Here is a 72,089-nt window from a genome sequence, read left to right on the forward strand (position 1 = left end):
CAGTCTCAGGAAATACCCCTGTGCTCAGATTTTTTGGTTCTGTTGTTCTTCTTATGGAGTTCCTGTCCTCTCCAAATCTTACTGTTTCCCACTTCTTTCCTAAGATTCCCTGCGCTCTGCCCAAAGGTTGCCCATAAGTCTCATTGATAGTCTGTGGGGGGAGAGCTTCTCAGAGGTCCTCTGTGTCAGGCTCCTGACTTGTTCCCTCTTTTCTCCTTCTTCTGATGTCCAGCCTCTTTGCCATTACTTCTTAAACCATCCAGTATAACTTTAGTCATTCAGAATTTGTGCGTTATCAACCCTTTCAAATTAGCAGTATAGATAGGGCTGGCCAACAATTTCTGAACAGCCAGTGATGGCATATTTTCAGCTTTAATGGCTGTGTGGTCCCTGTCTTCATGGTTGAAGTCTCAGTGGAGAAGGGGAAATCTCTCAGTGGAAAGGGAAAACAGCCAGAGATGAATCACTGACTGTGTGTCTTCGGCTAACGTACACCCATTCCTGTGCTCAGGCAGCTCATTACACTAACGTTTCCTTTTAGTTAAAATATGCTACATATGTCTTGGGACAATTCTACTTAAAAGTCCTATAATTTGCCATGCATGCATTTGTCAACATGCTAAAACCCTGTGAACACATATCTCTTTTAGTGCGAAACAAAATTTCCATATTCTTCTAATTACTGTGTGTTTGTAACCTTTAATCTCATTTCTACCAATTATTCATAAGATAAAGCTGTTTAAGTGGTGGAACTGTAATTTTCCAACTAAATTTGGGGTGAACATAATGTAAGCGAGCACTGTGCTTAAGAGAAGACACACCTAAAACCACAATCGCAACAAAATTGTACTCATTTGAAAAAAACAAAACAAAACATGTTTTGCTTCCTTATTTTCAAATCTACTTCTTCTTTAGTCATAATTTTGGGCAGCAATTAATTTATCTTGGTCTTCAGATGGGGAGACATTGAAAAGGAGTTGGCAGTAACAAGTGATCTTGTCAAAACAAGTAGCATGTCTATTAAGGTGAGCTTGAAGCCAGTAACACAGAAGTCCACAGCCAAGGAAGGCAACCTGATAGACATGCTCTACACTAGGAGACCGAATAACTGGTGTGAAAATTAGAAAAACTGAACAAGCCATAGATCCAAATATAAACGGCAGCCACACCTGAAAGAAAAAAGAAAAATAAGACTTTTGGTGTCATTGTAAGTTCTCATGACAAAACAGGCATTATATATGCTACAGAACCAAGAAGAAGTGATTACATGCATATCTTCAGAAGTCTTAAGTGTTTTTGTTTAGCAGTATTAGTATTAGTTTATAAAAAATAAATTCATTACAAATTAAACATTATTTTAAAAATTCATTGGGAAGTTACCTACAGTACCCATAATTTTTTACTCTATCCATCATATCAGGTTTTCATTCACTAAAGCCAGTACTTTATTTTCAAACATTAGGAAAAATGGTTCCTTAGTAAACACCATTGCCATAAATGAAAACAGCGTGTTAGAACTATTAGTCATTACAACGGTGTTTTTCTGAAGTAGGAAAACTAAATGCTTTTACACATAGCCAACATGTTCCCATCTACCCTCCCCTCCTTTTTCTCCTAATTTGTTTCTTTTATTAATTTTAAGTTAGCACAGCATAGTGATATGTTTATAGGTATAGTAGTATGTTTAGTCCTGGAATTTTCATAGGCATATGTAATTCTACTTTGTTCTTATTCTATCTCCTACACTCCCTTTTTCTTATCTCATCCCTTCTAGACTTCCTGATATATGTTTGATTATCTTCTCTTCTTTTCATAAATCTCTGTCTTTAAGTATCATCATCCTTTCTGATCTCATTTTTTATGTTCATGTCTTATATATGTGTATGTACAAACACATATTTAAAAAAATAAATGTGATTTTAAACCTTAAGTCTAGTTGTGTGCAATCTTATTTTAACTCATCTAAATATTTTTAATTGTTCTTTCATTCCTGCAATTAAGCCAACATTTCTTGTTTTGTCTGACTATCTTGATGTGTTCTCAAATTCAGATTGAAAAAATTTATTGAGAATTGTTGTGCCAGCATTCAAGAAGGCAGATAGAGCTCTGTGAGTTTGAGGCTAGCCTGCTCTACAAGGGAACTCCAGGACAGCCCTGGCTACACAGAAAAACCCTGTTTCAACAAACAAACAAACAAGCAAAGAATAATTATACATACATTCACTGGAAAATTGTTTAATATTTTTTTCTCATTTCCGTTGTATCTTATGTAGTTGTGGTATTAGGGTAACAGTGGCTTTGTAGAATGGGTTATTAACATTCCTACCTTTCAGATTTTAAGAAATAGTTTGAGAGGCTTTGGTGTCAGCTCTTAAAGGTTGGTAGAATCCAGCAGCTCTGTAAACTGTTCCTTCCAGTACCGACAACACTACTCAGGAGTGAAAGCTCTAGGAAGGTGCTAGCTCAGCTTTTCTATGTTCAATGAATGATGTAGATGTTGTCTTCAATACGGCCATACTGTCAGTTTGTAGAGAGAACAAATGGCCTGAGTTATTTGAAGGTTTCCTTTTGCCAACAACTCATTTTGATATAACCCATCTCTGCTACTGAAGCTTCATTTGGTGAAAAGAAATGTCCAGTTGGGGCTTTCTTTCCCCCATTATTTGTAGGTTTCATTTATTTAACTTTCATATATGTATGTATTTTAGGAAGCATTCACGGTGTTAGTTTTCTCTCACATGTCCCTTACTTTTAGCAGACATTTCCTCCCCCAAGTCCCATATGTCTTTACTGTTCCTCTATCTACTGTTATCACATAGTGTTATTTCACTACGACCTAATCAGAGACCAGAAAAAGATATGTTTTACACTTTTGAGGTTTGCATTGTTACCTAAATTTATGAACTCGAGAGAAATACAGAATTCATGGATATTGGGTAGAATATTCTAAAGATACCTGTTAAGTCCATTTGCTATATAGTATAGTTTAACTCCTAAGTTTCTTCATTAACTTTTAGTTTGAAAGAACTACCTAAAGATAAGAGTGCTGGTGGAAGTCACAGCATTATTGCAGCAGACCTATTTTATGCCCATTAGTGTTAATGCTTTAAAAATAAAATTGGAAATGCAATCATATAGTGAATATTTGCTATTAATATGTATTTCTGACAAATTGTTTCTCAACAATATATGTGTTTTACTTGTCATTTTTTTATGAATTTTGAAGACCCATTGTAATACCTGAATAGTCACATCAGCTAGTTTTCAAATTCTCTTTGCTTGATATGGTGCCATGAACTCTTTTTTTTTCTTTTATCAATCTGTACATGATTTTACCAATACTATCTGTATTTTGAAGGCAACTAGATATTATTTCTCATCCATTTAAGAAAGTCTTTCTCTGTCTATTGAATATTTGAAGCAGCTTGCAATTGATTTCATATTGGGAATGGTTGAAAACTCTTAAAATTTTGGTTTATTTTTCTAGTTGTTTTGGATTATTGTGCTTTCTTCTTTGCCTTCCGTTACTGTATGAGGAGTTTACTTGTTAACCACGTAAGTAACCATGTAATTCTTTATACTTCTTTGTGTATCTATGCCTCTCAAGAAGTTCATTATTTCTGGTGGTTTCATGATAGAGATAGTCTTTCTTTATCTGTTGCATATAGTAATTCCTTTAAGTACATTCTGCAGAGATGGTTTAGTGACCAGGAGATCTGTTAATCCCTATTTGTCCTGAAATGTCCTTATTTCCCCACTAGTTTTAAAAGCTACTTTTGCTGGGTATAGCAATGCTTGTTAGGTGGTACTTTCTTTAGATATAAACTTATTTTGTTATATATTCCCCCTCCCCCATTTTTCTTTCTTCTCTTCCTTGTGTCTTTTCAGTTTTCTTCCTTATATTCTTTTCTACTTTCAACAAGTATTTCTATTCAGGGTTTGAAATATAACATGATATGCTTTAATGGCTTTTAGTGTTGCTTATTAGTGTTCTGATATTATTTGAATTTCAAACTTCAGTACTTTTTTTATATATATTACAGAGAAGTTGTGTGTTTTCTTTGGCAGAGCTCTATCATCACCGATATTCTTTCTATCTCCACTCTTTCTAATAAGTATATTTCTGGTGCTCTCCCCAAACTTACCTATTTATATATAATGCTTACAAGTATCTTAGTGGAAAATCTCAATTGTATACAAGATCTGGAATTTATAATTACAAAGTAGAACATGATAATGATTTTATGATTTTTGTTGTCTTGTTTTTAGAGATGGTTGTGACATTAGGTTAATATTCTGGATTGTTCTAATACCTTCTTAATTTTCCGATTTATAAATCACATACTTTACAATTTGTAAATTCTCTAGGGCTTTATAATCAAAGTGACACCCAAAGCTTTAACACATAGTGTCATATTTATTAGTGGTAACAAACGAGTTTCTAAGTGAGTAGTTAGATTCTCAGGCTGAGGTCCTTTCTGAGTAGTAGTTTTCAGTGGAAGAACTAGTGGCTCTCAGCTTATTGGAATATCTTTTCTTTCCAAAATATTCTGAAAGCTAGTGTTGCTTCAACCCAAGTGTTATAATGTACTATTTTCTAAAAAGCAACTTCTGAAGTAGAGTTCATCTAATTTAATTTATACCCCTAGCATTTGTCTGTTTAAAAGTTAACTCAAAGACCTTCCCACAAATGATTAATAAGTTTGTAATGTTCTTTTAACAATCCAGGGCATTACCAAGGATGGATTTGGTAGTTATTTTTCCTCCTACAGTTCTTGTTTTCTATTTATATTTTCTACGCCAATATGAAAGAATAGTATATTTAATAGACGAACATAAATGGTTTCTCCTTAGAGGTGATAGATCTAAATATTACTCTACCCACATACTGACTTTTCATAAGGTAGAAGGTCTTTTACTAGGGATTGACTCTAGAACATACTGGAGAGCTACGTTCATTTTTTATTTAATTTTATGTGTCAAGGACAAGTACTGATCTCTGTTTCTTAAGAAGGAAGCATCTCCTTCTTGATTAGCTTCTTTAGGTGTACAGATTGTAGTATGTTTATCCTATATTATATGTCTAATATCCATTTATGAGTGAGTATATACCCTGTGTGTCTTTCTGCTTCTGGGATATCTCCCTCAGGATGATCTTTTCCAGTTCCCACCGATTATTTGCAAATTTCATGATTTTCTTGTTTTTTATTGCTGAGTAATATTTCATTGTGTGGATGTACCACAATTTCTGTATCCATTCCTCAACATTTGGGGCTTTTGGGCTGTTTCCAGCTTCTGGCTATTACAAATAAAAATCTGTACACCTAAAGAAGCTAATCAAGAAGGAGGACTCTGGTTAAGATGCTCAATCCCGTCCTCTCCAGCTCTTACTATTTCACACTTCTTACATAAGATTCCACGCACTCTGCCCAACAGTTGGCTATATGTCTCAGCATATGCTTTGATAGTCTGCAGGGCAGAGGCTTTCAGAGGCCCTCTGTGGCAGGTTCCTAGGTTGCTTCCTGTTTTTTTTCTTCTTCTGATGTCCATCCTCTTTGCCTTTCAGGATGGGGATTGAGCGTTTTAGTCAGGGTGCTCTCTCTTGATTAGTTTCTTTTTTTTTTTCATCAATTACACTTTATTCATTCTGCATCCCCCCATAAGCCCCTCCCTCCTCTCCTCCCAATCCCACCCTCCCTCCTCCCTCTGCTTGCATGCCACTCCCCAAGTCCACTAATAGGGGAGGTTCTCCTCTCCTTTCTGATCTTAGTCTGTCAGTTCACATCAAAAGTGGCTGTATTGTCCTCTACTGTGGCCTGGTAAGGCTGCTTCCCCCTCCCCCCAGAGGGAGGTGATCAAAGAGCAGGCCAATCAGATTATGTCAGAGGCAGTCCCTCTTCACATTACTATGTAACCCAATTGGACTCTGAACTGCCCTGGGCTACATCTGTGCAGGGGTTCTAGGTTATCTCCATGAATAGTCCTTGGTTGGAGTATGAGTCTCTGGGAAATTCCCTATGTTCAAATTTTCTTGTTCTGTTGCTCTCCTTGTGGAGACCCTGTCCTCTCCAGCTCTTACTATTTCCCAGTTCTTACCTAAAATTCCGTTCACCTGCCCAACAGTTGCCCATCCGGCTCAGCCTCTGCTTTGATAGTCTGAAGGGCAGAGGCTTTCAGAGGCCCTCTGTGGTAGGTTCCTAGATTGTTTCCTGTTTTCTTCTTTTTCTGATGTCCATCCTCTTTGCCTTTCTGGATGGGGATTGGACGTTTTAGTTAGGGTCCTCTCTCTTGCTTAATTTCTTTAGATGCACAGGTTTTAGTGGGTTTGTCCTATGTTGTATGTCTATATGAGTGAGTATATACCATGTGTGTCTTTTTGCTTCTGGGACAACTCACTCAGGATGATCCTTTCCAGATCCCACCATTTACCTGCAAATTTCATGATTTCCTTATTTTTCATTGCTGAGTAATATTCCATTGTGTAGATGTACCACAATTTCTGCATCCATTCTTCAGTTGAGGGGCATCTGGGTTGTTTCCAGCTTCTGGCTATTACAAATAAAGCTGCTACAAACATGGTTGAGCAAATGTCCTTTTTGTGTACTTGAGCCTCTTTTGGATATATGCCTAGGAGTGGTATGGCTGGATCTTGAGGAAGCGCTATTCCTAGTTGTCTGAGAAAGCGCCAGATTGATTTCCAGAGTGGTTGTACAAGATTACATTCCCACCAGCAGTGGAGAAGGGTTCCCCTTTCTCCACAACCTCTCCAGCATGTGTTGTCACTTGAATTTTTGATCTTGGCCATTCTCATGGGTGTAAGGTGAAATCTCAGGGTTGTTTTGATTTGCATTTCCCTAATGGCTAGTGAGGTTGAGCATTTCTTTAAGTGCTTCTCTGCCATTCGGTATTCCTCTACAGAGAATTCTCTGTTTAGCTCTGTTCCCCATTTTTTAAGTGGATTACTTGGTTTGCTGCTTTTCAGCTTCTTTAGTTCTTTATATATACTGGATATGAGTCCTCTGTCAGATAAAGGGTTGGTGAAGATTCTTTCCCAATCTGTAGGTGGTCGCTTTGTTTTGATGATGGTGTCCTTTGCTTTACAGAAGCTTTTCAGTTTCATGAGGTCCCATTTATTGACTGTTGCTCTTAGAGCCTGTGGTGTTGGTGTTCTGTTCAGGAAGTTTTCCCCTGTACCAATGAGTTCTAGGGTATTTCCCACTTTTTTTTCAAGCTGATTTAATGTGTCTGGTTTTATGTTGAGGTCTTTGATCCACTTGGACTTCAGTTTTGTGCAGGGTGACAAGTATGGATCTATTTTCATTTTTCTACATGTAGACATCCAGTTAGACCAGCACCATTTGTTGAAGATGCTATCTTTTTTCCATTGTATGGTTTTGGCGTCTTTGTCAAAGATCAGGTGTCCATAAGTGTGTGGGTTTATTTCTGGGTCCTCTGTTCAGTTCCATTGATCCACCATTCTGTTTCTATGCCAGTACCATGCAGTTTTTAAAACTGTTGCTCTATAGTACAACTTAAGATCAGGGATGGAGATACCTCCAGAAGATCTGTTATTGTAGAGGATTGTTTTAGCAATTCTGGGTTTCTTGTTATTCCATATGAAGTTGAGAATTTTCCTTTCCAGGTCTGTAAAGAATTGTGTTGGTAATTTGATGGGCATTGCATTGAATCTGTAGATTGCTTTTGATAAGATGGCCATTTTTACTATGTTAATCCTACCAAGCCATGAGCATGGGAGATCTTTCCATCTTCTCATATCTTCTTCTAATTCTTTCTTCAGAGATTTGAAATTTTTTTCATACAAGTCTTTGACTTCCTTGGTTAGGGTTACTCCGAGGTACCTCATGTCATTTGTGGCTATTGTGAAGGGTGTTGTTTCCTTAATTTCTTTCTCAGCCCTTTTGTCTTTTGTATACAGGAGGGCTACTGATTTTTTTGAGTTAATTTTGTATCCTGCCACTTTGCTGAAGGTGTTTATCAGCTGTAGGAGTTCCCTGGTAGAGTTTTTGGGGTCACTCACATATACTATCATATCATCTGCAAATAGTGATAATTTGACTTCTTCCTTTCCAATTTGTATCCCCTTGATCTCCTTCAACTGTCTTATTGCTCTAGCAAGGACTTCCAGAACTATGTTGAAGAGATATGGAGAGAGTGGGCAGCCTTGTCTTGTCCCTGATTTCAGTGGGATTGCTTTAAGTTTCTCTCCATTCAGTTTGATGTTGGCTATAGGCTTGCTGTATATCGCCTTTACTATGTTTAGATATGTGCCTTGTATCCCTGATCTCTCCAATACTTTGAACATGAATGGATGTTGGATTTTGTCAAAGGCTTTTTCAGCATCTAGGGAGATTATCATGTGGTCTTTTTCTCTCAGTTTGTTAATATGGTGGATCACATTGATGGATTTCCGTATATTGAACCACCCCTGCATACCTGGGATGAAGCCTACTTGGTCATAGTGGATAATATCTTTGATGTGTTCTTGGATTCGGTTTGCAAGTATTTTATTAAGTATTTTTGCATCAATGTTCATAAGGGAGATTGGCCGGAAATTCTCTTTCTTTGTTGAGTCTTTGTGAGGTTTAGGTACCAAGGTGACTGTGGCTTCATAGAATGAATTTGGTAATATTCCTTCTGTTTCTATTTTGTGGAATAGTTTGAAGAGAATTGGTGTTAGCTCTTCTTTGAAGGTCTGGTAGAATTCTGCGCTGAAGCCATCTGGTCCTGGGCTTTTTTTGGATGGGAGACTTTTGATGACCGATTCTATTTCTTTGGGGGATATAGGTCTATTTAGTTGATTTACCTGGTCCTGGTTCAGCTTTGGTAAGTCAAATCGATCAAGAAAATTGTCCATTTCATTTAGATTTTCAAATTTTGTGGCATATAGACTTTTGAAGTAAGTCCTAATGATTGTTTGGATTTCCTCAGTGTCTGTAGTTATATCCCCCTTTTCATTTCTGATTTTGTTGATTTGGGTGGTGTCTCTCTGCCTTTTAGTTAGCCTGGCTAAGGGTTTGTCGATCTTGTTGATTTTCTCAAAGAACCAGCTCTTGGTTTCATTGATTCTTTGAATTGTTTTATTTGTTTCCAATTGATTGATTTCAGCCCTGAGTTTGATTATTTCCAGCCGTCTACTCCTTCTTGGTGTGTCTGCTTCTTCTTTTTCTAGGGTTTTTAAGTGAGCCATTAGGGTGCTTGAATGAGCTGTCTCGAATTTCTTCTTGAAGGTACTTAGTGCCATGAACTTTCCTCTTAGCACTGCTTTCATTGTGTCCCACAAGTTTGGGTATGTTTTGTCTTCATTTTCATTGATTTCTAGAAAGACTTTAATTTCTTTCTTTATTTCTTCCCTGACCCAGCTGTCATTTAGTAACAAGTTGTTCAGTTTCCATGTGTGTGTAGGCTTTTTGTTATTTCTGTTATTGTTGAGGTCCAGCTTTATTCCATGGTGATCAGACAAGATACATGGGATTATTTCAATCTTCTTGTATCTGTTGAGGCTTGCTTTGTGACCCACTATGTGGTCTATTTTGGAGAAGGTTCCATGAGGTGCTGAGAAGAAGGTAAATTCTTTTGTGTTTGGGTGTAAAGTTCTGTAAATGTCTGTTAGGTCCACTTGATTCATGACCTCTGTCAGAGACATTGTTTCTTTGTTTAACTTCTGTTTGGTTGACTTGTCCTTTGTTGAGAGTGGGGTGTTGAAGTCTCCCACTATTAATGTGTGGGGATCTATATGTGCTTTAAATTTTATCAATGTTTCTTTCACAAATGTGGGTGCCCTTGTATTTGGGGCATAGATGTTCAGGATTGTGATGTCTTCCTGGTGGAATTTTCCCTTGATGGGTATGAAGTGTCCTTCCCCATCTCTTTTGATTAATTTTGGTTGAAAGTCTATTTTATCAGATATTAGAATGGCTACTCCTGCTTGCTTTTTGGGTCCATTTGCTTGGAAAGTCGTCTTCCAACCCTTTACCCTCAGGTAATGTCTATCTTTGTGTCTTAGGTGTTTTCTTGTATGCAACAGATTGCTGGGTTTTGTTTACGTATCCATTCTGTTAATCTGTGTCTTTTTGTTGGAGAGTTGAGTCCATTGATGTTGAGAGAGATTAATGACCAGTGGCTGTTAGATCTCTTGATTTTGATGTTGGCTGTGGTCATCAGGTTGTGTGCTTGGTTGCTTTTTGTTTTACTGAAGTGAGGTTATTTATTTCCTGTGTTTTCTTGAATGTAGCTAGCTTTCTTGGGTTGTATTTTCCCTTCCAGTGTCTTCTGTAATGCTGGATTTGTTTGTAGGCATTGTTGAAATTTGTTTTTGTCATTGAATATCTTGTTTTCTCCATCTATGAGGACTGAGAGTTTTGCTGGGTATAGTAGCCTGGGCTGACATCTGTGTTCTCTTAGGGTCTGCATGATATCCGTCCAGGCCCTTCTGGCTTTCATAGTCTCTGTTGAAAAGTCAGGTGTGATTCTAATGGGTTTGCCATTATATGTTACTTGGCCTTTTTCCCTTGCAGCTTTTAGTATTTTTTCTTTGTTCTGTATACTTACTGTTTTGATTATTATGTGGCGGGAGGATTTTCTTTTCTGGTCAAATTTGTTGGGTGTTCTGTAGGCCTCATGTATTCTAATTGGCCTCTCCTTTAGCTTGGGGAAATTTTCTTCAATGATTTTGTTGAAAATATGTTCTGGGCCTTGGAGAAGGGAGTCTTCTTTTTCCTCTATACCTATTATTCTTAGGTTTTGTCTTTTCATATTGTCTTGCATTTCTTGGACGGTCTGTGTCAGGAATTTTTCGGATTTAACATTTTCTTTGACAGATACATCGATTTCTTCCATTGTATCTTCTACACCTGAGATTCTTTCTTCCATCTCTTGTAGTCTGTTGGTTATGCTTACCTCTGTAGTTCCTGTTTTCTTCCCTAGATTCTTCCTTTCCATTGTTTCTTCCATTTGTGTTTTCTTTAATTTTTCCAATTCTATCTTCAGGTCTTGAGTTGTTTTGTTTACTTCCTTCACCTGTCTGATTGTACTTTCCTGTTTTTCTTTTAGTTCCTTCAACTCTGTTTCTATCATTTCATTCAGTGTTTTAAGCATTTCCTTTCTAAAGGCCATAAACTGTTTGGCTGCAGCTTCCTCTATTTCTTTACGGATGGCAATATTCTGTTTGAGTTTATTTTCCTCTATGTCTTTACGAATCTTATTTGTTTCCTCTGTTATCATCTTCATGAGCATACTTGTTAGGTCATCTTCTTGGATTTCAGTTATGGTGGGGTATCCAGGGCTACTTGCCCCTGGGTAACTGGGTTCTGGAGATGCCATATTGCTCTGTCTTTTGTTGCTTGAGCTTTTACGCTGGCCTCTACCCATTGTGTTATCTTAGGAGTTTGGGGTTATTTTCTGGTGGTTCCTGGGGATCCTCTGGTGGAGAGAATCCCCTTTGCAGAAAGCTGGTTTTTCCTGAAGGATGTCTTCTCAGCTTTTTGGGTATAGTCCCTGGATGGCTGGTGTTTTTTTCAGGAGTTGCTCACCTCAGGGATATAGACCTGAGTGGTAACTGTGGTCTTTGTTAGTCGAGAGGGTTCTCCTCTCCCCCAGGGAAGTCCTGACGGCAGCTTCCCTGTTTCTGGGTTTCTTGTTGCAAATTTAATGATCAGCTGCTGTGACCCAGTTGGACATCAGGCGCGCCTCAACTGTTTGTGCTTGTGTCTGGAGCACAGCTGAGTGCTGGCGCCTCAGCCCCACTAGACTGTTAGACTTTTTCTAGGGAAGGATTGGGTGATTTAGATCAGTACAGTTTCCTTCCTTCCCCGTGGATTCTCTGGAGACAGGGACTCCTAGTGTCTTTTTTTGCCCTAGTGCACACTGCTCAGTGTCCGCCAGCTGGCTGGCCACAGAAATTTGCCTGTGCCTGGAGCACAGCTGTGTGATGGCGGCTCAGTCTCTGCCAGCTGTCTGGTGTGCAGAAACTGCCTGTGTCTGCCTTTGCGGCTTTTGGAAGCCTGAGTGGCTCCCTAAGCTGGGTAATTTTCCGGGGACCTTTTCAGGTTGGGGGTGAGCTGAGTGCTCTGAGATCAGACCCGCCGTTTCTATCTCTGGCGGCGAATCAGGCGCGCAGGCAGGCAGGGCTCTGTGGGGGAACCTGGGTCCCAGGCTCTGGCTCCGGGCTGGCTCCTGGGGTGCCCATGGAACCCGCCCGAGTCTTTTCCAGGGGATGTCTGGGTCACCTAAGGCCGGTTCCAATCGTTTCCTGTACCCTGGGGTTATCTCTCGACTGAAAATTCCAGTCTCTGATAGTGTGGTGCCCAAGGTTCAGTCTGGGACCGTGACCAGAGACACTGGCTTGTGGCTCTGGGCTGGGGCTGGGGCTGGCGGCATGCAGCCAAGCCTCTGGCGGAACCGGGATCTCTTCCGCGGTTTAGCTGGGTGAGTTAAAAGCTGATTGAATCCCCCACCGTGGGGTATCCTCTCACCTGGGAAACACAATGACTGTGTTTTATGGCCGAGAGTTCTGATTGCTGGTCACTGTGCTGATCCTGCTGTGCTGCTGCTCAGAATGAGAGTCCTCCCGGCGCCGCCATCTTGCCCCTCGGTCCTTGATTAGTTTCTTTAGATGTACAAATTTTAGTAGGTTTATCCTGTGTTATATGTCTATATGAGTGAGTATATACCATATGTGTCTTTCTGCTTCTGGGACAGCTCACTCAGGATGATCCTTTCTAGGTCCCACCATTTACCTGCAAATTTCATGATTTCCTTATTTTTCATTGCTGAGCAATACTCCATTGTGTTCAGAAAGGCAAAGAGGATGGCCATCGAAGGAGGGAGAAAACAGGAAACAGGACAGGAGCCTACCACAGAGGGCCTCTGAAAGGCTCTACCCTGCAGGGTATCAGAGCAGATGCTGAGACCTGATATTCATAGCCAAACTTTGGTCAGAGTGCAGGGAATCTTATGAAACAAGTGGGAGATAGTAAGACCTGGAGAGGACAGGAGCTCCACAAGGAGAGCAACAGATCCAAAAAGTCTGGACACAGGGGTCTTTTCTGAGACTGATACTCCAGACAAGGACCACTCATGGAGATTGCCTGGAACCCCTGCACAGAGGTAGGCCATGGCAGTTCAGTGTGCAAGTAGGTTCCATAGTAATGGAGACAGGGACTGTCTCTGACAGTAACTGACTGGCCTGCTCTTGGATCACCTCCCCCTGAGGAGGGAGCATCCTTATCAGGACACAGAGGAAGACAATGCAGCTGTTCCTGAAGAGACCTGATAGACTAGGATGAGAGGGAAGGGGAGGAGGACCTCCCTTATCAGTGGACTGGGGGAGGGGCACTTGTGGGGAAGAGGGAGGAGGTTGGAATTGGGAGAGGAGGAGGGAGGAAGCTACAGGTGGGACACAAAGTGAATAAACTGTAATTAATAAAAATAATTAAAAAATAAAAATAAAAATAAAAAAATTTAAAAAACAAGGAACCATCTCAATTCTTTAATCTATTTGGTGTCCAGTGCCTATGTTTTTAGGCTTTGCTCTTTCTATTTTTGGAAGTATTTGTTTTAAATGCAATCTAATAGCAAATGGACATGTCTTTATGAATTGTTTCTCAGTTTTATACAATAGGCCATTACATAGAAGACTCAGTGTTTTCTTTATGAGGATTGTTTTCTGAGTGTTCATTTTATAATGACTGATAACAAACAGGTCCTTAAAGATAGGCTTGAGGACTGTATTTATTTAACACCTGCTGCTGCTTAGTTATTTTCCTGTGATACAAAACAACCAGTATTTCAGTCACTTCACACTGTCAGTAAGCTAGTGTTTCCAATGTAAACATTCATGAAATTGAAGTATTTCTATTTGCCATGTGCAGTGCTTAGGAAAGATACAGAAAATTAATATACAGGAACTTGAGAGGCATTGTGCCGATGCCCAATTAATGACTTAATTATTTTGTTCCTCTGATTTTTTATTTTTAAAATGATAATCTAATTTTATTTTGATAGTCAAAGTCTATATGAGAGAAACACATTCACTAGAATGTGCTTAACAATCTACATTGACCTTGACTAATGTATATATATCTATATATTTCCTTTTTACAGTGAGATAAATATAGTAAGACTAAAAATTATATCTATCCACATTTTCTGAATTGCATACATGAATGTCTGAAATATAGCCAGGATATGAAACATATACAATGTATCTATCACCTTTGTTAACATAGGATACACCTGATTACAAGGAAAGAGAATGTGGAGTATGGTATAGACTGACATTCCTCAACATATGGTCAGTGATCCCTTATTTATAAGGATCCCAAGATGGCTGATGTCAGTACAAATTCCTGTGGCCCAATCGAGACTGAATGAATTGGAATTCCAGGGCAGAAAAATCTGTGAATATGGGTTTTTATTAACAATACTCATGTGGTTATTATGGTCACTGTCATAAAATATGAAGTTTTTATATTGTAATATTATCTCAGCAATCATGATATGGCCTAAATCTTGATTAAATTTGTAGGAATATTGAGAGGGAAAACAAAGATGATGGAACCTCCTTGGATGTTTAATCATGTGTGAATTATACAGTACAAAGACAATAAAGACAAAACTCATCCAAGATCAGGTTTTACTTCAAATCTTGAATTAAATAAACTACCAATTAAGGAAATAAGCAAGAAGAGGAAGCTACCTTTATCATGTGACTTATGAGGTGAACAGGCTCATTTCGGAATTGAAACTATTGTTTTCTCTTTAGTGTTATTGTTTGGCTCCAGGAAGATGATGATGACATCTGTCTTTTTTGCAGTGAATCAGTTTTTAATTTTCATACAGTAAAAGGAATCCTCAAATGACTCATATCACAAAAGCTGGGTAGGAAGAGTGAGAGTTGCTGCTTCATATGCTGTGTTTGCAACTGGATAGAAGAATCTTACAGAGCTTGAAACAGGTGACATTCGACATCAGTATTTACATATTGACTTACCTTATAAGGCCTTGGTAGATCAGGGTTATGATACCTTAGTTTAAGCAATCCAATCATATTTAGCAAATATATACAGCATGTTCCTAGACTCACATATTTCACTAAGTAGATTATATTCGAAGTCATTATTGCCACAGAAGAGAAAAACGACTGTCTGGATGACAGCTACAACTGGAGAGTTATGGCCATTGAGCATTGAGTAGATGAAAGGAAGTTGCTCCTCTTGACTTGCACAGTAGAATATTCTTGATGCTGACAGTATTCCACAAGGAATGGATAACACTAGAGAAGCCGAGATGGACAAAGAAACTACCCATTGCATGGAAGGAAAGGCTCTGTTCATCCATGTGACAACAACAGAATCTACAAAAATTAAATCAAAATTCAGAAGGTCAAATTCATTTTTGCATGACAGAAAATGGAGCAGCAGTCTTTAATTTTCCTTACAGCCACATGATTTATATTGTGACTTGGCAATTAGTTTTTCAGAAATAAGCCAGAAGGAAAGACCAAAGTATATGTGGAGCTCTGGCACTGCCTTATACGGATATTCCTGTACAAATGGCCTTGAACTCAGTTGCTTTGCAGAAGAAGGAGTTTTGAAATTTGTATAATACCTACCTCTCTCAGATAGCTCCCTTTGTTGCAAATATGCTTGTAAATGCCCCAATCCAATGTCTTCTTTGACTAAGGGTTCCCTGACAAGCCTATCTAATACATCTATGCCATTTTATAACCATCCATAAAAGAATAAGAATATCCTAAAAAAATACTATGGTGCCTCTCCCTTTGATTATTATTATACTATTTAAAATCAATGGCGCTTCTAAAGAATTAACATTTCTCCAATCATGTTATGCTGGAGGAAAGGAGATTTGATGCTCTGGTTCCAACTAGCAGAGTCACCTACTTTCCAGAAAAGGGTTTTATATATTCTTGATAACTTGCCCAGCAACAGAGCCCAGTGAGTGAGTGATGATGGGTTCACATTCCTTATGGGGTTGTGAGGACTATTTTGTGAAGAGTGAATCATGAAAATTGCTGCTCACATTTACTACATTAGTGTTCACATTACCTAGATACTAGACTACAGCAGTGAGCTATAATGTGCAGTGTGGTTGAGAACTGGTTGTGACTCACTTTTCTGTCCTGTTGCAGATAAATGTAAATGACAACCTTCCTTAACTTCTTGGCACTAATTTTTGCAACTAAGAAACTAAGAAGCTGCTGCCTATTTCAACAGCATATTTTATTGTAAAGATGCAGGTGTGTCCTGAAAGATGAAGCATCTATGCATAGTATCTATTCCTTGTGTTTCTTGCTTTGCTCGTTCATGTGTCTTGTCATATTTTTCTTTACTCATTCCCTCCAATTCTTTATGTTTTCTTTATTTTAGTTTTGGTTGTACACGTCATACTTGATCTATAACTTAGTTGCTAAAATGTAATTGTTTACTTTTTTAATAGATGGTTTAGGTCATACTTTTCTTAGATTCATTGAAAAGCCAAAAGTATAAATATTTTTATACCATGGTAGATATACCAAACATATGTATATACAGTATATATCATTCATCCCTGTTAGAACACAGTTCAAAAATGGTGTCACATGAGGATTCTGAATGCTTGTGACAACAAGGCAAAAATATTGTGACTTTAGTTTCTTCAAACATAGACTTGCTCTTGGAATGTATCTTTTTATTTGTGTGATTCTTAACTCTCAGAGTATGAATTGCCTGTTGTTCTGAATAAAGGTGGTTATTATATGAAATCTTTGTCCTCCTCATTTGAGTTTCTACACTTCCAGGCTCATGCTGCCAATTAGTGTATTAAGCTCATCATCAGCCACATTTATCCTGAACACAGAGAGGCATTTATTTACATTTACTTCTTCATACCTGAGGAGGTGATTTCCTGGGGTGTCAAAACTGCCAGGTATGATATATTAATCAGTAAGTACAACAGAGCCACAATGAACAGGCAAGATACTAAAGATTTTGGAATATTTTCAGCAGGTCTTTTTACTTCTCCTAAGGGGAAGAAAAAAACATGATAAAAGGATATACAAAACACATAATCATCTTACCCAGGGTCCTCCTTCTTGCTTAGGTTCTTTAGGTGTACAGATTTTAGTAGGTTTATCCTAAATTATATGTCTAGTATCCACTTATAAGTGACTATATTCCGTGTGTGTCTTTCTGCTTCTGAGATACCTCACTTAGAATGACCTTTTCCAGTTCTCACCACTTGCCTGCAAATTTCATGATTTCCTTTTTTTTATTGTTGAGTAATATTCCATTGTGTAGATGTACCACAATTTCTGTATCCTTTCCTCAACTGAGGGGCATCTGGGTTGTTTCCAGCTTCTAGCTATTACAAATAATGCTGCTACAAACATGGTTGAGCAAATGTTCTTGTTGTATACTTGAGCATCTTTTGGATATATGCCTAGGAGTGGTATAGCTGGATCTTGAGGTAGCACTATTCCTAATTGTCTGAGAAAGCGCCAAATTGATTTCCAAAGTGGTTGTACAAGTTTACATTCCCACCAGCAGTGGAGGAGGGTTCTCCTTTCTCTACATCCTCTCCAGAATGTGTTGTCACTTGAGTTATTAATCTTAGCCATTCTGATGTGTGTAAGGTGAAATTTCAAGGCTGTTTTTAATTTGTATTTCCCTGATGACTAAGGAAGTTGAAGTGTTTAAGTGCAAGTTGATATTCCATGTTTTGTTGATATCCCTGGAGGCCTGCACTTTTTTGAAGGAAATGGGAAGGAATGGATCAGGGATAAGGGGGTAGAGGTGACTGGAAGGAAAGACGGGAGGGGAGACTGTGGACAGGATATAATATATAAGAGAAAAATAAAAAAATAATTTATGTATAATTCTATCAGCTATGTAACAGAGATTTACTTCTATATGTAGACAGCATAAGCACAGAGCTGTCACATTAGGATATAAATTTTCTTTCCCTGTTCAATGAGAAAATTTTTTTGACATTGCTAAATACTGTAAAAGATTTTTTTATGATTTACTACTTTTAAAATTTTTATTTGTATTCTTATTTTATTTATATATGTGCTCAGGGTCAACTAAAATTTAATAGATTGGAAGTGTCCATGAAATAAAAAGATTAAGAAGCTCTATGCTAGATGGAGCATTACCATGCACTTCTGTTCATCCTCCTCTATGCACTGATCTGTCATCAAGTGGAACAAACTTTGAACTGAAATGATTGGTCTATACAAGGCAGTGATGACAAAAGACGAGAGCTATTTGATTCAATATGAAGAACCTGTTGGTTTCAGAAGGGAATAATCACATTTATGACATAGCAGATATTCCAGTAGAGCAGTTGGTCAGTTTTCATGCACAAGCTGATTAAGAACTGGTTTGATATATTTGCTGGCACTTAGTGCTTAACTCTGTGAAGTAAGACTTATCTCTGGGGATAGTTGTCCACACTAAAAAAGCATTCCTATAAATTAACAGACACTCATTTTAAATGATGTTTATAAACTTTTCTGATCAAAGAGTTAAACTTTAGAGAATTGTAAGAAAGTATCAGGGAGTAAAATGTCAGATTACTATATAAATGGAACCCTAAAAATACTAGGGAAATTGGAACAAAATTGTCTTATTGATTTGGGAGTTCATTTCCTGGAAAATGAGAATAAAAATGAATGCCATATATTAATATATTTTAGTAGTGAATTTACTTCCTTTTATTAAAAACCTTGCAAAAAAGATAGCATCTTCAAAAAATGATGCTGGTCTAACTGGATGTCTACATGTGGAAAAACACAAATAGATGTCTACATGCAGAAAAATGAAAATAGATCCACAGATGGAAGTGGAGGAGGACCTCCCCAATCAGTGGACTTGGAAAGGGGCAGAAAGGAGATGACAGAGGAAGGGTGGGATTGGGAGGGAATGAGGGAGGGGGCTACAGCAGGGATACAAAGTAAATAACCAGTGATTAATATAAAAAATAAATAAAAAATATAAAAATGAAAAATGCAAATAGATCCATACTTATCACCCTGCACAAAACTAAAGTCCAAGGGGATCAAGGACCTCCATATAAAACCAGACACACTAAACCTGTTAGAAGAAAAAGTCGGGAAAAGCCTTGAACTCATTGGGACAGGAGACAACTTCCTGAACAGAACACCAACAGCACAGCCTCAAAGAGCAACAATCAATAAATGGGACCTCATGAAACTGAAAATCATCTGTAAAGCAAAAGACACTGTTGTCAGAACAAAATGACAGCCTACAGATTGGGAAAGAATCTTCACCAACCTTATATCTGACAGAAAGATAATATCAAGAATATATAAAGAACTCAAGAAGTTAAAGAGAAACAAATTAGTTAACCCAATAAAAAATATCAAGTACAGAGCTAAACAGAGAATTCTCAATAGAGGAATATTGAATGGCAGAGAAACACTTAAAGAAATGTTCAACATCCTTAGTCATCAGGGACATGCAAATCAAAACGTCCTTGACATTTCACCTTATACCCATCAGAATGGCTAAGATAAAAAACTCAAGTGACAACACATGCTGGAGAGGATGTGAAGAAAGGAGAACCCTCCTCCACTGCTAGGGAGGATGTAAAGTTGTACAACCACTTTGGAAATCAATCTGGTGCTTTCTCAGACAATTAGGAATAGTGCTACCTCAAGATCCAGCTATACCACTCCTAGGCATATATCAAAAAGACGCTCAAGTATACAAGGACATTTGCTCAACCATGTTTGTAGCAGCATTATTTGTAATAGCTAGAAGCTGGAAACAACCCAGATGCCCCTCAGTTGAGGAATGGAAACAGAAATTGTGGTACATTTACATAATGGAATTTTACTCAGCAATAAAAACAAGGAAATCATGAAATTTGCAGGCAAGTGGTGGAAACTGGAAAAGGTCATTCTAAGTGAGGTATCTCAGAAGCAGAAAGACACACATGGTATATCCTCACTCATAAGTGATATTAGACATATAATTTAGGATAAACCTACTAAAATCTGTACGCCTAAAGAAACTAATCACGAAGGAGGACTCTGGCTAAGTTGCTCAATCCCCATTCAGAAAGGCAAAAAGGATGGACACCAGAAGAGGGAGAAAACAGGAAACAGGACAGGAGCCTACCACAGAGGGCCTCTGAAAAACTCTACCCTGTAGGGTATCAGAGCAGATGCTGAGACTTATAGCCAAACTTTGGGCAGAGTGCAGGGAATCTTATGAAACAAGTGGGAGATAGTAAGACCTGGAGAGGACAGGAGCTCCACAGAGAGAAACTTAACAAAAAAATCTGGGCAGAGTGGTCTTTTCTGTGACTGATACTCTAACCAAGGAGCATTATGGAGATAACCTAGAACACCTGCACAGAGGTTCAGTGTCCAAGTGGTTCCACAGTAATGAGGACAGGGACTGTCTCTGACAGGAACTGATTGGCCTGCTCTTGGATCACCTCCCCCTGAGGGTGGGGCAGCCTTACCAGGCCACAGAGAAAGACAATGTAGCCACTCCTGATGAGTCCTGATAGACTAGGATCAGAAGAAAGGAGAAAAAATAAAATAAAATAAATATAAATAAAAAATAAATATAAAATATAAAAAATAAAAATATAAAAATGAAAAATGCAAGTAGATCCATACTTATCACCCTGCACAATTATCACAAGCCCAGAGGCCAAAACAGCAGCATGAAAACACTGGCATTAACAACAAAGACAATATGATGTCACCAGAACTCAGAAATCCTACTAAAGTAGTCCCCAGAAATGCAGTATAGCTGAAGCACAAGACAGGGATTTTAAATTAGCCATTATGAATATAATCAAGGGTTTCAAAAAGGATATGAATAAATTCTATAATAAAGTACAATAGGAAAAGAGAAATTTAGGAAATCAAACAAAAACTTTAGAGTACAGGCGTGACTCCTAGTGGAGGGAGGTGAACACCAGCCCACACTTAAAACCTTTGACCCAAAATGTGTCTTGTTTACAGGAAGCATAGGTGCAAAGATGGAACAGAGACTGAGAAAATGGCAGACACAGTGATTGGCGTAGCTTGAGATACACCACAAGGGAAAGGGCCAACCATTGTTACTCTGCTATGCTTGTAGACAGGAATCTAGCATATCTGTTTTTTTGATAGGCTTAATCCATGAGTTGATGGAGACAGATTCAGAAAACCAAGGCTAAGCATTAGGCTGAGCTAGGGGAGTGCTGTGGAAGAGTTTGAGGAAGGACTGAGGGAGCCAGAGAGGTAAAGGGCACCAAAAGAAGACCTACAGAGTCTGTAAAGTGAGTAAATAAGTAAATAAATGGAGGAAAAAAGATATCAGCATTGCAGTTCCTCAGAAAGATATGAATAGGTCTACTAAAGATGCAGCTGTACAGCTTTTTGGTATATACTCAGAGGAAACTACATCCTATCACAGATAAACTTGCTAAACAGTGTTCATTACTGCTCTGTTCTCATTAGCCCCAAATTGGAAACAACTGAGATGTCTCAGAACAGAATAAGGGATAATAACAACATGGTACATGTACCTAATCGAGTGCTACTGAGCTGTTAAAAAATGACTCCATGAAATTTGTAGGCAAATAAATGGAACTAGAAAAAAAATCATCCTGAGTGAGATAACGCAGACCCAGAAGGGTAGTTTGTTTGTATTCCTTATATGTGGATATTAGCCATTAAATAAACCATAAAAAGTTACAAACATAGACTCAGAGAGCTTAGGTATAGAGGAAAAGACTGGGAGACACATGCATTTCCTTAGGATGGGGAAATAGAATAGCTTTTATCCATTTTACTGAGTCCAGGAAGTAGGATGGAATAAAAAGGATCAGGTAGGGAGGGGAATGGGAGATATGATTGAGGGGGAATTGTGGAAAGAGACATCTAGAGTTTAGGAACATTTGAAGGGTGTTATGAAAACCTAGTACAGTGGAAACTTTAAAATGTCAATGAAGACTCCAAATAATGAGGGAGATGGTGCCTCAGCTGACTATCTCTTGTCACCAAATGAGTTTTCCAGTACTGGGTTCTATTCTATTCTACATTATATTATTTATATTATATATTATTATAGCGTTTAATGTTTTACTTTTATATGATACCTAAATATGTGAATGAATTAGCCTGTGATGCTTCTGCCTTCTCTTGTATTTTTGATTGTGAGCCTAGTCTTTAATGGATGAGCAATCTTGAGCCTTCTCTTGGTTTGCCTGTCCTACTTTGATGTGATGGATTTTGATTTATTTTGTTATGTTTTGTTGATATGTATTAGAAGCCTGTTCTTTTCTCAGAAGAGACAGAGTGGATGTGATGAGAAATGGAGGGAGGGGAAGGAAATGGGAGGAGAACAGGAGAGAAAACCATAATCAAGGTATATTGTATGAGAAAATGATTTATTTTTAATAAAAGAGGGGAAGCTAATGTTGCCCCTTGAAAGTCAACCAGGTGATAGTGGCAGGCCTCATATTCAAGAACATATAGCTGCACAAGTTGGATTTGATAGGTGACAAAATAAAAGAGAGAAAGTTGCGTGAGTGGATCTGGGAGGAGTTGTGGAGAAGGTTATGTGATCAAAACACAATTACAAAATCCTCAGATAACTAATAAAAGCACTTAATGGTCTGAAATACTAAAACATTAAAAATTCAAATGTTACTCATTAAAATGAATGATAGAGCATTATGATCATGACAGTATACATTAGTGTTCCCAAATCATACTTCAAATTTTGTTCAACTAAACTTACGTTTACAAATACAAGCTTCTCTACAACTTGTACTCATCTTAAATTTTTTATTATATCCAACATGATACTTTTCAGAGGGTCATCAGCAAAAGTGGTTGTAACATATTGAAAAATCTATCACTATTATAAGTCAGAGGGAGAATCAAGGTCCAGGAGTGAAACATCATATGTTGAATTTCCTACATGTTGTTAGCATTTCAGTTAACACGTGGAAATAGAATAAAGTTTTTTTTTTTAATAGGGTCGAAGAAACTAGTTGGTGAATGTTTAGAAACAATGTACAAAATTTCAACATTACGTTTGTGAGTTAATAAAAAAAAGAAAAGAAAACATTACCTTATGAACACAGCAGGGCAGTTGACATTTATACTCACAGAGGTTGTTACAAACTTCCTGCAAACCCAAGACAGGGCAAATTCCAACATGGAGAGAGCGCTACACCCAGCCCCAGCCCCATCCCCACTCAGGGAGTAGTAACTGTTAAGCTCCTGGAGGGGGAGAAACAGATTTCTCTAGGAGTGTAGCCTCTGGCAAGCTGCCACACTGCAATGGGAGACCACATATCCAAGATTATTTGGCAGCTCAAGGTGGTATTAAAGGATTTAGAAAAAAAAAAAAAAAAGGACACAAAGTTGGGTGGATAGGGAAGAAGGAAAAGATCTGGGAAGATTTGGAGTAAGGCATTGTAATATTATCAAAACACATAGAAAAAACTCTTAAGAAAATAACAATAGTACATTAAGAAATTGCTAAAGTCTTTAAACATCTTTTCATATGAAAACTGTATTGATCTATTTGTGTAAACAAAGAGTCTCATCAAAGTGAGATCACCACAATTTCAAGAATTTGTGTTCTGATATTGAGGTCTGTCCTTTGATAAATTATTCCATATTCTACAATAATTTTTGCATTTAGAGACTCCATATTACAATCAGGTCATTTTCTCCAATTTAATTTTTTTTTCTTCACAATTTATTCATTATATGTCCCAATTGAAGTCCCCTCCCTCAACTTATAATTCAGAATATATAAAGAACTGAAGAAGTTAAACACCAACAAACCAAGTAATCCTACTAAAAAATGGGTTACAAAGCTAAAAAGAGAATTCTCAAAAGAGGAAAATAGAATGGTAGAGAAACACTTAAAGAAATGCTCAATGTCATTAATTATCCAGAAAATGCAAATCAAAATGATCCTGAGATTCCACCTCACACCCATCAGAATGGCTAAGGTCAAAAACTCAAGTGACAACACATGCTGGAAGAAGACATGGAGAAAGGGGAACCCTCCTCCATTGCTGGTGGGACTGTAAGTTGTACAACAACTTTGGAATCAATCTGGCTTTTCCTCAGAAAATTGGGAATACTGCTACTTCAGGATCCAGCTGTATCACTCTTGGGCATATATAGGAAAGGTGCTCAATCATACTACAAAGACATTTTTTTTTAACTATGTTCAAAGCAACTTTATTCATAGTAGCCAGAATCTGAAAACAACCTAGATGTCCCGCAAGTGAAGAATGGATACAGAAATTGTGGTACAGTTACACAAGGGAATACTACTCAGCAATTAAAAATAAAGGTTTCATAAAAATTTCAAGCAAATGGATGGAATTAGAAAAGATCATCCTGAGTGAGGTAACCCAGAAGCAGAAAGACACACATGGCGTATCCTCTTTTATAAGTGGACATTAGATGTATAATATAGGCTAAACATAGAAAAATCTATAGCCCTAAAGAGCTAAACAAAGTGCTATAAGACTTATAGTACAATAAAATTTAGCTGGTATTTTAATAAACCCAGTGACAAATATACAAGAAAGTACAGTGTACTTTTCAATGTAAATACTCTAAGAGCGATGATTCACAATAAGCATGAGAGGGTGGGTATGTGGGAATGCCCAGAACACATTTTGAAGTTGAGGTAGAACACACTAAATGTTAGCCTGTGATAGCTTTACAGTTGTAAGCTTATTAATGTCTTTTCTATAATTAAAATTTTTCATATCAATTACAGTTTATTCACTTTGTATCCCAGCTGTAGGCCCCTCCCACATTCCCTCCCAATCCCATTCTTCCTCCCTCATCTCCTCTCATGCCCCTGCCCAAGTCCACTGATAGGGGAGGACCTCCTCCCCTTCCATGTGACCATAGACTATCAGATCTCTTCAGGACTGGCTGCATCGTCTTCCTATGTGGCCTGGTAAGGCTGTTCTCCCATCAGGGGGAAGTGATCAACCAGTCACTGAGTTCATGTCTTATATAATTACTACTTAATTCAAGACGGTGGGATTACTTGAAACAAAATAGGGAGTATAGAGTAATCTCAATTCTAGTTTGAAAATTCTTAGCATTCCCAAATTTTATATGAAAGACACGACTTAAAGAAAATTAAATTCTATACAGTCTATATGAATGAATATATAATTAAATAATGAATTTAATTATAACTGCATTATGGAAGAGATTGGCCTTCACTACAGAACATGAAATGATAATATTAACTTTTCTCTTTAATTTTATGTGTAGTTTTATGAATGAATTTACCTGCTACTCACAAACCCTTCTGTGTCATGGCAGATATTTTTTATGAATGGCTTTACCTGCTATGTTGATCAGGAGTGTTGCTCCGAAGTATGAATAGTACGCTTGAACAATGGCCTCTGCAGTCTGTGAAGCATCAGGAAGTTCAGCGTCCAAAGCATTCTCAAACCTGCTTATATTCTCCTTTTTCCCAATCACTAACAGAACTACCCCAGTTAGAGAAATGAGACAAAGAATGCTTATTTTTATCAGACTGCTGATAATTGGAATCCAAGCCACTGTTTTTATCCCCCGAGAATTCAGAATTCCAAGGGACCACAAAATAATCAAAGCCAGACACTTCTTTGGTAGCTCTGGAGCTGGGCATCCAGCAGAGAAAGACTGGATTAGATAACTACTTGCTGTTAGGACATGAACACCAATGCCTAGAAAATGAGCAAACAAATTAATCCAAAGACTGAGAAAAGCAGCAGAGGATCCACGAGATCTTTTGAGGAAGTAATAAGATGCTCCACTCACAGGGAAGATGGTCCCCAGCTCGGCAAAAGAGAGAGCATTCATCATGCTCAGCAGGGCACAACCTACCCAAATACTGAGAGTCACAGGGATGTTCATTGAGGAGTATTTTAATACCCCGTTAGGAGACACAAAAATCCCTGTCCCTATAGTAATCCTAAGTAATATCAGGGTTAGTTGGAAGAACCCTAGACTCCTGAGGAGATGCATGTTTTTGTCTTTTTCTCTCTTTTAAATCCTGAAAAGTTGTTGTTGTTGTTTTTCCTTTATGATGCTTCTCTGTCAATTTCTGCAAAACCCTGCAAAACAGGGTTGGCTAAATCATCTACTTTTTCTAAGAGAATTTTATATCTGAAGTTGACTGGGTTTGAAAATAACTAACTTTGAATTGTACCAAAAGTTTATGACTTACAAAGACTCCAGCTAACATACTGCCTTTTAATAATATTTAAAATATCAAATATGCCAGTGACCATGTTACTGGATGCTAAACAGGAGAAGTATTTTTAGAAGCTCTGAAAGATACCTTTAAAGGTAAAACTCTATGCTTGATACCGTCTATTTGCTTGCCTGCCTAAAACCAAGAAATGGAAGGCAATTGGTGGGAAAGAAACAGGAGTTTTCAAGTACCAGATCCTGGAAGAATAAGGAAACATCTTATTCCTATTACTGAACACTCACCCACCCATCAACTCTCTCTCTCTCTCTCTCTCTGTCTCTGTCTCTGTCTCTCTGTCTCTCTGTCTATGTCTCTGTCTCTTTCTCTGTCTCTGTCTCTCTGCCTCTCTGTCTGTCTCTCTCTCTCTCTCACACACACACACCAAACAATACAAAACAAAGAAAGAAAACCCAACTCAGGTAAATGAAATATGTGAATAGGCTTTTATACTGTTGTGCAAATGGCAGCAAGATGAACATGCCGAGAAAGTTCCATCACTCAGCAGTGTTCCTACATCTTTTTGCATTTTTTGTCCCTATTAGGAACAATGTGATCTATCTTGGTTTTCTGGAATTAGTTCCTGGAATTCCTCAGTCGAGCTCATTTTTCTGCAAGTTAAATATTGTGACAACTAACCTCTTAGTTGATATACATGACTGAAGATCAAAAACCGTCACCATTTTAATGTGTGCTGGTCAGCAGATGTCTGGCTTCTTTCAAGCAAAACAGGATTATTCACCAGTGAAACTTTAATCAGTTAGACTTGCCTTTCTGTTGTTGTTGTTTTTTGTTTCCTTGAATTTCAGAGGCAGTATTGAAGGGGCTAGTTAGTCTCAAAGGACAGCTCTGAAAGAAACGGTTACTGCTGAAATATCATTATACAAACCTGAAATATCATTTCATGCGTTTATATCAAGACGTCAGTCTTAGAGCTGAATTCAACTGCCCAGAGATTTGAACTTCACTTTGCCATTTAACAATATTTGGAAAGATGCTGCTATTTCAATTTCAAGAAATTAATCCAATTTTCTTATAGTTACTGGTGCATATTACTTATACTCATTAATTCATTTGAATGTAATAGTTTAACACATGAATGAATCATGCTTTTGTGACGCACAGAGTCTCAGTGGTATTTCTTTGAGGTGATTTTGGGCCCTTTGTAATTTGAATAAAGTAAGAAAGAGATGGAGCCCTAACAGTGAAATTTTAATTTTCTTGAATGGTGACAGTAGAAACATCAACCAACTCCACAGGATAAGATCAGGCTTTAGTAAGCAGGCCACACCAAAGTCCTACCTCTCCAAGTGCAGGGACTTTTATTCATCAAAAGCCGCAGGGAGGAGTGTTAGAAGAAGGGGTTATCCTTCTAGGCGTTGCAGATGATTGATTGGCTTTTTTCACTCCTTGATCACGTTTGTATAATAATTGGAATGATCCAGAGCAACTCTGCAATGGCTTTCCTTGATTGCTGAGTCCTCAGATTAATGTGCCTGTGACTCATGGTCTTGTGTGTATAGCTTTATTTTCCTATCTTGTCTATCCTTGAGTAGCAATGATACTTGCAAATATTTGTGAGAAGCTGAGACATAAGAGACCTTCAGTAACTGGTACCAATTACAAAGACATGCTGTCTCAATCTGCAATGGTTCATGAATTCTCACCCCAGATAATCACGCCACAACAGTGAAATTTCAGTGTTGTTCCAGGATATATCTGAAACCCTGACACAATAGTTGGAGTTTAATAGCATGTAGGAAAGAAGAAACAGATTAATTTAGAATTGTTATTGATAAGAAATGAAGAGTAGGACTAGGAAAAACATAGAAGGCCTCTGCCGAGGTAAGCAAGGGAGACATCTGATGTTAAACTTTTGAAAAGGAGTCCTTTAATTCATATAGCTGCTGAATTTTGTGGGCACGGCCTATTAAATTTTATCTAGCATTTCTGACTAATCCTTATTTGTTAATAGAAAATAGCATTCTTCTTCATGAAAGAGACATAATACCTCTTTCAAGCAGTTAAGTAATATAATCCCCTTTAATTCTGAAAGCTCCTGCCACTAGGGAATGTATTTGGTTTTGAAGGGTAGTACTACTTTGAGTAATGTCTTTTGAACTACCAGAGGAGTCTTTAGAAAATTACCTGGTAATATGAGACGGAGGAGACAATCACCCACACCCCTGCTTATTCTAGTGGTGATTTGATTCTCATTTTTCCAAGAAGGAGAATGAATTGTAGAACTCACTTAGACCTGACAAATGCTTTGAAAGATTGATTTTTTTTTTTTTTTGGACTAGTCTACATCAGGGGTTAATGAAATCAGGGTGCATATTCCCACCAGTTGGACGATCCTGTACATAATGTCAATTTTCTAAGTTTTAAGACAAAAGTTGGGTGAGGTCATCAAATTACTTCTTCAAGATAGGTAAGGGTTATAATAGTAGCTCCAGTCAAACATTAAAAGAGGCCTTATAAGATGTCCTATGTTTCAAACCTGGTTTTGTTTTTCCCAACGTGTGAAGTTTCTTTTGGCATCTAGTAGCATCCATTCAGTTAGGATTTTATAGGTGAGTATTCTTTAAATGTCTGTGGTTTCAAGGTTAAAAACATTCTCCCTGGGTAAAGTGCTCACACAGAGTACAGGCCCTTTTATTTAATAATTTAAATTTTTATTTCTGTAATTAATTTTTTTAGTGTTGATTTTTTAAATTATTTTATTAATTACACTTTATTCATTTTGTATCCCCCCATAAGCCTCTCCCTCCTCCCTTCCCGATCCCACCCTCCCTTTCCTTTCTGCATGCATGCCCCTCCCCAAGTCCACTGGTAGGGGAGGTTCTCCTCTCATTTCTGATCTTAGTCTATCAGTTCACATCAAAAGCGGCTGCATTGTCCTCTACTGTGGCCTGGTAAGCTGCTCCCCCCTCAGGCGGAGGTGATCAAAGAGCAGGCCAATCAGATTATGTCAGAGGCAGTCCCTCTTCTCATTACTATGTAACCCACTTGGACACTGAACTGCCATGGGCTACATCTGTGCAGGGATTCTAGGTTATCTCCATGAATACTCCTTGGTTGGAGTATGAGTCTCTGGGAAGTTCCCTATGTTCAAATTTTCTTGTTCTGTTGCTCTCTTTGTGGAGGCCCTGTCCTCTCCAGCTCTTACTATTTCCTACTTCTTACATAAAATTCCATTCACTCTGCCCAACAGTTGCCCATCAGGCTCAGCATCTGCTTTGATAGTCTGTAAGGCAGAGGCTTTCAGAGGCCCTCTGTGGTAGGTTCCTAGTTTGTTTCCTGTTTTCTTCTTCTGGCTTTCAGAAGCCCTCTGTAGAAGGTTCCTAGGTTGTTTCCTGTTTTCTTCTTCTTCTGATGTCCATATAACATAGGACAAACCCACTAAAATCTGTGCATCTAAAGAAACTAAGCAAGAGAGAGGACCCTAACTAAAACGGTCAATCCCCATCCTGAAAGGCAAAGAGGATGTAATTAATTTTTATAATTTAATTTAATTTTTTTAATATATCAGGACTAGCTGCATTGTTTTCCTCTGTGGCCTGGTAAGGCTGCTCCCCCCCGAAAGGGGAGTGATCAAAGAGCCAGCCACAGAGTTCATGTCAGAAACAGCCCCTGTATCCCTTACTAGGGAACCCACTTGGAAACTGAACAGCATCCATCCTTTGAATAGGGGATCTAGGTCCTCTCCATGCATGGTCCTTGCTTGGAGTATCAGTCTCTGCAGGCACCCCATGGCCAGGTATTTTGTCTCTGTTGTTATCCTTGTGGAGCTTTTGTCTCCTCCAGGTCTTTCTATCTCTCCCTTCTTCCGTCAGATTCACTGCACGCTGTCCAAAGTTTGGCTATGATTCTCAGATATACTCCTGGGTACAGTCTTTCAGAGGCCCTCTGTGGAAGGCTCCTGTCTTGTTCCCCATCTTCTACTTCCAATACTAACCTGTTTACCCTTCTGAATGAAGATTAAGCATCTTCCCAAGGGTCCTCCTTGTTGTTTAGCTTCTCTAGGGCTATAGATTTTACTATGTTTATCCTCTATTATACGGCTGATATCCACTTATAAGTGAGTATATAAACATCATATGTGTCTTTCTGCTTCTGCGATAGCTCACTCAGGATGATCTTTTCTAGTTCCTACTATTTGTCTGCAAATTTTATGGTTTCCTTGTTTTTAATTACTTAGTGGTATTCCATTGTGTAAATGTACCACACTTTCCACATCCATTTCTCTGCTGAGGGACATCTAGCTTGTTTCCAGATTCTGGCTGTTACAAATAAAGCTGCTATGAACATGGTTGAGCAAATGTTCTTGGGTATATGCCTAAGAGGGGTGTAGCTGGATCTTGAGGAAGTACCATTCCTAATTTTCTGAGAAAGTGCCAGATTTATTTCCAAAGTGCTTGTACAAGGTTACATTCTCACCAGGAATGGAGGAGGCTTTCCCTTTCTCCACGTCCTCTCCAGCATGCATCATCTCTTGAGTTTTTTATCTGAGCCATTCTAATGGGTGAAAGGTGGAACCACAGGGACATTTTGATTTTCATTTCCCTGATGACTAACGATATTGAGCATTTCTTTAAGTGTTTCTCTGCCATTTGACATTCCTCTATTGAGAATTCCCTGTTTTAGCTCTGTACCCCATTTTTTAATTGGCTTACTTGAATTGTTGTTTTCTAACTTCTTGAGCTCTTTAAATATTTTGGATATTAGTCCTCTGTCAGATGTAGGGTTGGTGAAGATCCTTTCCCAATCTGTAGGCTGTCATTTTGTTCTGATGACAGTGTCTTTTGCTTTACAGAAGCTTTTCAGTTTCATGAGGTCCGTTTATTGATTGTTGATCTTGGAGCCTGTGCTGTTGGTACTCTGTTCAGGAAGTTTTCTCCTGTGCCAATGAGGTCAGGGCTCTTCCCCAATTTTTTTTCTAACAGATATAGTTTGTCTGGTTTTATGTTGAGGACTTTGATCCACTTGGACTTTAGTTTTGTGCAGGGTGATAAATATGGGTCTATTATCATTTGTTTAGGAATAACATGAATATTATGCAGGTAGCCCATAAGCTGTTTGTTATGTAACTATGTAATTGACATGAAGTTTTCAAGGAATAATTTCTAAGATATAGTTACACAGCTTGCCATGGAAATTGTGGAGAACTTACTTGAGCTTTGGGTATTTGAACTCAGTGGGATAAATGGAGTTGTAGGATCATATGGATTTTTATTGTTCCCTAGTTGGGTAAGTGGAAAATGGAGCCTCAATTGAATTATTTTGTTAAGCATTAAGTGTTTGTATTAATTCTATCAGTTTGAATATATTTGAATGTTTTTGTAGTTTTAAAATGAGGTTTATTTTATTGTATGTAAATGGGTTTTTACCTACACATATGTATTACTACGTGTATGCAGTTGCCACAGAAGCCACAAGATGGCACTGGATGTGTGAGATTTAGTTACAAATAATAGTCCCTATGTGAGTGTTGGAAGCTGAACCTGGGTCTTCTGCAAGAATGACAGGTACACTTAACGGATGAGTCATCTCTTTAGTCCTCATATCCGTAGCTGTGAGGATTTACCTTCTTAAAGAAGCAGTTCCTGTCTGTAGTATTTACAGTGGAAACTCATTGGGTCACAGCTGGGCTGGTAGTGGGATAATGGCCGATTGAATATAGAGAAACAACAAAGGCTATCTTCTTTCTCTAGGTTAGGATTGGAGTTATAAGGAGTTGGTATGTTGATTTTTCTATTAGTGAACAACTGTTCTAGGAACTTGAGTAAATACAAATATTTCCTTATTTATATTTATATTTAAGAAATATAAATATTTCCTTAAGAAAGATTGTTAACATTATATGGAAATGGTAGGACACAGTTTTGATTAATTATTATGCATTGCTTTGAAATGGGTTTCAAGCATGGACAAGAAGACAGTGTAAACTCACCCGAAAGTAAAATATCAAGTAGAAAAAGGAGCAGAATAAATGATGAATATTTTTTTATTTCTTATATGTTTATTTATCTATTTTCATTTGTTTTCTTGCAGAGGATATAAAGCTGTCCAGGGTATCACAAAAGTATCATGTTCCAGGCAAGGCATTTGGTTCCTCTGGTATACCTGTGTTATTAAGAGCTTAATGCAAGATGCATGATGGCAAGTATCTATTCCTGGCAGTTCAATTGTTGTGGGAGTGCTATGATTGCTGGGAATCATCTCTTTCATTTGTATTGTAACTGGTGAATGAGAGTAAGGAGGCATGATAGGTTTGTTGAACTACTGATAGTAGGCTCAGCTCAGCGAAGAGTCTACTTACCATAACCACAGTGCCATCTCTTCCCATTAGGAAGAAGTCAAGTTGTTCCTTATGGTCTTTCACTGGATTGTTCAAGGCATACTTGGGTGGATTCCTGTAATCTACTAAGATTCTTGTGTATTACCACCTTTGCTATTTACCATTTTTATTTCTTGAATATATGTAGGCTCTATGGTTTATTCTTAGAATAGAAAATGACCAAAATATGAAGGGGCTACCAGCTTAATACTTTCTCTTTTGCTAGTATCTGGACTTGTAACATTTAAAGCATTATTTGTTCTTATTGAGTCTATGTTAGATCTTATATTGGGCACCAAGAGTTATTTCCAATTATGCTTGCCATAATTTTGACTTCTTATTTTTCATTGGTCTGCTTCCTTATTTTATCATCTAGTTGTTAGAAATCATGAAAACAGTCTGCTATATTTGAACTGTCCAAGTTTCCATTTTTAGCTCCTTGAACTTTCATTTAATATCTGGAGCAGATTGATTAGAAAATTTTGTACTGTCAGTGCTCTGTATTCTGGAAAGGAGTGATTTACATTGGAGGATTTGGGGAAGGCATCCTCTAGTCTACTGCAGAAGATGTGGGATTTTATTCTTGCTTCAAACAATCCTAGATATTCTCAAAATTCATTTATTTTTCAATCCATTTCCTCAAAGCACTGTTAGGATTTCAGTGAACATAGATCAATCACTGAGGTTCTGTGGTAAAAACAGCATTTCCCCAAGAGTTTCTGCCAAAAAATTCTTCTGCCTCTCAATGGGCTGTTGTCTCATCAGGACTGGCTGCAATGTCCTCCTCTGTGGTCTAGCAAGGCTGCTCCTCCATCGGGGGTGGGGGAGGAGGTCAAAGAGCCAGCCACTGAGTTCATGTCAGAGATAGTCCCTCTTCTCCTTACTAGGGCACCCACTTGGATACTGAGCTGCTATAGCCTATGTCTGAACAGGGGTTCTAGGTTATATCCATGCATGGTCCTTAGTTGGAGAATCAGTCTCAGAAAAGACCCCTGTGCCCAGATACATTTGGTCCTTGTAGAGCTCATGTTGTCAGGATAGGATCCTTTTCAATAGCAGTGCAGAAGGTTGATGAGTTGGACATTTCTCAAGAATAAATATATGGGCAAGGTTGGGACCTGAAAACTATAAGTAAATCTACTAAGGTTCTTAGAGTATTACTCTTTTTTTTTTGTTTGTTTGTTTGTAGCAGCTTTATTTGTAATAGCCAGAAGCTAGAAACAGCCCAGATGCCCCTCAACTGAAGAATGGATGCAGAAATTGTGGTACATCTATGCAATGGAGTATTATTCAGCAATGAAAAATAAGGAAATCATGAAATTTACTCTTAAGTAGCAATTCAGTTAGGAATCTAGATGTGTGATCCAGGTAGAAGTAGAGAGTCTACAGGCAAGAAGAAGAAAGTGATAGTGATTAAAGTTAAAAATAGGTTTCTTATTGTCCTTTGTCAGCAACAAAGGCAGAAAATATAAGAGAACGAAATCATAAATCAGACAGTGATGTTTTTAATAGGCATCACTTTTGCATTTAGTTATAAATCTTTGCTATATTCTAAAGTCTTTATATATGGAATGTAAAAGTAGAAAGAAAACTACACGAGGAAACAAAGTAGACAAAAGGAATGGGGAAACAAATAACCATAGCCATGGGAGGGGTAAAGGAATGCTGCATGCTTTTTCTCTTGCAAATATATATATATATATATATATATATATATATATATATATATATATGTACATATATAGAAAGAGAAACTTTTGTGAGTGGGTAAGGGAGACAATAGAAGGTGAAGAGCAATGAAAGAAAATAAAGGCACTGTTCTTGAATAGCTGCTCCTGCAATACTAAAGAGTAAGAATCTGAGGAAGAAAATCTCATGTTCTAAAGAATCCATTTTATTTAAAATTATTTACTTATTGGTGTGTGTGTGTGTGTGTGTGTGTGTGTGTGTGTGCGTGTGCATGTGTGTGTGGTCAAGCATGAGAGAGACAGAGACAGCATGCCACAGAATATGTGTGGGTGTTAGAAAACAACTTTCTGGAGTTAGTTCTCTCTTTTTTTTTTGTTCTTCTCAATGCAGTTTATTCAGGAACCTTGAACAATCTTCTGATCCTGGGGAAAGCCAGCCCACAGCTTAAAATAGCCTCTGGGTAGCCAACCCCAGCGTGCCATGTGGGCAATGCAGATAGGTCCACATACATGGAAGCAAGCCAGATCCTCAGCCTTAGCCAAATGTGGAGTTGTTTGTGACAGAGAGCACTCACCATCGGGAAGGTGGAAGGCAGAAACCAGCTCCCTCTTTAAGGTGCGGCATTATGCAGCTCTCTACAGTTCCCCCTTTTTGTTTTAGACGCATCAGGCAAGAGTAGAGGTCTGATCTCTGATGTTAGAAATAAATTGGGACTTTGTACCAATGTTCATTTAGGTGTCATCCACCCAAAGAGCATCAGACCCGTCTGATAGTCTGATACCTTTTTCTCGGAGGCGGGACCTGGGGCATCAACCCGCATGCAATCAGACATGCTCTTCTCTGGGTCCAAAGCGGCTGACCCTGAGTGCAGTGCTTAGCCTCGTATCCTGAGATTAACATTTTAGCTTTGCATCTAAAGAAACTAAGCAAGAGAGAGGACCCTACCTAAAACGGTTAATCCCCATCCTGAAAGGCAAAGAGGATGGACATCAGAAAAAGAAGAAAACAGGAAACAACCTAGGAACCTACCACAGAGGGCCTCTGAAAGCCTCTGCCCTACAGACTATCAAAGCAGATGCTTAGCCTGATGGGCAACTGTTGGGCAGAGTGAATGGAATTTTATGTAAGAAGTGGGAAATAGTAAGAGCTGGAGAGGACAGGGCCTCCACAAAGAGAGCAACAGAACAAGAAAATTTGAACACAGGGAACTTCCCAGAGACTCATACTCCAACCAAGGACTATTCATGGAGATAACCTAGAACCCCTGCACAGATATAGCCCATGGCTGCTCAGTCTCCAAGTGGGTTACATAGTAATGTGAAGAGGGACTGCCTCTGACATAATCTGACTGGCCTGCTCTTTGATCACCTCCCCCTGGGGGGGAGCAGCCTTACCAGGCCATAGTAGAGGACAATGCAGCCACTTTTGATGTGAACTGATGGACTAAGATCAGAAAGGAGAGGAGAACCTCCCCTATCAGTGGACTTGGGGAGTGGCATGCATGCAGAAAGGAGAGGGAGGGTGGGATCGGAAGGGGAGGAGGAAGTGGCTTATGGGGGGATGCAGAATGAATAAAGTGTAATTGATGAAAAATTAAAAAAAAGGAAAAGATAATTTAAGAACCTTAAATGACTTTCAAAAGTGGAGGAAAACATGGAGTTAGTCAATTTACATGGAGCACGTCTCGCCCCTGGGGGCAATGGTCTCCTGAACCTCCTCAGACCTCAGACACCACCACAGCTAGTTCTAGAACTGATGCAGGATGTTCCAACGAGGGGGTTAAGGCTTCTCATAATATTTCCTATAAGTCCACACCTGTTTCACCTGTTTGTTTATAACCCCCATTTTTATTCATTGTTAGCCAGATAGAGCCAAGTAATTGTGGTAATGATACTTGCTTTTTTGCCCAATGCAGGAATGCTAGTGAATTTAGGTATGCCCCGGTTACTCACATGCCTTGCTGGGTGCCTGTGCCCGTTGATGCCCCTTACGCTATGACTCTCTTCAGACAGTAAAGGGATCTTGGAATTACAGCCGCCATTGTTACTGCCATCTCATTGGCGGCTGTTGGAGCTACCACCACGGCATTAGCCATGAGTCATACTATGCCAACTGCTCAGACCCTAAATAATCTTTTAGCCAATGTAGCTCATGCTTTAGATATCCAAAAAGGAATTAATGCTCAACTAAAAGGAGACTTGATGATGTTCAATCAGAGGAGTGACCTCGTGCAGGAGCAAATTGATACCCTATGGCAAATCACTCAACTTGGCTGTCAATGGAAGTATGCTGGACTTTGTGTCACTAGCATACAATATGAGAATTTTTCCCGTGCTGCAAATCTGTCTAAACAATTGTCTAGCTATATTTTAGGCAATTGGACTGAAGAATTCGATACTACGATGGAGCAGCTGAGAGTGGCCATTGTTACGGCAAATTCTACCAGAGTGGACGCAGGACTAGCCACAGGATTATCATCATGGATTGCTGCAGCCATGAATCATCTGAAGGAATGGGCGGGCATGGGAGCGTTAGCAGGCCTTCTGGTGTTGTTCTCCTTGGTTTGCCTGTGGTATATATGCAAGATTAGAGTCTCACAACAGTGTAATGCAGCCATGATCATTCAGGCCTTTACAGCCATTGAAGCAGGACAGTCTCCCCAAGCATGGTTGGCTACCATAAAGAGCTAAAATGTTACGCTCAGAGTATTACTCTTAACCTTGTTGGATCTATGTTATTTAAAATGTACCTGAGGCTTTATATCCCATACTGTTCCTGCTCTTTCACACAGGTCAGGGAAGCCAGTTGAATTGTAGAACACATTATCTGATGCAGCTGTGTTGAGAGCGTAAGACTCTTGTGGTAGGTATTCTTGGTTTGGTAGAAGGATGATGGGAACTTTGGGCCCATGATCCCCCCTGAGAAAAATGTGGACATTTCTAATATACAAAATCTCAGTGTTCAAACACCTTTCTGTTTGGTATTCTCTGATTAACTTTTAAATAAAAGGTTTTAATAGATGGCCATAATGGTCTGTATGTGTGGCAGCAGTTACTTTGCTTGTCTTCTCAAAATACATCTAATTTCAATATGGTATTGTAAGTTAGGCTTCAGTTAAAGGTTCATTACTTTTGGTTATCCAATTTATATTATTGATATACAGTATTGTAAAAATGGAAAAGATTATTTTTCTTTTTGGTTTACTAGAAAATATCTGTTTCTAAATATATATGATCACAGCCAAGGGAAGAATACAATGGTATTGACAGAAAGAGTTTCTCATAGTATTCTACAGAAGAAAAAAGAAATCTAAGGGTATAGATATCAGAGATCCAGTATTTCTCTGGAGATCTTTCTCAGAGATCTCTGGTTCCTACCACAAGCTCTTTGGCTTTCCCATCTGTTCCTCACCTTTATTTTTTCAGATGTCTCTGATACTTTGGTAGTCTCGATCCCACTTGGAGAAAATTCAGTAGGGTATCATTTATCTCTAAGTATTGAATATGTGAACTGAGACCTTATCACTCTGCCAACTCCAATATATAATGTATGATCAAGATTTTCCAAAGATATTTTTTTTCTGTATAGTAGCAATGAAAATAAGATATGGGTCTTTTTTTGGCAAGATTCAATAACATAGTCCCCTTTTATTACATAAAGAGTAAGCCAACCAAAATTTTGAAAGACAATGTTTATTAGGACTATATCCTTTGCTATGCAAAAGAATCCCAACATAAATATCTATGTTACACATCCATCACACCACACCTGCCATGCCATCAACATTATTGTGTGTGTGATATATATATATATATATGTGTGTGTGTGTGTGTGTGTGTGTATGTGTGTATATATATATATAAAACAATGGCCACTCTCAGCTGCTCCATCATAGTATCAAATTCTTCAGTCCAATTACCTATTATACATCTATATAATTTCATAAACATATGTACATATCCTTGGCCATTTGATCCCAAATAAATCTATCTTCCTAACTATGGAGTAGTCTAGTTTGGTGGTTTCTCTGGGCTCTCATTTATGCCCTTCAACTTGTTATGTAAAATTTCAACAGTATTCCTCTGACTTGCTAGGATTTTAGTGTGATCCTGCAGGACTATGTAACCATTCTGGTCTTCTTTTTAACATTTTCAGTTAAATAATTTCACATGTACATGTTTTTTGACTGCATGCCTGTGTACTACATGTGTGCAGTACCTGAGGAGGTTGTAATGGCATTGGTTTCCCTTGAACTAGAGTTCCAGTTTGATATGAGCCACCCAAGCTCTTAGAAGAGCTACCAGTACTCTTTTTTAAAATGATTTATTTATTTTGTTTATATGTATAGAATGGTATGTCTGCATGTACACCTGCATACTAGAAGAGGGCATCAGATCTCATTATAGATGGTTATGAGTCACCATGTGGTTGCTGGGAATTGATCACAGGACCTCTGGAAGAGCGAAGTCATTGCACTTAACCTCTGAGCCATCTCTCCAGCCCCACACTCAGCTTTTAAAGATGTTTTATAAGTATTTATGCAAGTTAACTTATACCTGGATTCTTATGTTTTAATAAAGAAAAAATAACTATCAAATAAAATTCTGCATTTTATCTTTTAAAAAGGCTAAGAAACAATTTAAATAAGGAGCAAGTGTTTCTGCTCCAAAACTCTTTCTACAAAACTCTTTCATTGAGAGCAATTTCACATGCTATTGTGGGATGTTAGAAATTACATATGAAATTTTAGCATTTACCAGTACTCTTGACCACTGAACCACCTTTCCAGCCCCCTATTCTGTTCTTGTGATATCCCATCCATATTTTCCATTTAGTTCTTTTCGTATCCTCAGTTTCTTTAGCCTGTCTGTTCAAATGCTCAAAAAACTAATTTCAAAGCTTTATGATCAAAACTGTTAGGTATAATCACAGCAATCTCTCTCTCTCTCTTTCTTTCTGTATCTATCTATCTGTCTGTCTGTCTGTCTGTCTTCCCACTGAACCAGAAGAAAGATCATCACCCAGAAACTTTGATCAAATTAAACAAACTTTATTTTCTGGCAGACATGGCTATATCTCTTAAGCAATGTTTGAAAATACAGCATTGATCATAGAAAAAAAAGTGAGGCTAATATTTTGCCCCAAACTGCAAGAGTAGTGGGTTTTTAAGGATTGGGAGATTTTCAGAGGAGATTTGATTTCAAAGAAACTTGACCAAACATTTCAAAATTATTTGGTAGAACATCCTTTTTTATCAGGCTATATTCAAGGTTTGAGTACAACTCCATGTCAAATTTCAGAAATAGGTTAAAGTACAGTCAACTTGAATTTTGCAGCAAACAGAAATGAACTTTTAACGTTATAACAAAATGGCTTCCATCTATCATGATGTATAATGTGTGCGTATTCATACTTTTACACCCAGTTCCAGTTCCAATATTCTGTGTCAGTTATCTATTGTGACAGCATAAGTAAGAAAATTAACATCAGTAGGCTTAATTGGTTTCAGTCTCTGATTCATGGGATTTTGTGAGGAGTATATGTGGGAAGAGAATTTTACTCTCATGGTGGCCAAGAAGAAAGTCCAGGGAAGGTTCTGAAGTCTCAATATATCCTTCAGAGATATGTGCCTTAACCCAGTTTCTTGAACTAGATGCTACACACTAGTGTTCTACTTCCTCCCAACTGTGTCATAGGCAGGTTGTTAAGCCATCAACACATGCTCAATATAGGAGCGATGTTGAAGATCCATTTCATAATAGTCACTATCCTAACACCGTCCATTAAAGCTCTGTTGGTGTGACAAAAGTATCTCCTGATGTTTCTAAATTCTAATAATGATTGTATCAATAGTTCTTTAGGGAATTATTAGAGTGGCTTACTTGATGTTATCTGGCTAATCCAACAATACTTACCTACTGATAGAAAGGACAAGAATTTGGCAGTTATTTATGTTGCAACCTGCATAAACTCTACAAGCCCTCTGTTGAGACCTACTTTAGTTATTGGCATAACTATTGCTCCTCCATTAACACCTGTTTCTCCTTTAGCATATAAGAAGCCATTTTACCTCCAAGTATCTATTTTGATTATAAGGTGAAATTAAGTTCAAGTTCTTAGGCCCTATGTTCCTGAGACCAGGATACAGTTCAATAGTTCAATACTTGCTGCTTAGAATAAAACAATAGATGACAAATGCATGTTTTGCTTGAGTTAAAGAAAAATATATATTCTGTTAGAGTTAAGACCACACCACCCTGCTATATCCCTTACTCCCGGAAAGCTAGAAAGCACTCCAAGGGCTCCCCTACCCTAAATCCCAGCCAATTAGTTGAAAGTGCTACCTAGATATAGTACAATACACTTGGAACAAAATTGATTATGTTTTAGCTAGTCAAAATGATGTAATGCTGCCCCCCTCACTTCCTACACCTGGTTATCTGGTTGTTACCCTGTTATGTTTATTTGTATATATTTAAAAAAAAAACCTGTCTTAGAAACAGAGCATTGAGTCCTAAAAATGGCCTTGACTGCTCAGTCTTTGTTCAGTATTCAAAAAACTTCCATCAATCTCAGTTCAAGTGGTCAGTGTGGGGCTATTCCTGAACCCATTGTAGTTTAGTACAGGAGTCTGTAAGTCTTAGCTAGTTTTTACCCTACATTGGAATCCCAAAAAGTAATTTTTAATGCCAACAAAGTAATATCTCAGCAACAGGGAAGGTGAACTCAGCAGAACAAGGGAGGCCAATCAGCCCCAAAGGGAAAACCTTTATTTCGTGTTTCTTCACTTAGGCTGCCACCAGATGGTGTGGTTCAGATTGAAAATGGATGTTCTGACTTGAAATAATCAAGACTTAGGTGGAGTCCTGCCATGTCAAATGACCCAATCAAGAAAATCTCTCTGAAGCAGAGCTCCTTGAGTTTCAGTTAATTCCAGATGTAATCAAGTTGACAAGGAAGATTAGCTTTCACAGTGAATAGATTTTATCCTATGATTTTAAGAACAGTTTAATCATTTACTGAATTTATTTTTATCAAATATCCCTCACAAATCAATTAGTCAACCAATCTGTGCTTCATTAGAGATCCCTAACAAATGTAGTTTTTGTTGTTGTTTTCTGTTCTCTTTCAGTTTGAAGCTTCTTGACTTTATTTTTAATTAATTATATTGAGTAATTGTGTTCACAAAATTATGGTCCTAAATATAGTTGTATTGGAAGTGATTGAACACTTGTGCAGTGTGTATCAGTGGAGGGTGGTGGATTAGCTCATTGAGAGGGCCACCATAAGCAAAGGGTTTGTGCACTTCTATTGGATTAATGTTAGCTCTCATGACAAGAAATCATTTGTAAAATAGGGCTATTTCCTTGATTTACCTCCACTGCACACTACAATTTCTTCTTTGCTTCTTTTTTATGTTGTTTGAGACGATAAGGATGGTGATAGTTATTCCTAGTTGTTAACTTGAAATTCCTGGAAAAAATTAAGTGTTGATTAAAGTACTGCCTTTCTCAGACTGATCTGTTGGCATTTATGGATGAGGGGGCATTTTATTGACTGCCAAATCATTTTATTGACTTTTTCTTCCTCTAAATCTGTCAGCAAAGAAAACTCTACAAAAGTCCCAGCTTCAGATAATTTGTGTAACAACAACAAAAAATAACTGAAATATGCAAAATCTACTTAGTGATATAATAACTTTTTAAATTTTTTTATTTTAACCTCCTACCTGAGATTCCAAGAGTATTTTGGTACCCCATTTGTATATTAGTTTTCAGAAGTGGTTGTAATGAACCCCATGAACTTGAGGGTTTTGAGCATTTCTGGAGACCAGGAGTACAAATTTCACTGGACTAAAATCAGAGCTGGGTAAGGTCACTCTTCCTCAGGAGGTTTTTGAGAAAAATCACTTACTTCTTCTAAGTTTTCATGGATATTTAATTTCCTTGGTTTGTAGTTACACTAATTCAATGTCTGCCTAAATGTCTATGTTGATTTCTTTTTTCTGTGTATGACAAATCTGTCCTTTTTTAGCTTTCTTTTTATATCTTTATTTTTTATTTTAATTACATTTTGCTCACTTTGCATCCCAACTATAGCTCCCTCTCTATTCCCTCCCAAACCTAACCTCCCTCCCTCATCTCCTCCCATGCTCCTCTCCAGACCCACTGATAGGGAGGTCCTCCTCCCCTTCCATCTGACCCTAGCTTATCAGGTCTCATCAGGACTGGCTGCGTTGTCTTCCTCTGTGGCCTGGTAAGCAAGACTGCCCCCCATCAGGGGAAGGTGATCAAAGAACCAGCCATTTATTAACTTTATAATTTACTTGTATTTATTAATATATTGATAAGCATGAATTCCAGACTTATGTTACATACAAAGCTGAGCAGTGATTAAATTAACACATATTGTTGTTGTAACAGAATAACTGCATAAACTATTTAGATACCTATTTTAGTTAGATATGAATGGTTTATTGAATGCAACACCCCAAGACTGACCATGGTCAGGGGCACAGAGTAGACTTAACAGGCATACTCTGAGTTTGGTCTTATAAAAAGTAGCCCTTTTATATGAAAAACCATAATCAGGTAAAAACCAGGTAATCTGGTGTTGGAAGGAGGAGGTATTATATTATTTTGATAAGGTAAATAAATCATTTAAACTGATTGGCTAGGATGTAGGGTAGGAAAACTTGGAGATTTTTTAGGTTTTTTTTTATTGCTTTGGGAGAAAGGAACATAACAGGGTATTGTGGTTTTGTTTAGGTAGAATATATATTATTAATTTAAGCAGAATATTTCATATGTATTGAATTGAAAGTAAAGGCTATTCAGGTTCTCAAGGCAGGCAGAGCCTGAAAACTCAAACTTAATTTTATTTTACTTTCAAACGGAGATTTAAAAATAAAATAACTGCAGTTATGCCAGGCAATAAGACCTAAATATGTTTGGACATGTTTTAATGTTGGTGTATCTTAATATTTTCCCTTAAGTTAAATCATTGCCCTTAAATACTATTATTATTATTATTATTGTTACATTTATAGATTTATTATGAATTGAAATAAAGAGCCAAGGGGAGAGAACCTGGTACATGTAAATTAAGCGTTTTTAGTGGCTATTAAAGCTTAGTTTTAAAAAAAAATTATTTTAAGGGCATTAAATAGTTTTATTTGGGATTTAGAATAAAGTGGGTTTTTTTGTTTTTTTTGGGGGGGGTAAGTTTTCTAAGGTTAGGAGTAGTTAAGAGGCTGTGTCGTTATGAAATTTAAAAGGTGCCCTTATACTGTTTTTTTAGAGGATATTTATTTTTGGTATATTAATTGCCATTATAGGTAATTACTTTTTTTTTTTTTTTCATTAGGGAGCCATTTTGACTTAGCCTTTCAGCTTTTTTAGATGGGACAATGAATGATGGTTTGTTCTTCCCCAACTACATTTAGGTGATATTAGGACATTGTTATTAAGGCTCAGGGAGGCTAAAATGTTATTTAAAGGCTGGACAATGGGGCATTTATTAGAAGCATTTAGTTGATTTACTTAGAATACAGGGAGCAATTATATTGACTTGACTGGTTTGCATTAGTTTCTAGTCTTGCAACTTGTGGTTTACAGCTGATTTTGACTGGAGTTTGTTAGACAAGTGAAAATTTGCCAAGACAAATATAGAGTATGAACAGGATTAAAATGTTTTAGTAAATGGAGAAGGTAAAGAATTTTAAGACCAGAAGAATTTTTTTAATTTTAGGAACAGGTAGGTGTATTTATTCGGAATATAGTTGTTTTGTGGCAGGTGGATTTAAGTTATTTTTGAAGCTTACCTATATATTTTTAAGTTTAAAAGGAGATAAGTTCGCTTGGAAAATAATTTAAAATGATTAATGTTAGTTTTAATATAACAGTATTTTAAATTATTATTATTATACATTAATATATATATTTTATTAGCCTGAATAGATTCCAGGAGCCAGTGAATTTATTTTTATTCATTTTTAATGTTGTAATTTTAATGTATATATATATATATTTCATGTGGTAGTAGCCAGGATTTGTGGAATTTGGGAGCCTTATAGGATACACAAGATTGATGTTTAAGATCAATTATGCTGTCAAGCTTTTGTATTCTTTATTGACTTCTCGGGAATATACAGGAACAAAAAGGAGACAGGAGACAGAATGCTTTAATATTTTGGGGAGCACTTTGGTTTTTTAGGAGCTGAAAGATGTGTAGTGCCCCCAAAGCCATGAAGTTTAACCTGATAAACTTACAACATATGATTTTTTAAAATAATTGTTATTTATTACAATTTATTCACTTTGTATTCCCACTGCAGCCTTCTCCCTCATCTCTTGAGTCCCACCATCCTCCCTTTTCTCCCCCGATGCCCTTTCCCTAGTCCCCTGATAGGTGAGGTCCTCCTCTTCTTCTATCTGACCCTTGCCTATCAAGGCTGGATGCATCATATTCCTCAGTGGGCTGGCAAGACTGAACCAACCAGGAAGAGGTGATCAAAGAGCCAGCCACTGAGTTCACATCTGTGACCCAGCCTGTACCCCTTACTAAGGAATCCATTTGGAAACTGAGAAGCCTATGGGCTTTCTCAGAACAGAAGGTCTAGGTCCTCTCTTGCAATGTCCTTGGTTGGAGTATTGGTCTATGCAGGGCCCTTTGGGTCCAAGATTTTATGGCTCTGTTGGTCTCCTTGTGGAGTTCCTGACTCCTTCAGGTCTTTCTATCTCCCTCTTCTTACATAAGGATTCCTGAACTCTGCCCAAAGTTTACTTATAAACTTAGAATCTCCTTCAATACCTTGGTGTGTAGAATCTTTCAGAGGACCTCTGTGGAAGGCTCCTCTCCTGTTCTTGTCTTCTCCTACTTCTGATGTTTATCATGTTTGCCCTTCTGAATGAGAATTGAGCATCTTCCCTAGGGTCCTCATTGTTGTTTACCTTCTTTAAGACTATAGATTTTAGTATGTTTATCCTATATTTTATGGCTAACATCCACTTATAAGTGAGTATATATCATGTGTGTCTTTCTGCTTCTGGGTTATCTCCTTCAGGATAATCTTTTCTAATTCCATTTGCCTTCAAATTCCATGATTTACTTTTTTTTTTTTTAAATCGCTGAGTAGTATTCCATTGTATAAATCTACCACAATTTCTGTATCCATTCTTCGGTTGAGGGACATCTAGCTTGTTTCCAGATTCTGGCTATTACAAATAAGGCCGCTACTAATATGGTTGAACAAATGTCATTGTTGTATACTTGAGCATCTTTTGGATCTATGCCTAAGAGTGGTATGGCTGGATCTCGAGGTAGCACTATTCCTAATTGTCTGAGAAAGCACCAGATTGACTTCAATGACAGCTATTCAATGAAGAAAACAAGGATATTTTCTTCTGTGCCAATGAGTTCAATGCTCTTCCCCACTTTTTCTTCTAACAGGTTTAGTGTGTCTGTTTTTATGTTGAGGTCTTTGATCCACTTCGACTTTAGTTTTGTGTAGAGTGACAAGTATGGATCTATTTGAATTTTTCCCCATGTGGACATTCAGTTAGACCAGCATCATTAGTTGAAGATGCTGTCTTTTTTCCATTGTATGCTTTTGGCATCTTTGTCAAAGATCAGGCATTTTTGTCAAAGATCTTCGTCAAAGATAAGTGTGTGAGTTTTTCAGTGTCTTCGATTCCATTGATCCACCAATCAGTTTCTATGCCAGTGCCATGCAGTTTTTATTACTGTTGCTCTATATAGTACAGCTTGAGATCAGGGATGGAGATACCTCCAGAAGTTCTTTTATTGTAGAGAATTGTTTTAGTAATTCCAGGTTTCTTGTTATTCCTTATGAAGCTGAGAATTTTTCTTTCAAGGTCTGTAAAGAATTGTGTTGGTATTTTGGTTGCATTGAATCTATAGATTGCTTTTGGGAAGATGGCCATTTTTACTATGTTAATCCTGCCAAGCCATGAGCATGGGAGATCTTTCCATCTTCTGATATCTTCTTCTAATTCTTTCTTCAGAGACTTGAAGTTTTTTTCATACAAGTCTTTGACTTGCTTGGTTAGGTTCACACCAAGGTACTTTATGTACTTTGTGGTTATTGTGAAGGGTGTTGTTTCCCTAATTTCTTTCTCAGCCCTTTTGTCCTTTGTATACAGGAAGGCTACTGATTTTTTTTTTTTAGTTAATTTTGTATCCAGCCACTTTGCTGAAGTTGTTTATCAGCTGTAGGAGCTCTCTGATAGAATTTTTTGGGTCACTCGGGTATACTATCATATTATCTGAAAATAGTGATACTTTGACTTCTTTCTTTCTAATTTGTATCCCCTTGATATCCCTTAATTGCCTTATTGCTCTAGATAGGACTTCAAGAACTGTGTTGAAGAGGTATGGAAAGAGTGGGCATCCTTGCCTTGTCTCTGATTTCAGTGGGATTGATTTAAGTTTCTCTTTGTTTAGTTTGATGTTGGCTATAGGCTTGATGTATATTGCCTTTACTATGTTCAGGTATGTGCCTTGTATCCCTGATCTCTCCAAGACTTTAAACATAAATGGATGTTGGATTTTGTCAAATGCTTTTTCAGCATCCAAGGAGATTATCACGTGGTATTTTTTTCTTTCAGTTTGTTTATATGGTGGATCACATTGATGGCTATCCATTTAGTGTACCACCCCTGCATACCTGGGATGAAGCCTACTTGGTCATAGTGGATGATGCTTTTGATGTGTTCTCGGATTCAGTTTGCAAGTATTTCGTTGAATATTTTTGCATCAATGTTCATAAGAGAGATTGGCCTGAATTTTTCTTTCTTTGTTGGGTCTTGGTGAGGTTTAGGTATCAAAGTGACTGTGGCTTCATAGAATGAGTTTGGTAATATTCCTACTGTTTCTATTTTGTGGAATAGTTTAAAGAGTATTGGTGTTAGCTCTTCTTTGAAAGTCTGGTAGAATTCTGCACTGAAACCATCTGGCCGTGGGCTTCTTTTGGATAGAAGACTTTTTTTTTTTTTGGAATGCCAAATACTATCCTTATTTATGGTATCTAGAACTTTCTTTCAGGAGCTATGACTATGTTAAATTCTGTGACAAAGGGTGACCTTATAAGAAAATTATCTAAGTCATTTCTACGTAATAATGAATAGGTCAATAAGTAGACAGAACATGAAACAAACAATATCCAGGGGAAAGCAATATTACATAAAGTGTCCTGATCCAAGGAAGCTGGACTGCCTCTAGAAGCTACAAAAGACAAGAAAACAGGTGTGTTTTTAAAGTCTTCAGAAAGAAACAATTCTACCAACAACTTCATTGTAGAAATGTGGGCCCATTTTGGATATCCAATCTGTTGTTGTGTGACAAGACATTTCCTGAAGAGATGTGGAACCTAATTTAATCACCCAGATAAAGAGCTTAGGATAGACCAAAGTATGGATACTCCCAAAGCTCATCTTTGTAAATCATAGAAGACTTTTGATGACAGCTTCTATTTCTTTAGGGGATATAGGACTATTCAATTGATTTACCTGCTCTTGATTCAGCTTTGGTAAGTGGAATTGATCAAGAAAGTTGTCCATTTTATTTAGATTTTCAAATTTTGTGGTATATAAGCTTTTGAAGGAAGACCTAATGATTGGATTTCCTCAGTGTCTGTTGTATGTCCCCCTTTTCATTTCTGGTTTTGTTGATTTGTATAGTGTCTCTCTCTCTGCCTTTTAGGTAGTTTGGCTAAGGGTTTGTCTGTCTTGTTGATTTTCTCAAAGAATCAGCTCTTGGTTTCATTGAATCTTTGAATTGTTTTATTTGTTTCTAATTTACTGATTTCAGCCCTGAGATTGATTATTTCTAGCTGTCTACTCCTCTTGGGTATGTCTCCTTCTTTTTTTTTTCCTTAGGGTTTTCAGGTGAGCCATTAAGTTGCCTGTATGAGATGTTTCAAATTTCTTCTTGAAGGCCCTTAGTGTTATGAATTATTCTCTTATCACTGCTTGCATTGTGTCCTGTAAGTTTTGGTATGCTGTGACTTCATGTTCATTGAATGCTAGGAAGTCTTTAATTTCTTTATTTCTTCCCTGACCCAGCTGTCATTGAATAGCAAGTTGTTCAGTTTCCATGTGTGTGTAGGTTTTTGCTGTTTCTGTTGTTGTTGAGGTCCAGCTTTAGTACATGGTGTTCAGATAGGAAACAAGGGGCTATTTGAATCTCCTTGTATCTGCTGAAGCTTGCTTTGTGTCTGACTATATGGTCTATTTTGAAGAAGGTTCCATGAGGTGCTGAGAAGAAGGTAAATTCCTTTATGTTTGGGTGAAAGTGTAATGCCAGGTTCACAGGACCCTCAGAGACTACCAGGAGATGACTCAATACAGTTTCAAGAGAGCTTTATTATGAGAATGATCAAACTCAGGACCCAAGTCTCACTGACACAGCAGAAGAGAAGTGGGACCTCCAGCTTTGAGTGAAGAGGATTTTTAAAGGGAAAGTCTGTGAGCAGCGGGTTTCCATGGCAGCAAGCAGGGGGTTACAAGACTTGGCATTACAGAATTGGGTGAAGTTTAGCAGGGTGGGGTGACCTTTCCTGAGGCACACAATCACAATGGCTAAGGCATATAATCACAATGGCTATTTTTTTAAACCATATCTAAAACATTGGGGAGAATTTTCTCATTGAATTTCCAACCAATTCCCATTGATTATTGCCAGGGAGTTTGTCTCTATTTTCTATGAAGCATTTATTTTGTGATATTTCCTGGAAACTGTTGCTAGGAGAGTTAACTTTGTTTTCTGCCTGGTGCACATTTTGTGATATTTCCTCTTACCTGAATTCAGCTCCCAGTCAAGATGGCTCTTTATTTCAAAATGGAGTTATACTAACTATACCCAGGCTAACTTAAACTCTTCAAAAGTTTCTGTAGATGTCTGTTAGGTCCATTTGATTCATGACCTCTATTAGAGTTACTGTTTCTTTGTTTAATTTCTGTTTTGTTGACCTGTCCTTTGTTGAGAATGGGGTGTTGAAGTCTCCCACTATTAATGTGTGGGGATCTATGCTTGGTTTAAGTTTTATTAATGTTTCTTTTAAAATGTGGGTGCCCTTGTATTTGGGGCATAGTTATTCAGAATTGTGATGTCTTCTTGGTGGAATTTTCCTTTGATGAATATGAAGTGACCTTCCCCATCTCTTTTGATTAATTTTGGTTAAAAATTCATTTTAGTAGATATTAGAATGGCTATTCCTGCTTGTTTCTAGGGTCCATCTGCTTGGAAAACCATCTTCCAGCCCTTTACTCTCAGGTAATGTCTATCTGTATGACTTAGGTATATTTCTTGTATGCAGCAGATTGTTGAGTCCTGTTTATGCATCCATTCTGTTAGTCTGTGTCTTTTTATTAGAGAATTGAATCCTTGACGTTGAGAGAGATTAATGACCAGTGACTGTTAGATCCTTTGATTTTGCTGATGGTTGTAGTAGTGTGTTTGTGTCATTGGCTACTTTTAGTTTTGCTGTAGTGAGGTTATTTGTTTCTTGTTTTTTTTTTTTATTTTATTTTTTTTTCCTTATTGTAGTTAGCTTTCCTGGATTGTATTTTTTCCTTCTTGTATCTTCTGTAATGCTGGATTTGTGGGTAGGTATTGTTGAAATTTGTTTTTGTCATTGAATATCTTGTTTTCTCCATCTATGATGATTGAGAGTTTTGCTGGGTATAGTAGCCTGGGATGACATCTGTGTTCTCTTAGATTCTACATGATATCTGTCCAGACCCTTCTGACTTTCATAGTCTCTGTTGAGAAGGCAGGTGTGATTCTGATGGATTTGCCATTATATGTTACTTGGCCCTTTTCCCTTGCAGCCTTTAGTATTTTTTCTTTGTTCTATATACTTACTGTTTTGATTATTATGTGGCAGGAAGATTTTATTTTTTTGGTCTTAAATTTTAGGTGTTCTGTAGACCTCTTTTATGCTTAGAGGTGAGGTAATTGGAGAGCCTGCCACTGAGTTCATGACAGAGACAGCCCCTGCTCTCCTTACTAGGGAACCCACTTCAGGAGTGAGTGTATGGGCTACATCTGAACAGGGGTTTTAGGTCCTCTCCATGCATGGTTCTTGGTTGGGGTATCAGTCTCTGCAGTGCCCCCAGGTCCCAGTTTATTTGGCTCTGTCCCCTCCAGCTCTTTCTATCTCTCCTTTCTTTCATAAAATTGCATGCATTCTGCTGAAAGTTTGGCTATTAGTCTCAGCCTCTTTTTCCATACCTCAATCAGTGGAGTCTTTCCCATGCTTTATTTTTGTTTGGATCCAAACTCCATAGAAATGCTCCAGTCTTTTGGTAAGGCTGTAGACTGGTCTAATTCTGGAAAGTACACACAGCAGGACATTGATGAAGCCAAGCTTTCTTTGCTATGGATTCTCCAGTTGTTCCATCAGATAAAGGAATGAACCACTTCTTGTATAGTCTTGTATAGTCTCTCTGATGAGTTGAAGCAGGCAAATCTGAAACAGGTCTTTGCTGCCACCAAGGACAAACTGACTTCTGTGAGCCATAAGTACCTTGGCATTGGGAAGAGCACATGTGGCCTGGCTATACTTAGATCAAAGAACTCAAAAATTGCCCAAAACTAATCATGGATTATAAGATAATGAGTTTCACATATTTTTGTGTATATGTATAAAATAAGAGGGTCTTAAACACTAAGTGTTTGAGCTAAATTTAGTGTGAATGATTACAAGTGTTACTGGTTTTTTTTTGTTTTGTTTTTGTTCTAAAAATCAAGTTATGTCATATTAAAAATCTGGACAAAGTTTTATTGACTGGCAAGTTGGGCACAAATTTTTGGGAAAATACTATGATCATGAAGAAATCATTAAAGAATCCATGACATAGGTGAATGAATGAAACATTACTAAGCCTAGAATATTTATTTCAAAAATAAAATAAACCTAGAACTAAAAAAGCAAAAAGTGGTGTAAACAACATCTTTATATAATAGAGATAGAGAAAATACAGGGGTCACAGAAATCTGGTTTGGAATACAGGAATTACTATTTTAGTCATTCACCCTTCTACTCTGATATGCAACTTACTGTGCTTCATGTTTAGAACAGATAAGACAGAGTATTTTTGTTTTGTTTTGTTTTGTTTTAACAATTTTTTAAAAATTTTATTAATTATACTTTATTCACTTTGTATCTCCCCTTTAGCTCCCTCCTGCCTCCCCTCGCAATCCCTCCATTCTTCCGCTTTCTCCACGCATAACCCTCCCCAAGTCCACTGCTAGGTGAGGTCTTCTTTTTCTTCCTTCTGATCCTAGTTTATTAGGTCTCATCAGGAGTGGCTGCATTGTCATCCTCTGTGGCCTGGTAAGGCTGCTGCCCCTCAGGGGGAGGTGATCAAAGAGCAGGCCAATCAGTTCATGTCAGAGACAGTCCCTGTTCCCATTACCATGGAACCCACTTGGACACTGAACTGCCATGGGCTACATCTGTGCCGGGGTTCTAGGTTATCTCCATGGTACTTGGTTGGAGTATCAGTCTCAGGAAAAACCCCTGTGCTCAGAATTTTTGGTTCTGTTGCTGTCCTTGCGGAGTTTCTGTTCTCTCTAGATCTTACTATTTCCTATTTCTTTCATAAGATTGCTTGTACTCTGCCCAAAGGTTGGCCACAAATCTCAGCATCTGCTTTGATAGTCTGCATGGCAGAGCCTTTCAGAGGCCCTCTGTGGCAGGCTCCTAACTTGTTCCCTGTTTTCTTCTTCTTCTGATGTCCATCCTCTTTGCCTTTCTGAATGGGGACTGAGCATTTTAGGCAGTCCTTCCTCTTGATTAGTTTCTTTAGGTGTACAGATTTTAGTAAGTTTATCCTGTATTATATGTCTATATAAAACAGAGTCTTGTCAGGGAAGTTAGCTATTTTTGTCCAGGTTTATGACTTGGGCCATGTCGTCAATCTGTCATTCATCATATTTATATTTATAGTCATTATGAGACCCATATTTATTATATTTCAGGATAGTGTACTCCACAATATTTTATATTTCTCTTTTCAATCTATCATGATGTTATCAAGATTGTGATATAATATTGGGCATCGTTTCTATGAGCCACCTAGATGAATCCATGAAGAAAAGGAGGCATTCCCCATGTATTTTTTAAAAATAAATTCATGACGAAAATAAAAAATATCACCATTCAACATTTTACCCTTTCCTCTATATTCAATCATTTTAAATATAATTCCAGTTCCCTCGCTCCCTTCACTCTTCTCAGTCCCACCATCATGCCCCCTCCCTCCATTCTCCCCTTTCCTTCTCTTCAGAGAAGGGGAAGCCCCCAAAAGTTTCCAATCCACCCTGGTACCTCAAGTCACAGCAAGACTAAATGTGTTTTCTCCTACTGAGGCCTGACAAGGCAGTCTTTGTTAGGGCGAAGTGATCCAAAGGCAGGAAACAGAGTCAGAGGCAGCCTCTACTGCCATTGTTAGGGGATCATGTATGGGGAAAGCAGGGATGAAGATATGAGAGAGAGGACTGAGAGAGAAAAAGGAAATCAGTGGAGTGGCATCTGTAGACAGGGAGGCTTCCAGTCTTTAGGGGTGACCCCAGCTGGGACTCCTGGGAGCCTGAAGTTGTCACCTCCTGTAACCAGGTTGGACGTCCAAGAGGGCGGGGGAATGCCAACATTCCCATAAAATCTTCAACCCTATATTTGTCTTGCTTACAAGAAGTATAGGGATAAAGATGGAGCAGAGGTTGATGGAATTGCAAACTAGCCTCACTTGAGACCCACTCCATGGGTGAGAGTCAACTTTTGACACTATTAATGATGCTCTGCTATGCGTGCAGACAGGAACCTAGCATAACTTTCTTCTGAGGGGCTTCATATAGCAGTTGATGGAAACAGATTCAGAGACCCACAGCCAAACAAGAGGCTGAGCTCAGGGAGTCTTGTGGAAGAGTGGGAATAAGGATAGAAGGAGCTGGAGAAATCAAGGACACCATGAGGAGATCCACAGAGTAAACTAAGCTGGACCCATCAGTGCTCACAGAGACTTAACCAAAAACCACAAAGCATGTGTGGGCTGGACCTAGACCCTCTACACATATATATCAGCCTGGTCATCACTCAACATGGTCACATTTTCAACATGTTGAAAAGAAAGTTGAAAAAGTTGAAAAAGAAAGTTACTTTAGGAGAAAAATAATGTGGAAATGATATAGCTTTAGGGTTTCTTAAAATATGTCCAGCATAAACAAGGAGGACCCTAGGGAAGATGCTTAATCCTCATTCAGAAGGGCAAACAGGATAGACATTGGAAGTAGGAGAGGACAGGGAACAGTATAGAAGCCTTCCACAGACTGCCTCTGAAAGATTTTACCCACCAGGGTATCGAAGGAGATACTGAGACTTGTGGCTAAACTTTGGGCAGAGTTCAGGAATCCTTATGTAAGAAGAGGGAGATAGAAAAACCTTGAGGGGACAGGAGCTCCAAAAGGAGACCAACACATTCTGTGCTCAGGGTGTCCTGTAGAGACCGATAGGACCTAGACTCCTTGTTCAAAGGAAGCCCATTGGCTGTCCGGTTTCTAAATGGGTTCCCTGGTAAGGGGTACAGGGGCTGTCTCTGTCATGAATTCAGTGGCAGCCTGTCTGATCACCTCCTACGGGTGGGTGCAGCCTTGCCAGGCCGCAGAGGAAAACCTGATGAGACCTGATCAGCTGGTGTCAGAAAAAAGAGGAGGAGGTCCTCCCCTATCAGCGGACTAGAGAAAGGGCATAAGGGGAGAAGAGGGAGAGTGGGTGGGACTGAGAGGATACAAGGGATGGGGCAGCAGAGGGGATACAAAATGAATACATTTTAATAAATAAATATATAAATAAAATTAAATTAAGAAAGAAAAATATGCTCAGCATACCAGTCTATACAATAATCCCATAATAATTAATATTTATATAGTTCAATGGAAAAGAAATGAATTAGTATCTCATACGTCAGTCTGGGAATTTAAATTTCATTAAGAAGACTTGGGTACATATTATAGTGACAGATAAGAAACATAGAATTATCAGTTTATTTCATCTTCAATTAAAAGAGTACCTGAAATTGTCAACCCGGACTATGCTTATAACATATGAAATCATAATGGTTATAAGACCTTATAGAATTTATATTATAGCACGGTATGTCTTGTCATGTACAAGGATAAAATTGGCTAAGAGAGAAAAGGAAATAAAGAAAATAAAGAAATACAGATAAAAATACTTTTGGTTCACAAAAAGGCATGCCACTAAGCTCTCTGTGTGCTATGAAATTCACCACCACTAGTACTGTTGAGGCTCAAGTATTTCTGTGCCGAGATCAGATAAAGCTTTTATAATGTGTTCCTTACCAAACCTGTTCATCACGATAGTTCCCTCTAGTTCCTTCTACCTTTTGTTAGTGTGCTTAGTGTGAGACCCACTACTGTGTGGTGGATTATTGAAGAAGACATGTCAGCCCAGTGGGCTGAATCAGTGCATGCCTGCTACTGATGCCTGGACATTCTGTTGTCTGCAGAGTCTTTTAAAGTAAAAGCTTAATCCAGTTACATTTATTGTTTGCATAATTTACTTCAAACTCTGCACTCCCCTCTGTAGTAAACGTAAGTTGACATCTATCCTTGTTTTGCTCCCTAGGCTCTGCCTAGCCTTGGGACTGTATCCTACTATTGGATAAGGTATTTGGGAGACTACTTCTTGGGTCCTGTGCATATGGTTCAGTGGTAAAGCACTTGCCAGGCTGATATATTCAATAACTCTCATGAATTTCAATAATGGCATGCAAAAATATTCTAAGAGTTCATAGTAGTGATTATATCTTGTTGATGAAATTCAAAATGTTTAAATCACCAGTTTGGTGCTTTTATTAATATCTTACAGAAATTAGGCACTGTGACAAGCATATAGAAAAAAGGTAAGGGCATATATTTTATATTCGGTTGCCAACTAAGGAGATGCTCTTTGAGTATGACCAATATTTTATTACCCTCTAATTATTGCATAGTCTAGGAAAGATGAAGAAAACATTTATATTCCTGTGAAGAATTAGTGTTGAGCTTTTACAGAATCAAAAAGAAGCAGAAAGTCCACATCCATAATCTGCAGACCTGTATTAGATGTTTTGAAGCTTGGTATCACAACTGGTGATAACTGGTTGGAGGTACCTACAAAACTGAAACAATATTAAGGAGAAATTTAAAGCTACTGTTTTGATTTACCTTGCAAAGTCTATGTAGATAAGGCTCCTGGTACCTCAGTTTAAGTAAAGTTACCATATTTAGCTCAATTAATACTAAGAAATGATAGCATCAAATATTTTGTTAACTTGGCTAAGTTTAAAGGAATTACTACAACAGAAGACAGATGTTAAGATCTTAGTGACAGCTACAAGTGAGCAGTGGGGGTTGTTAAGCATAAATAAGATGAAAGGCAATTGTCCTTCTTGGCTCTGAAAGCAGAAAGTCTTTGATGCTGAAAATATTCCACAGGTGGTAGTATTCAATATTGGAAGTGAAATCACCAAAGAAATGAACCATCACATGGAACGGAGTACTGTGTTCATCCACATGCAAGCAACAGAATCTATGAAAATTAAACAGAAAAGTCAAAACCCCAAATTCAGTTTTACAATAATTGCAACAAGTATCTATTTCTTTCTTTCTATAAATATATATATCTGAGAGAGCAGAGTCTTTTCTCACTTAGTGACTCTGCTATGTCCTTATGTGTGTTGTTTGACCAGACAAATGCATCTGAAGTGGCTGTTTGTCAGCTGTGAGCTTACTCTTTGTGGGGTGTATTGTGGTTCTTGCTTTTCTTGGTTGCCACATTGATGGTATCATGTATGAATAACCCAAACATTTTCAGGTGGCTTATCAGAGAATGGAGCCATATTAATTCTGGAGCTCGACAATGCAAAGAATTATCTTAGAATCATAATTGTTCCAGGGCTCAGATACTTCACAGTGAAATAAATTTTGGCATTTATACCAAAACCATATTCCCTCATCTAATGACCTTTTGTGATAGGCACTTGAAACCTCATTTCTCTCACAGCTGTGTTTTTTTTTTTTTTTTTTGAGAAAGAGCTCCTTGTTTGTTTTCCTTTCATTCCTCATTCTTCTATTCTGAATCTTCTATTTCTTATCTTCCGTCTGTTCTCCTTTGCTGAGGTTCTGATGTGTATCATGGTCCATGGCTCCCACATTATCCTTCTAGATTCCTTCCTTTTCTCCCCCACACAAACATTTACCTGAATACAGTCATCATATGATGACTGTATATATGATGACTATATATATATATATATATATATATATATTGCTAGTTTGAAATTTGCTTTTGCAAAAGACCGGAACTAACTTACAGGGCAGACTAAAAGGTCCTGAGTGGCCTGTGGATTGTAGCCTTCTAAACTGTAGCAGTCTACAGACATATAAATTATCCCACAGAGAACAGACATATGCTCATCCATATCTATCCTAAACAGCCAACATGAAACAAGTGAATTAAGTGCATGGTTGATTTATGCCTGGAAATACCTGGAGGTCTGTCAAGAACCAAGAAGATAATGAAGTATTTATTAAAATTCCTATGACATAACATAAAGATGAAAAGATTTTTTAGTAGAGTTAAGTTTATTCTTTTCTAAGCTTCAATAATATTTTATCATTATTATTTTAAGTACTTTGTATGTTGTTGTTTCTCAACATATAGAATGGAGGCCAGTTCATAGCAGTCCTCTGCTATCTGTTTAGTTGATCAAGGGCTGATGATCTGAACACAGAACACATTCTACAGTGCTGAATATGTGGCTGCCTGCTTGTGTCAGCTGTACCTCTTTTTAAAATTTTAATTTTTTAATTAATTATTTCACTTTATATTCTGATTGTAGTTCCTTCCCTTCTCTCCTCCTGGTCCTACCTTCCCTCCCTCTTCTTACCTTCCTTTCCCCTATTCCAGAGGTAAGAGATGCCCTCTCCTATGTACCCATCCCAGCTCTTTAAGGCTAATCAGGATTGATCACATCCTCTTCATCTGTGGCCTGGCAATGTAGTCCTACCAGGAGGAAGTAAGCAGAAATCAGGCAACAGAGTCCATGTCAGAGAGAGTGCCCACTTCCCTTACTAGAGAACCCACATGAATCCTCAGCTGTCCATTTGCTACATCGGTATAGGGAACCTAGGTCCAGTCTATGCATGGTCCTTCTTTGGTACATTAGTTTCCAAAAGACCCTCTTGACCATGGTTAGTTGGCTCTGTTGGTATTTTTGTGGAGCTTCTAACACTTTCAGGTCCTTCTGTATTTCCTCCAATTATTCCACAAGATTTTCTAAGCTTTGCCCAATGTTTGGCTGTGAGTCATAGCATCTGTTTTTATCTGCTGCTGGTTGGAGCATCTCAGAGGACAGTTATAACATGATCCTCTCTGTGAGCATAGCAGAATATAATTAACAGTGTCAGGGGTTGACTATCTCCCATGTGATCGGTCTCAGGTTGGGCCAGAATTGACATTCCCTCAATCTCTATACCCCTGCACATCCTTTAGGCAGGGTAAATTTTGTGTTAAACTCTTTGTGGGTGGTTTGGTAATCCCCTCCCTCCACTAGAAGTCCTGTCTAGGGCTGGAGAGATGGCTCAGCCATTAAAGGCTAGGTTCACAACCAAAAATATAAGAAGTCCTGTCTAGTTAGAGTGTCTTCTTCAGCCTCCATGACCTCTGCTACTAGGAATCTCAGTTAGAGTTACCTCTATATTCTCTATAAGCTTACCCTGTCTTAGATCTTCAACTTGTCATAAAGATGTTCCCACCCATGGTTTCTCTTCTCTCTGTAGGCCCTCTATATCCCTTGGCTTTCACCCAATGTCTGTTCTCTACTCTCATTTCTCTCTTTGCTCTCTCTCTTACTTTGTTTTCTCACTTCATCCTTTACTGGTGTCTATTCTATTTTCCTTCTTAGTAAGATTTAAGGATCCTCCCTTGAGTCCTTTTTATTACCTATCTTCTTTGGTCTGTGAATTGTAGTATGTCTATCCTATTATATATGGCTAAAATCTGCTTATAAGTGAGTACATACCATGCGTGTCTTTCTGGGTCCGAGTTAACTCACTCAGAATGATCTTCTCTAGTTTCATCCATTTGGCTACAAATTTCATGATTTCCTTGTTTTTAATTTCTGAGTAGTATTAAATTGTGTAAATACCACAATTTCTGTATCTATTGTTTGGTTCAGGGACATCTAGGTTGTTTTCAGATTTTGGCTATTACAAATAAAGCTGCTATGAACATAGTTGAATAAATGTCCTTGCTGTATGGTGGATCATCACTCGGATATAAACCCAGGAGTGGTATAGCTGGGTCTTGAGGTAAAGCCGTTCCCAATTTTCTGAGAAGGTTCCAGATTGGTTTCCAAAGTGGTTGTAAAAATTACCCTCCCACTGGCAATGGAGGGGTATCCCTCTTTCTTTACACCATTGCCAGCATCTGCTCTCCCTTGAGATTTTGATGTTAGCCATTCTGACTGGTGTGAGATGGAATCTCAGAGGCATTTCGATTTGCAGTTTCCCAATGACTAAGGGAGTTGAGTATTTCTTTAAGTGCTCCTTGGTCACTTGAAAATCCTCTGTTGAGACTTTTCTGTTTAGTTAGGTACCCCATTTTTTATTGAATTATTATTTGTTTGTTGTTTAATTTCTCAAGTTCTTTAGATTCTGTGTACATTAACCCTTTGCCAGCTGTAGGATTGGTGAAGACCTTTTCCCAGTCTGTATAATGCTGTTTAATTCTATTGACAGTGTCCTTTGCCTTACAGAAGCTTTTCAGTTTCAAGAGGTCCCATTTTTAAATTGTTGATCTAAGACCCTGAGCTGTTGGTGTTCTGTTCAGGAAATTGTCTCTTGTGCCAATGAGTTCAAGGCTCTTCTTTACTTTCTTTTTTAATAGATTTAGTGTATGTGGTTTTATGTTGATGTCTTTGATCCACTGGACTTGAGTTTTCTGCAGGGTAGAAATATAGATCTATTTCTATTTTTGTACATGTAGACATCTAGTTAGACCAATACTATTTGTTGAAGCCCTTTTTTTATTTTTTTTCCATTGTGTGGTTTTGGCTCCTTCGTAAAAACAAACAAACAAACAAAACAAAAACAAAAAACCCAAAACAAACAAACAAACAAACAAAAAACCCCAAACAAACAACAAAAAACCAGGTGTCTGTAGGTGTGGGTTTAATTCCATTGATCAACCAGTCTATTTCTATGCCAGTGCCATGCAGTTTTTAATACCGTTTCTATGTAGCAAAGCTTGAAGGCAGGGTTGAAAATACCTCAGGATTTTTTTTTTTTAATAACATTATTTTGGCATTCTTTTTTTTTTTCTTATAAAGTTTGGAATTGTTCTTTCAATGTCTGTAAAGAATTTTGTTGGAATTTTGATGGGAATTGCATTGAATCTGTAGATGCTTTTCAGTAAGGTGGCTATTTTTATTATGTTAATCCTACTGATTCATGAGCATGGGACATCTTTCCATCTTCTGATATCTTTTCAATTTTTTTTTTCTTCAGAGACTTGAAGTTCTTGTCACATAGATCTTTGACTTTCTTGTTTAGAGTTACAGCAAGATACTTTATATTATTTGTGGCTATTGTTAAGGGTGTAGCTTCCATATTTTCTTTCTCAGCCTATTCGCCCTTTGAGTACAAGAGAGCTATTGTTTTGTTGTGTTTTGAATTAATCTTGTATCCAAGCACTTTGCTGAAGGTGCTTATCAGCTGTAGGAGTTTTCTGTTAGAATTTATGGCATCACTTATGTATACTATCATATAATTTACAAATAGTGATATGTTGACTTTTTTCCAATTTGTATCCCTTTGATCTCCTTTAGTGGTCTTATTATTCTAGCTGTGACATCAGTTACTATGTCAAAGAGATATATTGAGAGTAGGCAACCTTATCTTGTCCCTGATTTCAGTGGGATTGCTTTCTCTACATTTAGTTTGATGCTAGCTATAGGCTTGTTGTATATTGCCTTTGTTGTGTTTAGGTATGTGCCTTATATCTCTGAACTTTTCAAGACTTTTTTACATGAAGCAGTGTTGGATCTTATCAAATGCTTTTCTGCATCTAATGAGATAGTCATGTTTTTATTTTTCCTTTTAGTTTGTTTATATTGTGGTTTACGGGTTTACGTTGATGAGGTGGTATATATATATATATATATATATATATATATATATATATATATATATATTGAACTTTCCCTGCATGCCTGTGTTGAATCCAACTTGATCATGGTGGAAAATATTTTTTATATGTTCTTGAACTTGGTTTGAAAGTATTTTTGCATCAATGTTCGTAAGAGAAATTGTTTGGAAATTCTTTTCTTTGCTGAGTCTTTGTGTGGTTTAGGTATCAGAGTGACTACAGCCTCATAGAATAAGTTTGGCAAAGTTCCTTCTGTTTCTATTTTGTGGAATAGTTTGAGGAGTATTGTTATTAACAATGAACAGCACAAATTGTTTGATTTTTTTTTCAATGCAGTTTATTCAGGGACCTTGAACAGTCCTCGGACCCTGGGGAAAGCCAGCCCACAGCTTAAATAGCCTCTGGGTAGCCAACCCAGGCGTGCCAAGTGTGCAATGCAGATAGGTCCACATACATGGAAGCAAGCCAGATCCTCAGCCTTAGCCAAATGTGGAATTGTTCGTGACAGAGAGCACTCACCATCGGGAAGGTGGAAGGCAGAAACCAGCTCCATCTTTAAGGCATAGCATTCCGCATCTCTCTACAGTTCCCCCTTTTTGTTTTAGACGCATCAGGCAAGAGTAGAGGTCTGATCTCTGATATTAGAAATAAATTGGGACTTTGTACTGATGTTCATTTAGGTGTCATCCACCCAAAGAGCATCAGACCCGTCCGATACCTTTTTCTCAGAGGCGGGACCTAGGGCATCAACCCGCATGCAATCAGATATGCTCTTCTCTGGGTTATTCGCATGCCTCACTGGGTGCCTGTGCCCATTGATGCCCCTCATGCTATGACTCTCTTCAGACAGAAAAGGGATCTTGGAACTACAGCCACCATTGTTACTACCATCTCATTGGCGGCTGTTGGAGCTACCACCAGGGCATTAGCCATGAGTCATACTAGGCAGACTGCTCAGACCCTGAATAATCATTTAGCCAATGTAGCTCATGCCTTAGTTGTACATAAAGGAATTAATGCTCAACTAAAAGGATGCTTGATGGTGATCAATCAGAGGATTGACCTCGTGCAGGAGCAAATTGATACCCTATGGCAAATTGTTTGATTTTACTAATGAAGACTCAGGAGCCAGATGCTGGGGTGAAAACCTGCTATCACAGAGAGATACAGAAAGCACCCAGCTGACCTTCCTATTCAGCTCAACTCCCAATGGATAAAGCCAAAAGCCTGCCAGCTCAACTGATGGCCCATCATGAAAAGGCCTGCTAGTTCACCTGACAGGAGGAAAAAGACAAAATCTAAAGGCCAAAGAGTCAAAGCACTGAAGAACTAAAGAGCTCCTCTTCTCCATGCTGTCTTAAATACCCTTCAACTAACTCAGTGCTTCTCCTTTCCACTTAAACCCTGTCAGCTGGTTTGTTGTTCTGCCTCTTAACCTAGGGTTAACTTTATTAAATCCTGTGTATGTACAGAAACATTTCAGATTAAACATTTCGTGTGTGCCAGGGCTGAGCCTCACAATAATCACTTGCTTACAACAAACAGTAAGTCCTAGGATTAAAGGTATGTGTTTAGAAATCTGTGCTGAATCTACCTGGTTCTGGGCATTTTTTTTGGGGGGGTGGGAGGGTGACTTTTAATGGTCACTACTATTTTTTTCTTTTTTATTATTATCATTTATTACAATTTATTCATTTTGTATCCCGACTGTGCCCCCTCCTTCGTCTCCTCCCAATCCCAGCTTTAAACCATGGTTATCTGATTAAATACAATGGGTTAACTCAATTTTCTTGTGCTGGTTGATGTTTGGTTTGTGACTGACTATATGCTCCATGACGGAGAAGGTTCCATGAGGTGATGAGAAAAATGGCTATTCTTTTGTGTTTGGATGAAAAGTTTTGTAAACATCTATTATGCCCATTTGATTCATGACATCTGTTAGTTTTATTGTTTCACAATTTGGTTTTTGTCTCAATGATGTGTCTATTAGTGAGAGTATGGTATTGAAGTCTCCCACTATTAATGTGTCTAGATGGATGTTTAAGGTTTATTGATATTTCTCTTACAAATGTGGGTGCTCTGGTATTTGGGGCAGAGATGTACAGGATTGAGATGTTCTCTTGGTGGATTTTTTCTTTGATGAGAGTGAAGTGTCTTTCCCCATCTCTTTTGATTAATTTTGGTTGAAAGTCTATTTTATTAGATATTAAGTTGACTACTGCAGCTTGCTTCTTGGGTCCTATGCTTGGGACCTAAAGCATCTCTTTACTCTGAGGTAATATCTATCTTTCTTGCTGATTTGTATCTTTTTTATGTGGCAGAATGATGGGTCTTGTTTATGTATCTATTCTGTTAGAGAGTTGAGTTCATTGATGTTGAGGGATATTAATGACCAATGACTTTTAGTTCTTTTTATTATAATGTTGGTGGTAGTAGTGCATTTGTGTACTTGTTTTCTTTTGGTTTTCCTCTTGTGAAATTATTTATATCCTGTGTTTTCTTGGGTGTAGTTGACCTCTCTGAGTTGGAATTTTTCTTCTAGTATCTTTTATAGGGATTGGTTTGTGCCCTACCAAATATTGTTTAAATTTTGTTTTGTCAGGAAATATCTTGTTTTCTCCATCTATGGTTATATTAGTCTGGGTTGGCATATGTGGTCTCTTAAGGTCTACATGACATCTTCCCAGGCCCTTTTGGCTTTTGTAATCTCTGTTGAGAAGTCAGGTGTGATTCTTATAGGTTTGTCTTTATATGTTACTTGAATTTTCCCCTTGCCATTTTTAATATTTTGCTTTATCCTGTAGATTTAGTGTTTTGATTATTATGTTGCACGAGGAATTTCTTTTCTGGTCTAATCTATTTAATGTTCTGTAATCCTCTTGTGTGTTAAAAGTCATATCTTTTTTTTTTTTCAGATTGGCCACCTGATGGTTTCAGTGCAGAATTCTACCAGATCTTCGAAGAAGATCTAACACCAATACTCTTTAAACTATTCCACAAAATATAAACAGATAGAACATTAACAAACTCATTCGATGAGGCCACAGTCACCTTGATACCTAAACCAAAGACCCAACAAAAAAAAGAGAACTTCAGACCTATCTCTCTTATGAACATTGACACAAACATACTCAACAAAATATTTGCAAAACAAATCCAAGAACACATAAAAAATATCATCCACCATGATCAAGCAGGCTTCATTCCAGGCATGCAGGAGTAGTTAAATATACAGAAATCCATCAATGTAATTCACCATATAAACAAACTGAAAGAAAAAAAAAAACCCACATGGTAATCTCCTTAGATGCTGAAAAAGCATTTGATAAAATCCAACATTCATTTATGGTTAAAGTTCTAGAGAGATCAGGGATAAAAAGCACATACCTACACAGAGTAAAGGCAATATACAGCAAGCCTATAGCAAAAGTCAAACTAGATGCAGAGAAACTGAAATGAATTACACTGAAATCAGGGAAAAGGCAAAGCTGCCTACTCTCTCCATATCTCTTCAACATAGTACTTGAAGTACTAGCCAGAGCAAAAAGATAACTAAAGGAGATCAAAGGAATAGAAATTGGAAAGAAAGAAGCCAAAGTATCATGTTTTGCAGATGATATGATGATATACATGAGCAACCTCAAAAATTCTACCAGAGAATTACTTCAACTGATAAATACCTTCAGCAAAGTGGCTAGATATGAAATTAACTAAACAACAACAACAACAACAAATAGCAATAGACAAACAAACAAAAACAAACCAGTTGCCCCCCTGTATACAAAAGACAAAAGGGCTGAGAAAGAAATTAGGGAAATAACACCCTTCACAATAGCCACAAAAGACACAAAATATCTTGGTGTAACTCTAACTAAGGAAGTCAAAGACTTGTATGAAAAAAACTTCAAGTCTCTGAAGAAAGAAATAGAAGAAGATATCAGAAGATGGAAAGATCTCCCATGCTCATGGATCAGTAAGATTAACATAGTAAAAATGAAAACAAAAACAAAAACAAAACAAAGCAGTAAAAAATGGCCATTTTACCAAAAGCCATCTGCAGATTCAATGGAATTTCCATCAAATTAACAACACAATTCTTCACAGACCTTGAAAAAAATTCTCAACTTCATATGGAATAACAAGAAACACAGAATAGCTAAACCAATTCTCTATAATAAAAGATCTTCTGGAGGTATCTCTATCCCTGATCTCAAGCTCTACTATAGAGCAACAGTAATAAATACTGCATAGTACTAGCATAAAAATGGACTGGTGGATCAATGGAATCGAATAGAAGACCCAGAAATAACTAGGCTTTTATTATTATTATTATTATTTTCAATGCAGTTTATTCAGGAACCTTGAACAATCCTCGGACCCTGGGGAAAGCCAGCCCACAGCTTAAATAGCCTCTGGGTGGCCAACCCAGGCGTGCCATGTGGGCAATGCAGATAGGTCCACATACATGGAAGCAAGCCAGATCCTCAGCCTTAGCCAAATGTGGAATTGTTCGTGACAGAGAGCACTCACCATCGGGAAGGTAGAAGGCAAAAACCAGCTCCATCTTTAAGGTGCGGCATTATGCAGCTCTCTACAGTTCCCCCTTTTTGTTTTAGACGCATCAGGCAAGAGTAGAGGTCTGATCTCTGATATTAGAAATAAATTGGGACTTTGTACCAATGTTCATTTAGGTGTCATCCACCCAAAGAGCATCAGACCCGTCCGATACCTTTTTATCAGAGGCGGGACCTGGGGCATCAACCCACAGGCAATCAGACATGCTCTTCTCTGGGTCCAAAGCGGCTGACCCTGAGTGCAGTGCTTAGCCTCGCATCCTGAGCGTAACATTTTAGCTTTTTATGGTATCCAACCATGCTTGGGGAGAATGTCCTGCTTCAATGACTGTAAAGGCCTGAATGATCATGGCTGCATCACACTGTTTTGAGACTCTAATCTTGCATATATACCACAGGCAAACCAAGGAGACCAACACCAGAAGGCCTGCTAATGCTCCCATGCCCGCCCATTCCTTCAGATGATTCATGGTTGCAGCAATCCATGATGATAATCCTGTGGCTAGTCCTGCGTCCACTCTGGTAGAATTTACTGTGACAATGGCCACTCTCAGCTGCTCCATCGTAGTATCAAATTCTCCAGTCCAATTACCTAAAATATAGCTCGACAATTGTTTAGACAGATTTGCAGCACAGGAAAAATTCTCATGTTATATGCTAGTGACTCAAAGTCCAGCATATTTTCATTGACAGCCAAGTTGAGCAATTTGCCATAGGGTATCAATTTGCTCCTGCACGAGGTCAATCCTCTGACTGAACACCATCAAGCTTCCTTTTAGTTGAGCATTAATTCCTTTATGTACAACTAAGGCATGAGCTACATTGGCTAAATGATTATTCAGGGTCTGAGCAGTCTGCCCAGTATGACTCATGGCTAATGCCCCGGTGGTAGCTCCAACAGCCGCCAATGAGATGGTAGTAACAATGGTGGCTGTAATTCCAAGATCCCTTTTCTGTCTGAAGAGAGTCATAGCGTGAGGGGCATCAACGGGCACTGGCACCCAGTGAGGCATGCGAGTAACCAGGGCATACTTAAATTTACTAGCATTCCAGCATTGGGCAAAAAAGCAAGTATCATTACCACAATTACTTGGCTCTATCTGGCTACTAATGAATAAAAATGGGGGATATAGACAAACAGGTGTGGGCTTATAGGAAATATTATGAGAAGCCTTAACCCCCTCGTTGGAACATCCTGTATCAGTTCTAGAACTAGCAGTGGTGGTGTCCGAGGTCTGAGTAGGTTCAGGAGACCATTGCCCCCAGGGGCGAGACGTGCTCCATGCCAATTGACTAACTCCATGTTTTCCTCCACTTTTGAAAGTCATTTAAGGTTCTTAAATTATTTTTTTTGAAGTGGTTAACCTTTGAATTGTTTTGTGATTCTGTTCTGAAGCCTTAGTGAAAATGTGCTACAAGATAAATTATTCATCAAGTTACATATAAAATTTTTCAAGTCAATCATTGCTACCTACCAAAGCAAAATTTCATTATTTCCGGAAATATTTAACACCAAGAAGAAAACTATTAGTCAAAAATAAATTAGGGTTAACTAGTTGCCAGTTCTTTTTTTTTTCCTCACCACGAAAGAAGTTATTGTCTACTCCACCAGTAAATGCCTCAAGGAATCAAATATTTTGAAAGACATTGATAGTGAATTGAAGTTCATGAAGACAATGAATGACAGCAAAATTAAATGATGCATAGAGTATTTGTCATCAGAGCATATTTCTTCTTTTCTAAAAGTGAAAATCTAGCCAGAACTCTAGATTTTACTTTGCCCTCCTGAGACCAGTTATCTTCATTCTTTAGACAAATAGTTTTCTGCAAGTTAAACATCATGGCAATTTAAATGATTTTTCTTAAAAACACAGGGTAAAGCATTCATGATTGGGGAGTTAACCATTAAAATGTTACATGAAATTTAGCAAGTGTGCCAGGTTTTGTAAATCTAAAAGTGGTTATGTAAAAAATTAGCATTTAAATCGTTCATGTGTATCTTTGCTTAAAGTTTAAAAAAAAAAGAATGCCATGCACCTTGGACACAACACGTAAAGGACTCAATCTAGGTCTGGCTTGAAATTCTCATTCTATGAGGACTAGCTTTATAGTATGAGATGGTAGTATTTAAGATCCCAAGGGAGGCTATTATAAATAAAGCTGCTATGATATATTGTTGAGCAAATGTCCATGTTGTATAGTGGAATATCTTTTGGGTATATGCCCAGGAAGAGTATAGCTAGGTCTTGAAGACGATCCATTCCCCATTTTAGAAGAAAGCATCAGATTGATTTCCAGAGAGGTTGTACATGTTTATACTCCCACCAGCAATGGAAGAATGTTACCCTTTCTCCACATCCTTGCTAGCATATGTTTTCACTTAGGTTTTTGACCTTAGCCATTCTGACTGGTGTAAGATGGAATTTTAGAGTCATTTTGATTTGCATTTCTCTGATGGCTAAGGACACTGAGCATTTCAGATGGTGCTTCTCAGCCATTTGAGATTCCTCTGTTGTGAATTCTCAGCTTAGTTCTGTACTCCATTTTTTAAATCGGATTATTTGATTTGTTGATGTTTCATTTCTTAAGTTTTTTGCATATTTTGGATGTTAGCCTTCTGTCTGATGTAGGGTTGCTGAAGATCTTTTCCTAATCTATAGGCTGCTATTTTGTTCTGTTGACAGTGTACTTTGACTTACAGAAGCTTCTCAGTTTCATGAGATCCCATTTATTAATTGTTAATCTCAGAGACTGAGCTCTTGGTGTTCTGTTCAGGAAGTTGTCTTCTATGAAAACGAATTCCAAACTTTTCCACTTTGTCTTCTAATAGATTTAGTCTCTGGTTTTATGTCAAGTTCAGAAACTGGAAACAATCTAGGTGTCCTTCAACTGAAGAATGGATATAGAAATTGTGGTACAATTACACAGTGGGCTACTATTCAGTTATTAAAAACAATTTGCAGATAAATGGAACTAGGAAAGGTCATCCTGAGTTAGGTAACCCAACCCCAAAAGTTGTACATGATAGGAGCTGAACTTGACTGTAGTCTGGGAGGCTCCAGCCAGCAGCAGATGGAGACAGATGCTGGGACTTGCAGCCAAGCTTGGGGCAGAGCTCCAGGGATCTTGTGAAAGTATTGGGGAAAAGATTAAAGGAGGGGCCAGGAACCTCACAAAAGACCAACCGAGTTAACTAATCCAGACGCATACTGGTTTACAGAGACTGAGACATCAGCTAAGGAGCATGCATGGTCTTGACCTAGGCTGGCTTCCCATATGTGGCAGATGAGCCATTTGTTCTTCATGTAGGTTGCCTAGCGATTGTGTGTATGTGTGTTTCCAACATGAACTCTATTGCCTGCTTTTGGATCACTTACTCCTGGCAGGGTTGCCTTGCCTGGCTTTAACAGAAGAGGATATGCTCAGTCCTGACGTGACTTGATGTTTTGAGGTGGGCTGATATGGAAGAAAGGGGGCTCCCCTTTTCTGGAGAAAAAGGAAAATGGGAAGGGAGAAGGGAGAGAAGGAGGAAGAAGGGGAAAAAGGAAGGACAGGAAGGGGGTGACTGGCGGCACCTTTGGGATGTAAATAAATAACCTGAAATTAAAAGAATAAATAGCAACAACAAAAAGAATGTTTACCACTTTATGGAATATAACCCAAACTTTTCAATGGAAAAAAAAAATTCAAGGGAGGAAAGAAAGCAATAGGGCCTCCCAGCTGTTACCTTTAGGAGGCAGTACTGATAGAGCATAACATTAAGGGCTTCTATCTTGGCAATAATCAAAAGATCTCTAGCTGAATTAAGGTGTACTCAACAGATGGGAAAACATGCGTAGTGTCAGAAAAGTAGGCAACTGCCCAGAGCTAGTGAAGTCATAGATCTTACAGGAGAACCTGCTACCATCCCTTTACTAAACCAGCATAATGCCTAACTGTTTCTAAATATTTTCCCTCCTACCCACAAGTAAGGGTAGCTTTAACCCCATGTTCTGAGTAGTTTTATGCTAACTTGACACAAGGTAGGGTAATCAGAGAGAAGAGATCTTCAAGTGAGAAAATGCCTCTATTGTACCAAGCTATAAGCAAGATCTTAATTGACGTATGACAGTCTCTTAATTAGTGTTTGAGGTGGAAGGGTCCTGCTTCTTGTGAGTGGTCAACCTCAGGCGGTAGTCATGAGTTGTATAAAAATTTATGTTGAACAAGTCATGTGTAGCCAGCTAGTACACAGTAATCCTCCTTTGCTACTGCATCAGCTTCTGCCCGAAGATTCCTGCACTATTTGAGTTCATGTCCTGACTTACTTTTATGATGAACAGTGATATGGAAATATAAGTCAAACAATCTCTTTCCTCTCAATTTTGGTCATAGTGTTTTACTACAGCACTTGTATCCCTAACTAAAACAGAAATTGGTACAAGGATGGTGGGTTATTGCTGTGACAGACTTGACTATGTTGTTTTGGGGAGAGTTATGGAGAACATTGGAACACTGGGCTAGAAAAGCTATTGAGTGTTTAAATATTGATGTGCTTTTCTTTCTGAGCTTGGAAGATAAGAATGTTGAATGCAGTGCAAAAAATAAAGGCCTAACTTATAAAGTCCCAGAAGGATGTTTGAGTCACTTTATGACTCTATTGAAGCATATTTTGAATTGAGAATCTGTGGTTCTAGTTAGCTGTTGCTGAAGAATCAGCTGTGATTACAACAGATGACAAACCCTTCTTGTAGAGTTTTTGACCCAAATGTAAAGACCACAGACTCAGTCTGATTATAATTAAGAGATTTTTTGATTACTGCTATTAGGACAGTAAACTCTGAGAAAAACTTGATATTCCTATACACAGGGAGTGAGGAAAGGGTTTTTAAAAACCAAAGCCACAAGAAGAACTTCTTTATTTGCACAAGGAAGACAAGGCTTCTCTGTCCTGCCAAGATTAGGTAATGAAGGCAACCTCAAAAGAGTTCTTGAATGTCTGCATAAGAAGGTAGGTTATAGAAGCCAAGAAACAGTTAGCCATAACATAGTTAGTATATGATCAGCTGTAGATTTCAGGATTGGAGGGATTATCAAGTCAGAGTTACTGGAAACATCCTCCAGAGACTGGAGTCAAAGACCAATAGCTAGTAGGTATGAAGATTGATAACTACGATAAGACATAGTTTCTTTTCTCATCAAACACTGAAGTAAAACCTTTGCTTTACCGAGACAATTGATGTTGGTCAGCTGGAGTCACAAAATTAGTGGTGATTAAGAAGAGACCAGCATTACTGAATTTAACTTTTCTTAGAGTTGGTATACAGAAGTGTCTTTCAGAGTTGACTAAGGTTGTACTTCACTCTGTCATCTGGCCTTGGTAATGTGTAAAAAATCACCCAGGTAGTACTGGTTTTAAAGGCATGAAGGAGTCATGAAAAGCAGCTGAGGCCTGGCACTGTGAGAGACCAGGAAGGGCCATTAGAGAGAAGTCATGGAGAGATGTAGAGGCTTGGTACCATAAAGAGAGCCAAGACATTATTAGTAAAAGTGAAGCCCAATTATAGCAGAGAACCCAAAATTTTGGAGGCTCTGGGAGCATAGGATGCCCACCACGAAGAACAATAGCCTTGGAGTGTAGTCTGATGACCTGAGAAAATAAGCTGTGCATGTGTGCTGTAGAGGGTAGAGCCAGAAAAGTGACCTAAACCCCTTGGAGGAGCCCCAGAGACTGTGAGTGAATTCCACAAATTGGACCTTTAGTTGTTTACACTTTGGGAACTTGATTTTGCTTTTATTTGATTGTGCCCTCGTTCTTATCTTTTGAAATAAAAGAGTATTTAATTTAATTGTGATTTTACAGGAACTCACAGTTGAGACACTTTGAACTTAAAAAAACCTGTGGATTTTTTTTCTCTTTTTTTGATTTTATTATTATTATTTTTTAATCAGTTACATTTTATTAACTCTGTATCCCAGCCGTGTCCCGATCCCTCATTCCCTCCCAGTCCCTCCCTCCCTCCCTCATCTCCACTGTGCCCCTTTCCAAGTCCACTGATGGGGGGACCTCCTCCCCATTCATCTGATCCTGTTTTATCAGGTATCTTCAGGACTGGCTGCAAAGCCCTCCTCTGTGGCCTAACAGGACTGCTCCTCCCTTCGGGAGTGGGGAGACCAAAGAGCCAGCCATTGAGTTCCTGTTAGAAATAGTCCTTGTTCCCCTCACTTTGGGAAACCAATTGGTTACTGAGCTACCACAGGCTACATCTGAGTGGAGGTTCTAGGTTATATCCATATATGGTCCTTGGTTGAATGCCAGTCTCAGAAAAGACCCTGTGCCCAGATATATTTGGTCCTTGTGGAGCTCCTATCCTTTCCCCATCAGACTAACTCCCCTTCTTTCTTATGATTCCCTGTACTCTGCCAAAGGTTTGGTCATGAGTCTTTGCTTTGAAAACACTGCTAGTTAGAGTCTTTCAGATGCGCTCAGTAGACTCCTGTCATACATTCAATGCACATCCCATCTGGCTTTCTAAACGAGGATTGATCATCTTACCCCATGTCCGCTCAATTGATTATCTTTTTTAGGTGTATAGATTTCATTATGTTTATCATATCTTATAGGTCTATATAAGTGAGTATATCCCATATTTGTCTTTGTCCTTCTGGGATATTTCACTCAGAATGATCTTTTCTAGATCCCACCATTTGCCTGCAAATTTCATGATTTCCTCCTTTTTGATTGCTGAGTAGTATTCCATTGTGTAAAAATACCACACTTTCTGTACCCATTCCTCCATTGATGGACATCTGGGTTGTTTCCAGGTTCTGGCTATTACAAATAAAGCTGCTATAAACATGGTTGAGCAAGTATCCCTTTTGTGTACTTGAACGAACTTTGGGTATATACCTAGCAGTGGTACAGCTGGGTCTTGAGGAAGCACTATTCCTAATTGTCTTAGAAAGCGCCAGTTAGCTTTCCAGAGTGG

The 72,089-nt window shown here is 38.1% G+C and overlaps 1 pseudogene; it reads right to left on the reverse strand.

Annotated features, from left to right (window-relative positions):
- Positions 1–451: 451 nt before the first annotated feature.
- LOC110563242 (solute carrier family 7 member 13-like) lies at positions 452–26,676 on the reverse strand (annotated as a pseudogene).
- Between the last annotated feature and the right edge of the window lie 45,413 nt (positions 26,677–72,089).

This window comes from Meriones unguiculatus, chromosome 6 (assembly GCF_030254825.1).
Source record: "Meriones unguiculatus strain TT.TT164.6M chromosome 6, Bangor_MerUng_6.1, whole genome shotgun sequence".
In the NCBI taxonomy this organism is placed as follows: domain Eukaryota; kingdom Metazoa; phylum Chordata; class Mammalia; order Rodentia; family Muridae; genus Meriones; species Meriones unguiculatus.